Source organism: Bufo gargarizans, chromosome 5 (genome assembly GCF_014858855.1).
Source record: "Bufo gargarizans isolate SCDJY-AF-19 chromosome 5, ASM1485885v1, whole genome shotgun sequence".
Taxonomy (NCBI): Eukaryota; Metazoa; Chordata; class Amphibia; order Anura; family Bufonidae; genus Bufo; species Bufo gargarizans.
In genome coordinates this window covers 85,892,521-85,964,609 of record NC_058084.1, presented here as the reverse complement: position 1 = coordinate 85,964,609, position 72,089 = coordinate 85,892,521, and the positions used below count along the sequence as shown (strand labels likewise).

The 72,089-nt window shown below is 42.1% G+C and overlaps 1 protein-coding gene across 1 annotated transcript; it reads left to right on the top strand.

The window, feature by feature from the left end:
- Nucleotides 1-26,813: 26,813 nt before the first annotated feature.
- On the top strand, nt 26,814-39,570 carry GDF6 (growth differentiation factor 6). The gene is made up of 2 exons (XM_044294963.1): nt 26,814-27,126; nt 37,038-39,570. The coding sequence occupies exons 1-2, from the start codon at nt 26,814-26,816 to the stop codon at nt 37,910-37,912; spliced, it is 1,188 nt and encodes a 395-aa protein (XP_044150898.1). The 3' UTR covers nt 37,913-39,570.
- The last annotated feature ends 32,519 nt before the right edge of the window (nt 39,571-72,089 follow it).

Below are 72,089 nucleotides of genomic sequence, written 5' to 3'. Positions count from 1 at the left end.
TACTGTGTATTTCCAAGTCTAATTCTGTCACTAAATCCATACCGGTGACCCAGCGCCTAAATACTAGGCCTCAAATTTAAATCCCTCTAAATCTCTCGTTACCCACCGCTGTACTGTTGTTGCTGGGCAAGATATTTAGTGTCCGTCAAAGCACATTTTTTGTTCTGGGTTGAAGTACAATTCGCAATTTAGCAATTTCATAATTTAGTGGTTTCTGCTATATCAGAGCTATTTGAAATCTATCCCTAAAAGGGTATATAATATTGAAGGTGCACATAGGGTCATTCAGAATAACTTCACACACACGCTTCTGTGCATTTCCAAGTCTAATTCTGTCACTAAATCCATACCGGTGACCCAGCGCCTAAATACTAGGCCTCAAATTTAATTCCCTCTAAATCTCTCGTTACCCACCGGTGTACTGTTGTTGCTGGGCAAGATATTTAGTGTCCGTCAAAGCACATTTTTTGTTCTGGGTTGAAGTACAATTCGCAATTTAGCAATTTCATAATTTAGTGGTTTCTGCTATATCAGAGCTATTTGAAATCTATCCCTAAAAGGGTATATAATATTGAAGGTGCACATAGGGTCATTCAGAATAACTTCACACACACGCTTCTGTGCATTTCCAAGTCTAATTCTGTCACTAAATCCATACCGGTGACCCAGCGCCTAAATACTAGGCCTCAAATTTAATTCCCTCTAAATCTCTCGTTACCCACCGGTGTACTGTTGTTGCTGGGCAAGATATTTAGTGTCCGTCAAAGCACATTTTTTGTTCTGGGTTGAAGTACAATTCCCAATTTAGCAATTTCATAATTTAGTGGTTTCTGCTATATCAGAGCTATTTGAAATCTATCCCTAAAAGGGTATATAATATTGAAGGTGCACATAGGGTCATTCAGAATAACTTCACACACACGCTTCTGTGCATTTCCAAGTCTAATTCTGTCACTAAATCCATACCGGTGACCCAGCGCCTAAATACTAGGCCTCAAATTTAAATCCCTCTAAATCTCTCGTTACCCACCACTGTACTGTTGTTGCTGGGCAAGATATTTAGTGTCCGTCAAAGCACATTTTTTGTTCTGGGTTGAAGTACAATTCCCAATTTAGCAATTTCATAATTTAGTGGTTTCTGCTATATCAGAGCTATTTGAAATCTATCCCTAAAAGGGTATATAATATTGAAGGTGCACATAGGGTCATTCAGAATAACTTCACACACACGCTTCTGTGCATTTCCAAGTCTAATTCTGTCACTAAATCCATACCGGTGACCCAGCGCCTAAATACTAGGCCTCAAATTTAAATACCTCTAAATCTCTCGTTACCCACCGCTGTACTGTTGTTGCTGGGCAAGATATTTAGTGTCCGTCAAAGCACATTTTTTGTTCCGGGTTGAAGTACAATTCCCAATTTAGCAATTTCATAATTTAGTGGTTTCTGCTATATCAGAGCTATTTGAAATCTATCCCTAAAAGGGTATATAATATTGAAGGTGCACATAGGGTCATTCAGAATAACTTCACACACACGCTTCTGTGCATTTCCAAGTCTAATTCTGTCACTAAATCCATACCGGTGACCCAGCGCCTAAATACTAGGCCTCAAATTTAATTCCCTCTAAATCTCTCGTTACCCACCGGTGTACTGTTGTTGCTGGGCAAGATATTTAGTGTCCGTCAAAGCACATTTTTTGTTCTGGGTTGAAGTACAATTCCCAATTTAGCAATTTCATAATTTAGTGGTTTCTGCTATATCAGAGCTATTTGAAATCTATCCCTAAAAGGGTATATAATATTGAAGGTGCACATAGGGTCATTCAGAATAACTTCACACACACGCTTCTGTGCATTTCCAAGTCTAATTCTGTCACTAAATCCATACCGGTCACCCAGCGCCTAAATACTAGGCCTCAAATTTATATCCCGCTGAATTTGAATACAATACATTGGGCCAAATAATATATTTGTTGTTGTGGTGAACCATAACAATGAGAAAAACATCTAGTAAGGGACGCGGACGTGGACATGGTCGTGGTGGTGTTAGTGGACCCTCTGGTGCTGGGAGAGGACGTGGCCGTTCTGCCACATCCACACGTCCTAGTGTACCAACTACCTCAGGTCCCAGTAGCCGCCAGAATTTACAGCGATATATGGTGGGGCCCAATGCCGTTCTAAGGATGGTAAGGCCTGAGCAGGTACAGGCATTAGTCAATTGGGTGGCCGACAGTGGATCCAGCACGTTCACATTATCTCCCACCCAGTCTTCTGCAGAAAGCGCACAGATGGCGCCTGAAAACCAACCCCATCAGTCTGTCACATCACCCCCATGCATACCAGGGAAACTGTCTCAGCCTCAAGTTATGCAGCAGTCTCTTATGCTGTTTGAAGACTCCGCTGGCAGGGTTTCCCAAGGGCATCCACCTAGCCCTTCCCCAGCGGTGAAAGACATAGAATGCACTGACGCACAACCACTTATGTTTCCTGATGATGAGGACATGGGAATACCACCTCAGCATGTCTCTGATGATGACGAAACACAGGTGCCAACTGCTGCGTCTTTCTGCAGTGTGCAGACTGAACAGGAGGTCAGGGATCAAGACTGGGTGGAAGACGATGCAGGGGACGATGAGGTCCTAGACCCCACATGGAATGAAGGTCGTGCCACTGACTTTCACAGTTCGGAGGAAGAGGCAGTGGTGAGACCGAGCCAACAGCGTAGCAAAAGAGGGAGCAGTGGGCAAAAGCAGAACACCCGCCGCCAAGAGACTCCGCCTGCTACTGACCGCCGCCATCTGGGACCGAGCACCCCAAAGGCAGCTTCAAGGAGTTCCCTGGCATGGCACTTCTTCAAACAATGTGCTGACGACAAGACCCGAGTGGTTTGCACGCTGTGCCATCAGAGCCTGAAGCGAGGCATTAACGTTCTGAACCTGAGCACAACCTGCATGACCAGGCACCTGCATGCAAAGCATGAACTGCAGTGGAGTAAACACCTTAAAACCAAGGAAGTCACTCAGGCTCCCCCTGCTACCTCTTCTGCTGCTGCCGCCTCGGCCTATTCTGCTGCTGCCGCCTCGGCCTCTTCCTCCGCCTCTGGAGGAACGTTGGCACCTGCCGCCCAGCAAACAGGGGATGTACCACCAACACCACCACCACCACCTCCGTCACCAAGCGTCTCAACCATGTCACACGCCAGCGTTCAGCTCTCCATCTCACAAACATTTGATAGAAAGCGTAAATTCCCACCTAGCCACCCTCGATCCCTGGCCCTGAATGCCAGCATTTCTAAACTACTGGCCTATGAAATGCTGTCATTTAGGCTGGTGGACACAGACAGCTTCAAACAGCTCATGTCGCTTGCTGTCCCACAGTATGTTGTTCCCAGCCGGCACTACTTCTCCAAGAGAGCCGTGCCTTCCCTGCACAACCAAGTATCCGATAAAATCAAGTGTGCACTGCGCAACGCCATCTGTAGCAAGGTCCACCTAACCACAGATACGTGGACCAGTAAGCACGGCCAGGGACGCTATATCTCCCTAACTGCACACTGGGTAAATGTAGTGGCAGCTGGGCCCCAGGCGGAGAGCTGTTTGGCGCACGTCCTGCCGCCGCCAAGGATCGCAGGGCAACATTCTTTGCCTCCTGTTGCCACCTCCTCCTTCTCGGCTTCCTCCTCCTCTTCTTCCACCTGCTCATCCAGTCAGCCACACACCTTCACCACCAACTTCAGCACAGCCCGGGGTAAACGTCAGCAGGCCATTCTGAAACTCATATGTTTGGGGGACAGGCCCCACACCGCACAGGAGTTGTGGCGGGGTATTGAACAACAGACCGACGAGTGGTTGCTGCCGGTGAGCCTCAAGCCCGGCCTGGTGGTGTGTGATAATGGGCGAAATCTCGTTGCAGCTCTGGGACTAGCCAATTTGACGCACATCCCTTGCTTGGCGCATGTGCTGAATTTGGTGGTGCAGAAGTTCATTCACAACTACCCCGACATGTCAGAGCTGCTGCATAAAGTGCGGGCCGTCTGTTCGCGCTTCCGGCGTTCACATCCTGCCGCTGCTCGCCTGTCTGCGCTACAGCGTAACTTCGGCCTTCCCGCTCACCGCCTCATATGCGACGTGCCCACCAGGTGGAACTCCACCTTGCACATGCTGGACAGACTGTGCGAGCAGCAGCAGGCCATAGTGGAGTTTCAGCTGCAGCACGCACGGGTCAGTCGCACTACAGAACAGCACCACTTCACCACCAATGACTGGGCCTCCATGCGAGACCTGTGTGCCCTGTTGCGCTGTTTCGAGTACTCCACCAACATGGCCAGTGGCGATGACACCGTTATCAGCGTTACAATACCACTTCTATGTCTCCTTGAGAAAACACTTAGGGCGATGATGGAACAGGAGGTGGCCCAGGAGGAGGAGGAGGAGGATGAGGAAGAGGGGTCATTTTTAGCACTTTCAGGCCAGTCTCTTCGAAGTGACTCAGAGGGAGGTTTTTTGCAACAGCAGAGGCCAGGTACAAATGTGGCCAGCCAGGGCCCACTACTGGAGGACGAGGAGGACGAGGATGAGGAGGAGGTGGAGGAGGATGAGGATGAAGCATGGTCACAGCGGGGTGGCACCCAACGCAGCTCGGGTCCATCACTGGTGCGTGGCTGGGGGGAAAGGCAGGACGATGACGATACGCCTCCCACAGAGGACAGCTTGTCCTTACCCCTGGGCAGCCTGGCACACATGAGCGACTACATGCTGCAGTGCCTGCGCAACGACAGCAGAGTTGCCCACATTTTAACCTGTGCGGACTACTGGGTTGCCACCCTGCTGGATCCACGCTACAAAGACAATGTGCCCACCTTACTTCCTGCACTGGAGCGTGATAGGAAGATGCGCGAGTACAAGCGCACGTTGGTAGACGCGCTACTGAGAGCATTCCCAAATGTCACAGGGGAACAAGTGGAAGCCCAAGGCCAAGGCAGAGGAGGAGCAAGAGGTCGCCAAGGCAGCTGTGTCACGGCCAGCTCCTCTGAGGGCAGGGTTAGCATGGCAGAGATGTGGAAAACTTTTGTCAACACGCCACAGCTAACTGCACCACCACCTGATACGCAACGTGTTAGCAGGAGGCAACATTTCACTAACATGGTGGAACAGTACGTGTGCACACCCCTCCACGTACTGACTGATGGTTCGGCCCCATTCAACTTCTGGGTCTCTAAATTGTCCACGTGGCCAGAGCTAGCCTTTTATGCCTTGGAGGTGCTGGCCTGCCCGGCAGCCAGCGTTTTGTCTGAACGTGTATTCAGCACGGCAGGGGGCGTCATTACAGACAAACGCAGCCGCCTGTCTACAGCCAATGTGGACAAGCTGACGTTCATAAAAATGAACCAGGCATGGATCCCACAGGACCTGTCCGTCCCTTGTCCAGATTAGACATTAACTACCTCCCCATAACCATATATTATTGGACTCCAGGGCACTTCCTCATTCAATCCTATTTTTATTTTCATTTTACCATTATATTGCGAGGCTACCCAAAGTTGAATGAACCTCTCCTCTGCCTGTGTGCTAGGCCTAAATATATGCCAATGGACTGTTGCAGTGGTGGGTGACGTGAAGCCTCATTCTCTGCTATGACATGCAGACTGATTCTCTGCTGACATGAAGCCAGATCCTCTGTTACGGGAGCTCTCTCCTCTGCCTGGGTGCTGGGCCTAAATTTATGACAATTGACTGTTGCAGTGGTGGGTGACGTGAAGCCTGATTCTCTGCTATGACATGCAGACTGATTCTCTGCTGACATGAAGCCAGATCCTCTGTTACGGGACCTCTCTCCTCTGCCTGGGTGCTGGGCCTAAATTTATGAAAATTGACTGTTGCAGTGGTGGGTGACGTGAAGCCTGATTCTCTGCTATGATATGAAGACTGATTCTCTGCTGACATGAAGCCAGATTGTCTGTTACGGGACCTTTCTCCTCTGCCTGGGTTCTGGGCCTAAATTTATGAAAATTGACTGTTGCAGTGGTGGGTGACGTGAAGCCTGATTCTCTGCTATGATATGAAGACTGATTCTCTGCTGACATGAAGCCAGATTGTCTGTTACGGGACCTTTCTCCTCTGCCTGGGTTCTGGGCCTAAATTTATGAAAATTGACTGTTGCAGTGGTGGGTGACGTGAAGCCTGATTCTCTGCTATGATATGAAGACTGATTCTCTGCTGACATGAAGCCAGATTGTCTGTTACGGGACCTTTCTCCTCTGCCTGGGTTCTGGGCCTAAATTTATGAAAATTGACTCTTACAGTGGTGGGTGACGTGAAGCCTGATTCTCTGCTATGATATGAAGACTGATTCTCTGCTGACATGAAGCCAGATTCTCTGTTACGGGACCTCTCTCCTCTGCCTGGGTGCTGGGCCTAAATTTATGACAATGGACTGTTGCAGTGGTGGCTGACGTGAAGCCTGATTCTCTGCTATGACATGCAGACTGATTCTCTGCTGTCATGAAGCCAGATTGTCTGTTACGGGACCTCTCTGCTCTGCCTGTGTGCTAGGCCTAAATATATGCCAATGGACTGTTGCAGTGGTGGCTGACGTGAAGCCTCATTCTCTGCTATGACATGCAGACTAATTCTCTGCTGACATGAAGCCAGATTGTCTGTTACGGGACCTCTCTCCTCTGCCTGGGTGCTGGGCCTAAATTTATGACAATGGACTGTTGCAGTGGTGGCTGACGTGAAGCCTGATTCTCTGCTATGACATGCAGACTGATTCTCTGCTGTCATGAAGCCAGATTGTCTGTTACGGGACTTCTCTGCTCTGCCTGTGTGCTAGGCCTAAATATATGCCAATGGACTGTTGCAGTGGTGGCTGACGTGAAGCCTCATTCTCTGCTATGACATGCAGACTAATTCTCTGCTGACATGAAGCCAGATTGTCTGTTACGGGACCTCTCTCCTCTGCCTGGGTGCTGGGCCTAAATTTATGACAATGGACTGTTGCAGTGGTGGCTGACGTGAAGCCTGATTCTCTGCTATGACATGCAGACTAATTCTCTGCTGACATGAAGCCAGATTGTCTGTTACGGGACCTCTCTCCTCTGCCTGGGTGCTGGGCCTAAATATATGCCAATGGACTGTTGCAGTGGTGGCTGACGTGAAGCCTCATTCTCTGCTATGACATGCAGACTAATTCTCTGCTGTCATGAAGCCAGATTGTCTGTTACGGGACCTCTCTGCTCTGCCTGTGTGCTAGGCCTAAATATATGCCAATGGACTGTTGCAGTGGTGGGTGACGTGAAGCCTCATTCTCTGCTATGACATGCAGACTGATTCTCTGCTGACATGAAGCCAGATTGTCTGTTACGGGACCTCTCTGCTCTGCCTGTGTGCTAGGCCTAAATATATGCCAATGGACTGTTGCAGTGGTGGGTGACGTGAAGCCTCATTCTCTGCTATGACATGCAGACTGATTCTCTGCTGACATGAAGCCAGATTGTCTGTTACGGGACCTCTCTGCTCTGCCTGTGTGCTAGGCCTAAATATATGCCAATGGACTGTTGCAGTGGTGGGTGACGTGAAGCCTCATTCTCTGCTATGACATGCAGACTAATTCTCTGCTGACATGAAGCCAGATTGTCTGTTACGGGACCTCTCTGCTCTGCCTGTGTGCTAGGCCTAAATATATGCCAATGGACTGTTGCAGTGGTGGGTGACGTGAAGCCTCATTCTCTGCTATGACATGCAGACTGATTCTCTGCTGACATGAAGCCAGATCCTCTGTTACGGGAGCTCTCTCCTCTGCCTGGGTGCTGGGCCTAAATTTATGACAATTGACTGTTGCAGTGGTGGGTGACGTGAAGCCTCATTCTCTGCTATGACATGCAGACTGATTCTCTGCTGACATGAAGCCAGATCCTCTGTTACGGGAGCTCTCTCCTCTGCCTGGGTGCTGGGCCTAAATTTATGACAATTGACTGTTGCAGTGGTGGGTGACGTGAAGCCTGATTCTCTGCTATGATATGAAGACTGATTCTCTGCTGACATGAAGCCAGATTGTCTGTTACGGGACCTTTCTCCTCTGCCTGGGTTCTGGGCCTAAATTTATGAAAATTGACTCTTACAGTGGTGGGTGACGTGAAGCCTGATTCTCTGCTATGATATGAAGACTGATTCTCTGCTGACATGAAGCCAGATTCTCTGTTACGGGACCTCTCTCCTCTGCCTGGGTGCTGGGTAGTGTTGAGCGCGAATATTCGAAAAGCAAATTTTTTTCGCGAATATCGCAACTTCGCGATTTCGCGAATATTTCGAATATAGTGCTATATATTCGTAAAAACGAATATTCGTTTTTTGTTTCCCCCCCCCCCCCCCACAAAATTACAGTACACATATAATTGATTGTTTCCCAAAGGTCCAACAGCTCAGATCTTACTCACATTGCCTAGAAAGTGATTGAGGCGCGAATCTTCGTAAGGCGATTTTATTAGCGCACATGCGAATATCGGCACGTCCCAGAACAGAGGCAAAGGGCTTTGCATTCATACATTAGTGAATTGAGTTGCGAATCTTCGTAAGGCGATTTTATTAGCGCACATGCGAATATCTACACTTGTCCCAGAACAGAGGCAAAGGGCATTGCATTCATACATTAGTGATTGAATTGAGTTGCGAATCTTCGTAAGGCGATTTCATTAGCGCACATGTGAATTTTGCATAGCATATGTATTATGCGATAATTCGAATTATCGCATATGCGAAATAATAACGAATTTGAATAATCGCGAATATTTTACGAATATTCTTTCGAATATTCACAAAATTTCGCGAATTCGAATATGGGACATGCCGCTCAACACTAGTGCTGGGCCTAAATTTATGACAATGGACTGTTGCAGTGGTGGGTGACGTGAAGCCTGATTCTCTGCTATGACATGCAGACTGATTCTCTGCTGACATGAAGCCAGATTGTCTGTTACGGGACCTCTCTCCTCTGCCTGGGTGCCGGGGCCTAAATATCTGAGAATGGACTGTTCCAGTGGTGGGTGACGGGAAGCCAGATTCTCTGCTATGGAACCTCTCTCCAATTGATTTTGGTTAATTTTTATTTATTTAATTTTTATTTTAATTCATTTCCCTATCCACATTTGTTTGCAGGGGATTTACCTACATGTTGCTGCCTTTTGCAGCCCTCTAGCTCTTTCCTGGGCTGTTTTACAGCCTTTTTAGTGCCGAAAAGTTCGGGTCCCCATTGACTTCAATGGGGTTCGGGTTCGGGACGAAGTTCGGATCGGGTTCGGATCCCGAACCCGAACATTTCCGGGATGTTCGGCCGAACTTCTCGAACCCGAACATCCAGGTGTTCGCTCAACTCTATTATGGAGTTAACATTAGTTGCCCAATCTGGTCCGCACATATGGCATACAGAATCATATTTTAAAAGAACAGGATCTTAGACTGATATTAGGATTAACCAGTTTGCATGTGCTCGAAGAATTCATATTTTTTTTCACCAGCCTCCTAATCAGTGAGCTCTAAAACAATGTTCCACGTTTACTAATCGTAAAGATGGCGTAAGCTTAGCCCGACCGCCTAGACCTGCACCATTTATCACAGGGGTTTAGGCCAGATGATAAATATGCTGCAGGGATGGACACTTTTCTATGACTCTGCAACAGTGATGTAGCATGGGCCCCCCTGCCCCACCCAGTTTCAGAGTATGCATGCATCAGTCACTCCCAGGCAAAGCAGAATGCAAAACGTAGCTGTCCATATCTGATGAATTTACGTATTTATTTATTTTTGTTTTTTTGCTTGAAGCCACCACTAGGGGGAGCTCAGTGCACAGGAATTTTCCAAAATTACCATGGAAGTTGTAATAATCTCATCTCTTTGCATTGTACTCCTCCTTGTGGCGGCTGCATAACAATGCAGTGTTTTAATGTCAGAAAGAAGAGAAGCAGTTGAATGCTGGGCCCCCCTCCCATAAGTGTCAAAATTGGTAATATCTCTTTAACCCTTAGGATACCGGAGGTTTTTTCGTTTTTGCATTTTCATTTTTCTTCCCTATTTTCCTTGAGCCATAACTATTTAATATTTCCGGTCACATAGCTGTATGAGGGCTTATTTTTTGCGGGACAGGTTGTACTTTCTAATGCCACCATTAATTATGGCATAAAATGTAGTGTGAAGCGGTAAAAAAAATTCTAATGGGGTGGAATTGGAAAAAAGAAAGATTCCTCCACCGTTTTACGGGTTTTGTTCCCACAGCGTTTTGTTTATGGTAAAACTGACCCATGCCCTTCATTCTCTGGGTCAGTATGATTACAATGATATCCCATATGTATAGGTTCCTTATGTCTTAATAGTGTACAAATAAATGTAAACGTTGATAACTTTTTACATCATCATATTCTGACCCCCATAACTTTTTTATACTTATGTCTACTGAGCTGTTTAGGGGCTCATTTTTTGCAGAACAATCTGTAGTTTTTATTGATACCATTTTGGAGTGTGCTTAACTTTTTGATCACATTTTATTACATTTTTTGGGGTAAGAGAAGCAATGAAAAAAAGGCAAATCGGCCATTTTGACCCTTTTTTCCGTTACGCCTTTCACCGTATTAGATTTTTTTTCCCTATTTTAATAGTATGGGCGTTTTCAGTCACAATACCCATGATGTTTATATTTATTGTTATTTAGGTATTTATTTTTTTATTATACGGAAAGGGGTGTCATTTAAATTTTTTTATTTAGGAGCCTATAAATTATGTTTTTTTTTATTTTTTCAGGGATTTTTAAAATGCCATTTAAACATAATATTGCTCATTTCTTGATAAGTGATTTGGACCGGCACTCAAAACACCCAGAGGAATGTGGATCCAAACTAGTTTATTCAGATACAATCAAATAGAATAAATCGAAATGCAATATTATCGATGGATATCGATTATAAAAAATCGACTACAATGGATCGATCTAATAAAATCGAGAAGGTAAAATACGTGCATAAAATTAAAAAGCAACTAAAAAACAATATCCTTAATCGATAATTACTCGATTTTTCTGGAGACCTAGATGTTTCTCACAATTAAAGCCCCAGTGTAACAAGCCCATATCATATGGGTGAGTCCCAGTGGAGATGGTAAAAGCTGTGTCCCAGTAGGAGTAATCAGGATTGTATCCTCAAAGCTCTGTATAGAGAACAGGGTTTTTCCTATTCAGGCTAGCATAGATGATAAATGCAACCAACTTTCACAGTTCAACGTATAGAATTTTTGTTACTCACAACCTTCGGTGCTGATCAAGAGGTTCTTTGTATGGGTATTGTTTCAGGTGGCATCCCACCATTCACATCCAAGTCCAGTAATACGGATTTCCCTCTGCAGCAATTCTCAGGATTTCACAGGACTTGCTCCGTCTGTAGGTTTTCGTGAGTCAAATAGACAATTTTTCCTTACGTGATTGATTTCAATACATGGCTATGTAAAATAGCAGTCGAGTTTACACACAGGTACTCCGCCCAGACGCGTTTCGAGATAGCTTATCTCTTCCTCAGTGGGTAACCTGTGGTCTGAGAACCTCGACTTTTAAACTCTCCACCTCATTCCTTAATTGTCCACATTGGATTCCAACAGGTGTTGGTAATTTGGTTGGATGGTTACCACCCCTAGTTGTTTCAAAATGAGGGTTTCCGATTTTTTAGAAAGCATCTGGTCTATTCTTGTCGATTATTTATACTTACAGACATTTTGTCAGAATTATCGAGTGTGGGAAATTATGTATCACATATATAAACAGCAGACTAAATACATTCTTATATCTATATCTTTGGAATTGCAATCACACATTAACTGCTACAATAACCAGTTCTTCATTCCAATATTTCATTTATTGACATATCAATTCCTACTTAATCCTTATTTTGTTAACTGAAGCCCAGACAATATTTTTCTTATTCGATTATTATATTCATTTGATTTTTTATTTTCTGACTTCTTTGATTTTACTCGATTCTTTTCAGATTTTTCCCGATTTTATCTTTTTTATCTTTTTTCATCTTTTTTGACTCATTCGGTTTTTTTAAATAATGTTTTGTTTTTTTTAACTCATAATGTGTATGTGCGTTTTTGGTGCGTTTTTTCTGATATATGTGCGTTTTTTATGCTATATGTGCAAAAACTCATATTTATTATACTCAATGCGGGATTTTATCATAAAGATTTTCTAAATCCATTTATCCCGTTTTGAGTGTGAAAAACGTGCTCTATTTATTTTGTAAGTGAAAATTATTACTCTAATGTGCCTGTAATATATTACTACCAACATGTACTAACTTCTTTGTGAAAAATTATAAGTGATATGTAAAGTTCTCAATTGAACCCAAAAATCTCAAGGTCAGAATTCAGGCCTGCTGGGAGGAGGCTACCAAAGTCATAAATTCTCCTAGACTCAGCCCGTGACATTTTCATGATGTGGTTGCCTCCCCTCCAGTGTACCTGTACCTTCTCCAGCGCCACATAGGAGATACCCCTGAAGTCACTATTGTGTACAGTTTTAAAATGCTTTGAATAGCGAGTGGTTCTCGAAGCCCTTTTTTATATTATTAAGGTGCTCCGAGATCCTCACCTTCAGGGGTCTCTTCGTTCTGCTAATATATTGATTTTGGCATGGGCATTGGATCAGGTAGACGACACTGGAGGAGTCACATGTCAAACAGCCCTTAATGTCTAAGGAGAAACTGTTCTGAGTAGATTGTACTTTGGTTGTTTTTCTTGGGAATGTCGTGCTCCTACATCCCAGACATTTACCGCACCTGTAGAAACCATTCATGTTTAACCATTTCTGGAGAGTGGTACCATCTTTTTTTGTATGGTCTCTAATGGAGGGTGCGATCTTTAACCTTAGATTAGGGACTTTGGAGAATGTGATCAGAGGGGAGGTGTGTAGCATGGGGCCTACAATTTTTATTGATAACATTTTGGAGTGTGCTTAACTTTTTTATCACATTTTATTACATTTTTTTGGGTAAGAGAAGCAATGAAAAAAAGGCAAATCAGCCATTTTGACCCTTTTTTCCGTTACGCCTTTCACAGTATTAGATTTTTTTCCTATTTTAATAGTATGGGCGTTTTCAGTCACAATACCCATGATGTTTATATTTATTGTTATTTAGGTATTTATTTATTTTTTATACGGAAAGGGGTGTCATTTAATTTTTTTTATTTATGAGCCTATAAATTATGTTCTTTTTTATTTTGTTCAGGGATTTTTAAAATGCCATTTAAACTCAATATTGCTCATTTCTTATCCTTATCCAAAATAAGAATTGCAGCATGAACACTTTTAAGCCTCGTCAGCGAGGCTGAAAGTGTTCAGCGCAACTACTGATGCCCCACTGATTGGCCACACTGGGCATCGGTAGGAAGCGCTTCTGGGTTTTTGCGCATTTATCTCACTTGATCACGGCCTCCAAAGCATTTAATTATCGCAATCAGCATTATTTCTGGTCACGGTAATTAGCCGCAGGTCTCTGCTGTTTGAAACAACAGAGATCTGCCTGCCATGTTTACACATCGCTCCAGAGCCATACATGTACAGCGCTGGTAGCGAACGGGTTAAAAGGGTGCTCGATGATCATCTTTGAATGCACGTATACTTGAATGCAGGTGGACAGACCCATGTAAACAATGAAGCAGCTGCGTTGCTTGTATGAGTACCACAACCCCTTCTTGAGAAGGCATCTGAGAGTTGTGCCCCCATCGATCTGATATTGATGGCCTAACCTGAGGATAAGATATTACTATTCTGACCCCAGAAAACCCCCCTATAGACCTCATGCAAACGACTGTATGTATTTTGAGGTCCACAAATTCTGGATCCACAGAATACAGATAAAGTCCATGTTGCATCTGCATTTTTTTGCAGACCTATTGACTTCAATGGGTATAGGACATGTTCGATCTTTTGTGGAAGAGACAAACAGATGCGGAAAGAACACAGATCATCCTTGTGCTTTCCGCCTCCATATGTCCGTTTACCAAAAACATAGAATATGTCTTCAAAATGTGAACCATGGATCCATTGAAGTCAACGAGTCTGCAAAACAATGTGGACAGCACATGGACCCCATCCGTATGTTTCCGCCCACAAAACACATACGGTCGTGTACATGAGGCCTTAAAGGGGTTGTCCAAGTTATTTTTATTGATGACCTATCCTCAGAATAGGTCATCAGTGTCAGATTGGAGAGGAGGTCTGACACCCGACACCCCCGCCTATTCAAGTGTATAAGAATGAGCAATCCCATTGAAATGAATGGGACAGCTTAGGTGTAATTGCACCTGCTCACCGCTGTGGTTGCGACGGTGAGGAGATAAACAATAAAAGGCAGGCTGCGCTGGCATGGTGCGTGCCATCTCTTCAACCAGCTGATTGGCAGGGGTGCAGGGTGTCAGACCTAGTCCTGAGGATAAGTCATCAATAAAAAATAACTTAGACAACACCTTTAAGGTGAAATACATTTGAATGATATTATTACTACTAATAATAGTATGTTAGAATTTGTTAGAATTCTGTTCATGCTCATTCTTTTCTATTGATAATATTATTATGATTATTATTTTTTATTGTAGTATCAGTGTTTAACTTATTCAAATTATATCATTGTCACATACCGTATTATTGTATTACATTTTTTTAAACGTATATTATTGTATATATGCGATATATATGTATTTTATATACATAAGTGATATTATATTGTTGTTAATATTGTTATTAATAATATTAGTGTTTATTAAAATATTATTTTTATTACAACATTTTAGAACAACTTAATATACTTTTATGAAATACACATCTGTACATAACGTACCAATAACATTTTTTTATCCCTTTTGTTGTTGTTGTTTTGATGATTATTGGTCCCTAAGATCCCTAAGTGTTATTCTTGGGTTAAAACCATGAAGTAAAGTGTAAGTATTAAATATGCTTTATGGAGCAGACATCTGTATAACAGACATCTGAGGACCTCACAAGACTCAATTATGCTCCATCCTGATACTTTAAATGTCTTATTTCCCATGTGGACAGTGGTTTAACTCCAAAGAATTTGTTTTGAAAGGTTCCTTCACTTAGTATCCATCTAGTGCTCATTTTAACCTAACGGTGGCTGTGTATAAAGAAAACAATAGTGGCAGATCTTAAAGAAAACCAGAGCAGGTCTTCTGTGACAGATCGACTAATGGTGGTAGAAAGAAGCCAAAACGGCATCTTTACTGTGATAGGAGACCTTGTAATCTATCTGTGGCAGGGCAGGATCACAGAAGGAGAAATTCATTACCATCTGAAAGGTTTTCATTGACGCAAGTCAACACAAAAGCCACTTGTGCACCCGTGTACTTGCTGCAGTCACTTCTCCCAACCTGTCTTTCCATCAAAGGCCACCACATACAGAGCTTTTATAGGTCACCTATTTTCAAATTATTTTACCTCTAGGTATAAACCTCCTATGCATATAAGAGAAGAATCGGTGGGAATGTGGCCAATGGTCTGTCATAGGAGCCTTCATACAGCAACATAGCAGACTAATCTGACCGTCCAGTTTAGAAAAAAAACAAGACACACTTGGCTTGCTCTTAATGGCAAATGATCATCCAAGTTTTGCAAATTATGCAATAATGGCCAACATTTATCAATGAGACTGGTTACATTTTCAGCAGACAGAAGACTGCCATCAGCCATTTTGGTTAACGATCGCCCATGTTAAACTTTGAAATGATTGTCAGCCGAAATGGCCAAAATCGTGTATGGGTAGCTTAAAGGGGTTGTCCGGGATTGAGGACTTTGTCCCATTAGTACAAACAGACATACATATAACATACATCCATGTCCTACCTTTTCCACATGTTTCTGAAGGCCCGTTTTCTTATAGAAAAGTATTCGCCGGAAATGAACTTTTCTTAGACTCGGTGACATACCGGGTCCCTTGCAGGAGCGCTGAAGCCTCTTCTTCTAGCTGCTCAGGGAGCCCGGTGACGCCAGTAAAACGGCTAGGGCAGCGCTAAAGCCCGCCAATCAGAGCCGGTGACGTCACCGAACACACTGCCGGGCGGAAGCCTCTGCCCGGCAGTGTGTTATTGTAAACAAAAAAGCCTTTGCCCTGAGAAAACTGCTCCGATGCCTGGGTGAAAATAGAGGTTTGTCCGGGTTCAGCTCTGAATCCGGACAACCCCATTAAAGGGTTATTTCAGCTTTTACGTAAATCTTCAATTCAGCCAGTAGAGTACTGATCCTAAAGAAGAAAATTCACTTACCCGCACCCAGCTGTTCCATTCCAACTCTGAAGGTCCAGTCTGGTTCCTTCTAGTCTCTGGCCTGTATACCTCTAGATGGGGTCACATACTGGCATGTCATTCCTGAGTCATGTGCCACTTGGGGACACGTCACTTGAAAATCTTTTAGAGCCATCTCAGAGCTGTGTAAAACAATAAAATAAGGTATACACTCCTTACTGTACCCCCAGTACTTTGTATGGATGAGCACCTGGTGCTGCAGGTATCTACTTTCTTGTCCTGTCTCGCCATACAGGAAATGCCTAGGAATGACTGCTCAGCCAATCACTGGCCAGTGATTGGCTGAGCAGGCATTTCCTGCATGTTGAGTGGGACCAGGTAGGGAAACCATCGGGAGTACCGGAACAGGAGCATCAGGGATCAATAAGGTGAGAATCCAATTATTTTTTTCTGTTTATGCCTATGTAAATTGGTTTTAATAAAATTTTCAATGGCAAGACCACCCCTTTAAATCAATGTATTTATTAAAAACATAGAAAACCACAATCAGTGTTAAAGCACAAGAACAAGGATATCCCCTTATCTATACAATGATACTGTATACAGTTGTAAGAAAAAGTATGTGAACCCTTTGGAATGATATGGATTTCTGCACAAATTGGTCATAAAATGTTATCTGATCTTCATCTAAGTCACAACAATAGACAATCACAGTCTGCTTAAACTAATAACACACAAAGAATTAAATGTTACCATGTTTTTATTGAACACACCATGTAAACATTCACAGTGCAGGTGGAAAAAGTATGTGAACCCCTAGACTAATGACATTTCCAAGAACTAATTGGAGTGAGGTGTCAGCCAACTGGAGTCCAATCAATGAGATGAGATTGAAGGTGTTGGTTACAGCTGCCCTGCCCTATAAAAACACACACACCAGTTCTGGGTTTGCTTTTCACAAGAAGCATTGTCTGATGTGAATGATGCCTCGCACAAAAGACCTCTCAGAAGACCTACAATTAAGAATTGTTGACTTGCATAAAGCTAGAAAGGGTTATAAAAGTATCTTCAAAAGCCTATAGACAAATTGTCTATAAATGGAGAAAGTTCAGCACTGCTGCTACTCTCCCTAGGAGTGGCTGTCCTGTAAAGATGACTGCAAGAGCACAGTGCAGACTGCTCAATGAGGTGAAGAAGAATCCTAGAGTGTCAGCTAAAGACTTACAAAAAGTCTCTGGCATATGCTAACATCCCTGTTAGCAAATCTGCGATATGTAAAACACTAAACAAGAATGGATTTCATGGGAGGATACCACAGAGGAAGCCACTGCTGTCCAAAAACACATTGCTGCACATTTACAGTTTGCATAAGAGCACCTGGATGTTCCACAGCAGTACTGGCAAAATATTCTGTGGACAGATGAAACCAAAGTTGAGTTGTTTGGAAGAAACACACAACACTATGTGTGGAGAAAAAGAGGCACAGCACACCAACATCAAAACCTCATCCCAACTGTGAAGTATGGTGGTGGGGGCAACATGGTTTGGGGCTGCTTTGCTGCGTCAGGGCCTGGACGGATTGCTATCATCGAAGGAAAAATGAATTCCCAAGTTTATCAAGACATTTTGCAGGAGAACTTAAGGCCATCTGTCCACCAGCTGAAGCTCAACAGAAGATGGGTGTTGCAACAGGAAAACGACCCAAAGCATAGAAGTAAATCAACAACAGAATGGCTTAAACAGAAGAAAATACACCTTCTGGAGTGGCCCAGTCAGAGTCCTGACCTCAACCCGATTGAGATGCTGTGGCATGACCTCAAGAAAGCGATTCACACCAGACATCCCAGGAATATTGCTGAACTGAAACAGTTCTGTAAAGAGGAATGGTCAAGAATTACTCCTGACCGTTGTGCACATCTGATCTGCAACTACAGGAAACGTTTGGTTGAAGTTATTGCTGCCAAAGGAGGTTCAACCAGTTATTAAATCCAAGGGTTCACATACTTTTTCCACCTGCACTGTGAATGTTTACATGGTGTGTTCAATAAAAACATGGTAACATTTAATTCTTTGTGTGTTATTGGTTTAAGCAGACTGCGATTGTCTATTGTTGTTACTTAGATGAAGATCAGATCACATTTTATGACCAATTTGTGCAGAAATCCATATCATTCCAAAGGGTTCACATACTTTTTCTTGCAACTGTATACAACAATGAATATACTGTATGATTAATGCACATACAGTACAGACCAAAAGTTTGGACACACCTTCTTATTCAAAGAGTTTTCTTTATTTTCATGACTATGAAAATTGTAGATTCACACTGAAGGTATCAAAACTAGGAATTAACATATGTGGAATTATATACATAACAAACAAGTGTGAAACAACTGAAAATATGTCATATTCTAGGTTCTTCAAAGTCGCCACCTTTTGCTTTGATTACTGCTTTGCACACTCTTGGCATTCTCTTGATGAGCTTCAAGAGGTAGTCACCTGAAATGGTTTTCACTTCACAGGTGTGCCCTGTCAGGTTTAATAAGTGGGATTTCTTGCCTTATAAATGGGGTTGGGACCATCAGTTGCTTTAAGGAGAAGTCAGGTGGATACACAGCTGATAGTCCTACTGAATAGACTGTTAGAATTTGTATTATGGCAAGAAAAAAGCAGCTAAGTAAAGAAAAACGAGTGGCCATCATTACTTTAAGAAATGAAGATCAGTCAGTCAGCCGAAAAATTGGGAAAACTTTGAAAGTAAGGGCTATTTGACCATGAAGGAGAGTGATGGGGTGCTGCGCCAGATGACCTGGCCTCCACAGTCACCGGACCTGAAACCAATCGAGATGGTTTGGGGTAAGCTGGACAGCAGAGTGAAGGCAAAAGGGCCAACAAGTGCTAAGCATCTCTGGGAACTCCTTCAAGACTGTTGGAAGACCATTTCAGGAGACTATCTCTTGAAGCTCATCAAGAGAATGCCAAGAGTGTGCAAAGCAGTAATCAAAGCAAAAGGTGGCTACTTTGAAGAACCTAGAATATGGCATATTTTCAGTTGTTTCACACTTTTTTGTTATGTATATAATTCCACATGTGTTAATTCATAGTTTTGATGCCTTCATAGTCATGAAAATAAAGAAAACTCTTTGAATGAGAAGGTGTGTCCAAACTTTTGGTCTGTACTGTACATAGTGATATTACACCTCAGTGTAGAATACCAGATAACAAATCCCAAAATGAAAAGTGCACAGAGCTGAAATACCTCTAAGGTCAGGTATCTGACAAAAACACAAAGCTACAAATACTGACTTCATACCTGACTCTCCAGGGAGGGAAACAAAGCCTGACTCTTGTTTCAATTGCTGATCCTTCAGAGGTTAGAAGAAGTCTTGACACCAGGGATGAGAAAATCGCTAAAAATTTGATTTGGGTTCAATTCAGGTCAGAATCGATTCTACACAAATCGAAAGTGCTCCAATTGGCTTAAATATTTATACACTCCCAGGTCTCCTCAGATTCATGCATTTTCTCGTTTGCCTCTTCGCTTTTTTTTTTTTTTTTTCTATTTTCTCTCTCTTACCAAAATTTGCCTGAATTAAATCATCAAAAGTTTGGAATTTTTATAAAATTCAGGTGGAATCTGTTCTATTTAGAATCAATTGTGTGCATTGGAATCTAGTGTCCTCCTACTTGCTCACTATATACTGTATAAATATTTATGTATTTTTATGTACAGTATTGATAGGTATGGGGATATGCTTGCTTTTTGGGATTTACATGTTGATGGTCTGTCCTTAGAATCAGGTTGGGCATCCTGATTCCGACTCCTGACATCCCCACCGATCTGCTGTGGGGCTCTGTGAATGCTTATCTTTTTTTGTAATGAATAATTCAATTTATAACACATACATTATTCGATTGTTTCATCATATTACAGTAGAGCTGATACGTGCTATAACCGGTATCGTGTCAGCTCATAAATTTTGCTGTAGACATTAGGTGGCACAGGCGACACCAGGGTGCACTCTGTTTGGAGGAGTCCTTTTCTCCACTTTTTAGCAATTGTTTTTTCATGTATTATTCGTACTGTTTTGTTTTTTTGAATCATGTATTCATAAAATTGTTATAGTTTTTATTTTAAACCAGTACTTTCTTTTTTGGTTGGTTGGCTGTTCATGAGAAAGGGTCCGCTTATAGGTGATATCCATTCAAGTGAATTGGGCTGAGCTGTGATACCAAGCACAGCTACTATTCACGCATAGTATCAATGTCGTGAGCGCTATGTTTTCTGGGTGTGTATGGTAATCTATATATAGGAAATGTGTCTGCAGGCCTCATTTTCCTAAAGATTGTATGTGTCTGAGAAATGAATTTCTAATTGGTGGGCAAGGAAGTTGAGGTTTGGGTAATTTTAGGAAGCAGATTAGGTAAGTTGTTTTTGAGGTTGAGATAAGTTGCTCTGTTGTACTTTCATGCTATGGCAAAGCAGCCAAGTAAATTGACAATTGAAGCTGATGATTTAGGTAGGACTGACTGACCATCTAACGTGTATGGGGGCCTCCTGAATTTCCCCTCATGGCAGATGTTGGGAGAGACAAAGATCTGGTAGTTGGATTTTAACGTAGCTGATCCTGTTGTTCTCGAGGTGTCACTGTCAGAGGTGTTGGACAGCAGCTTACTTCCCTCTCCCCATTCTGAAGACATGCATGATCAGACTCGACCATGCAAAGCACTGCAAGAAACTCTAAGATAAGCCCCTTCCACTGCCCTTGGATGGACACAGTGCCTACAACTGTAGATGAGTGAAGTTCTTAAAACTTGGATTAGGCAGCTTCGCTGAATTTTACAAAAAAATATGCTTTGTGACAAATTACTTCATTGATCCCCTCAGATGCCGTGTTCATCGCTGATCGCCGCATCTGAGATTAATATTAAGGCCTTTCAGGGGTTAATCATTTAAGAAAAATATTAAATTGTACTTACTCCTGCCTCAGGTTGGACTTCCCAATAAACTTTATTGGCCAGGATTGATGACTTGATTGTGTTGTTGATGGGCTGACAATCAGTTGAAAAGCTCAGCACTGGAAGTTCTGGAAGAAGATATTTATTTTCAATAATGTCATGTCAGAATTGTGTGAAAATGGTCAATATGATTCTCCAAAACAAACTGGGTTGACAACACATAAACTGTTGGAGAACTGATGTATAAAATGGTGACTATTATAAGAAATATACAGGTGAAACTCGAAAAATTTGAATATTGTGCAAAGTTCATTTATTTCAGTAATGCAACTTAAAAGGTGAAACTAACAGATGAGACTCATAACATGCAAAGCGAGATATCTCAAGCCTTTATTTGGTATAATTTAGATGATTATGGCTTACAGCTTATGAAACCCCAAAGTCACAATCTCAGGTCCCTTTGCTCAGGGGGTATGGATTAATTAGCTGACTGGAGTGTGACACTTTGAGCCTAGAATATTGAACCTTTTCACAAAATTCTAATTTTAAGCTGCATTAATGCAACTCCTTTTAAGTTGCATTACTGAAATAAATGGACTTTTGCACGAGATACAAATTTTTCGAGTTTCACCTGTATATTTGGGTAGTCTTATGTTATAGAATCCAAGGACTGGATATGCTGTAATTTCTAAATTTTGGAAATGCGTGGATGCCAACTGAATGGGTGTAAACTGATGAGTTGGGATCCGATAGAACTGAAGGACACAGAATGATACAGACGTTGCAGTTGAACAAAAAGTGGTATTAAATTGTGAGCAGGGGAGGGCTGGCAGCCTTAGTCCTGGGGGGCAAATCAAGTGGCCCATTTTTAGCCCCGCCCATTATTAAACACCCCTCCTCCATATAATAGGCCACTCCCAACAAACACTGTACCGCTGACATTCTATAGTTGCGGCCTGTCTCTACTCATCATATAGAGAGGGGAGGCCTGTCCTGGCTGCACTACCTGCTTCACATCATACAATAAACAGCCGGCTACAGCCAGGAAGCTCCTCCGCTCTCCTTCCTCCCCAGATCCTTTCTCATGGCCTGTGGTCCCCCCCCCCCCCCACACCATCTGCCACCCGCCCGTGCCTGCTGCCCCCTTTCGCCGTCCTCACCCGGCAAACGGCAGGGGGAGGAGCCGGAGCATCTCCTCTCCTACATAGCGCCACATACCTCTTACATCCAGTGATGTCACCTCTGATGTAAACGTTCTCTTTTCTCATTTTCTCCATTCAGACCATCTCCCGTCTCTGCAGAGATTGACAAACAGACATTAGTTTCCCACATTTCCATCATCTTCACATCTTCTGAACACCCTTTCCTGCCACCCCCAATACTATACTGCAGAAATAGTCCCCCTGGAAATACTCCTAACACACAGATAGTGCCCCCAATACTGTGCCCACTGTGCCCCCCAATACTATACTGCAGAAACAGTCCCTCTGGAAATACTACTACCACACAGATAGTGCCCCAATACTGTGCCCCCAATACTATACTGCAGAAACAGTCCCCCTGGAAATACTCCTAACACACAGATAGTGCCCCCAATACTGTGCCCACTGTGCCCCCCAATACTATACTGCAGAAACAGTCCCTCTGGAAATACTACTACCACACAGATAGTGCCCCAATACTGTGCCCCCAATACTATACTGCAGAAACAGTCCCCCTGGGAATACTACTACCACACAGATAGTGCCCCCAATACTGTTCCCACTGTGCCCCCAATACTATACTGCAGAAACAGTCCCCCTGGAAATATTACTACCACACAGATGATGCCCCCCTTCAACAATGATTGGCACACAGTGCCTCTTTCACACTTGCGTTGTCCGGATCCGGCGTGTACTCCACTTGCCGGAATTACACGCTAGATCCGGAAAAACGCAAGTGTACTGAAAGCATTTGAAGACGGATCCGTCTTCAAAATGCGTTCAGTGTTACTATGGCAGCCAGGACGCTATTAAAGTCCTGGTTGCCATAGTAGTAGTGGGGAGCGGGGGAGCGGTATACTTACAGTCCGCGTGGCTCCCGGGGCGCTCCAGAGTGACGTCAGAGCGCCCCATGCGCATGGATGACGTGCCATGTGATCACGTGATCCATGCGCGTGGGGCGCCCTGACGTCACTCTGGAGCGCCCCGGGAGCCGCACGGACGGTAAGTATGCCGCTCCCCCGCTCCCCGCTCCACTTTACCATGGCTGCCAGGACTTTAGCGTCCCGGCAGCCATGGTAACCATTCGGAAAAAGCTAAACATCGGATCCGGCAATGCGCCGAAACGACGTTTAGCTTAAGGCTGGATCCGGATCAATGCCTTTCAATGGGCATTAATTCCGGATCCGGCCTTGCGGCAAGTCTTCGGGATTTTTGGCCGGAGCAAAAAGCGCAGCATGCTGTGGTATTTTCTCCGGCCAAAAAACGTTCCGTTCCGGAACTGAAGACATCCTGATGCATCCTGAATGGATTTCTCTCCATTCAGAATGCATTAGGATAAAACTGATCAGGATTCTTCCGGCATAGAGCCCCGACGACGGAACTCTATGCCGGAAGAAAAGAACGCAAGTGTGAAAGAGCCCCAAGGCTACTTTCACACCTGCGTTTAGGTGTGGATCCGTCTGGTATCTGCACAGACGGATCCGCACCTATAATGCAAACGCTTAGATCCATTCAGAACGGATCCGTTTGCATTACCATGAACAAAAAAAATTATAATTTTTTATTTTTTTTGTTCATGATAGTGCAAACGGATCCGTTTTGACTTTACATTGAAAGTCAATGGGGACGGATCCGTTTGAAAATTGAGCCATACTGTGTCAACTTCAAACTGATCCGTCCCCATTGACTTACATTGTAAGTTTGGACGGATCCGTTTGCCTCCGCCTGCTGAGCGGAGCGGAGGACAAACGGTGCCAGACTGATGCATTCTGAGCGGATCCGCATCCACTCAGAATGCATTAGGGCAGTATGGATGCATTCAGGGCCGCTTGTGAGAGCCTTCAAACGGAGCTCACAAGCGGAGCCCCGAACGCAAGTGTGAAAGTAGCCTTAGTAGTAATAATGCCCCTATAGTGCCCATACTAGTGATCATGTTCCTCATAGCCCCCCAGTAGTAGTAAAGCTCCCCATAATACCCCCTAGTAGTAATAAAGCTCCCTATAATATGACAGTACATGAAATATCCGCGCTTAGTGCCCACAGTTGAGCTAATGTGCCCATAATATATTCCAGTATAAAATACCCCTATATAGTGCCCCAGTAAATGCCCTCATAGTGCTCATCTCCCCCTTCCCCATAGTGTCCCCCATAATATGCCAGTAAAAAAATGCCCCTTCTTAGTGCCCCCAGCAGATGCCTCTCCCTCCCCTGCCGCAGCTGTCCCCTGCAGCTCACTGTCCTGAGGACGGCGATACAGATAAATATGGAGATGAGCGCTTCCACAATGGAAGCGCTCATCTCCTACTGCCCGCCACCGCAATTACATCCGGGTCCACACTGCCTGCGGCTCTGAGGAATAAAAAAAAATCATAATATTTTTTAAAGACTGCCCAGCAGCCATTTTTTTAGGGCAGCCTGGGGGGCAATTGCCTCCCTGCCCCCCGACCCAGCCCACCCCTGATTGTGGCATGACTGTCCAGGGTGGTTCTTAAACTGTGGTTTAGGAGAACATAGTGTAGGTGAAGGGTTAATGCAGGGCCAGTTCTCCTTGTCTGATTTGCACCATCTCAGGGGGCAAAAACACGACCACTTTGGGATTGGAATGAACTTACTTTATTGATATCTCTTTAAAACAACCCGTTTCGGAGAGTAGCATTCCTTTTTCAAGTCTACAAAGAGGAGCGCGTGGAAGGGGGAAAAAATGCTGGGGCGTCTAGAGCCTTTTACACTGTGGTTAGGCATGGTGTGTGAGGGATCTCCTGCACAACCAGGCAGAAGTTCAGAGAACCCTAGTCACTGAGCCTACAGCTGCCCAGAAAGCAGTCATACTACCAGGGTACTCCAGAGAGAAGAAGATTAGAAGGTCTAGAACCCACCAGGTCATGCACTGAACTCCTATAGGAAAGTATTAAAGGGGTCATCCCATGAATAATGTAAAAAATTAAAATCAGACATCATGTATTACGTGACAACCTCTTTCTAACCAGCCCTGCACCTCACATGGTTCCAGAGCTCTCCCCATTCATTGTCCTTCCTGCTGTCGCTGGTGGCAGTTGGAAGATGGAGTTGAGCACAGTGCTGGACAAAAGTTTTCGAAAAAGAGCAAACAGCAGGTGGCGCTGTATAGATAGATTTCAGTGAATAACTGAGTGACTATACAACATACAAAAGTAATCAGATCCAGGTGCTGGTTTCAAAACTGTAGAATGTTTTTCATGGCACAACCCATATGAGATCCTTTATGGCAGAAAGTGGGAATATTGCTAAAGCATCCACAATACTTTGAGATGGATTGGCCATCCCTATCTCAATTCTTCACCCCCTCAGTCCAGGACCTGCAGAAGGACTCAGTGGGAGCCTTGTCGCAGGCCTGTGGTTCTTCGGAGAGACTGCACAGAGTACTATAGCCACTGTCCATACACTGCTATTGGGAGCAGGGGTGCACCTAGCCTTTCTGCTGCCTGAGGCCCCCCCCCCATGCCAATTTCTTAAACTAACCCCTTTGCCACAATGAAAGCGCTCATTGCCCATGGCCCTTCTGCTGCCCCGCTCTTGCCCCTACCTGAGGCGATCGCCCCTCACCTGGCCTCCTTGGTGCTGCACCCCTGTATCGAGTATACCGTTCTATAACATGCTTGTTACAGAGTTGGTAGTATTATGTAGAGGGGGGCAGGCAAAGGGCCATGGCCTGAAGGGAAGGGGTTAGGGTAAGAAATTGGCATTGGGAAGGGGGGAAAGGGCGCCATTTCAATTTTCGCCTCAGACAGCAGAAAGGCTAGGTGAACCCCTGACCCTATGCACAGTAACAGTCCAAAGCCATGACCATTACTGCAGCATTTGAATTTGGGGCAGCCCCATAGCCATCCATTAGTTCTTGCTATAATTTGTGTTTCTTTTTCTTCAAGATCTCTGCTTTCTGCTAGTGAATGGGAGCATGCTTCCAAACAGAGGCTGTTCAGACCTCTCCATTTCACTGCTGGAGATTTGCTGCAGTTGTATCCAGTCTAGGCAATCCTAATCTAGTTTGTATCAGAAGTTATCACATCTGTTTGGTTTTTAGCCTCTAGATAAAAAATATATATATATATATATATATATATATATATATATATATATATATATGTTACAATTCACTGCCAGCAAGCAGAAATTTTGAAATTGGTGGAGTTTAATTTACAGGGATGAGGTGAGAGCCTTCTTGCTCCATCATCCTGCCACCACCTGGGCTTGGGCAGTGCCCGCTGCCCTCCCCAGCAGTGCTGAGCACAGAGCGCAGGGCGTGCACTAGGGGGCGTGCCCCGCGCCTGGCTGAGGGTCTCCTCGCCCTCCCGGCAGCGCTCAGTCACTCACCTCCTGCCATGGATTCACACAGGAGCTCTCTGCCCGCCGCGCTCCTGCTCTGCTTCGTTTTCTGGGAGATACCCTGTGCCCAGCAGGCATCCATCCCTGCCAACCAGCAAGACCGGGTCCTGAGGAGACAGCACAGGGAGGGCAGGGCATCCTCCGCGGCCCCCCGGGAGCAGCCCCTGGCAGTGCCAGTCGTGCCCCACGAATACATGCTGTCCATTTACAAAACTTTCTCTACAGCTGAAAAACTTGGGATCAATGCCAGCTTCTTCCAGTCCTCCAAGTCTGCCAACACCATCACCGGCTTCGTGGACAGATACTGGGGTAAGCTGCAAGCCAAGCGGTGCCAGCTAGTGGTGCCATGTGAACAGTGGCTTATGTGTCCTGAGGACTCACTGCTTGTAGTGGCACTACAATCACCAGCACAACTATCTCATATCTATCTATTATCTATCTGTCTATCATTTATCTATCTATCTCCTATCTATCATCTATCTATCTTATATTATCTATCATTTATCTATGTAATTATCTATCAATCATTTATCCATCTATCTATCGATCAATCATATATTCCGCAATCTTTCTACACACTGACTGATTCTCGCTATGTAGACGAACAACAAATCCCAGCCCAGCTCGTCTCTCTCTCGCCTCAGTAAATATCTACACACCACAGACCAGTTGCTCCTTGGCCGTATAGCAGGAGAAGCAGCTCCCTACATACTTACTGCTTCTCCCACCTCACACATAAATACACATACATATTACATACTTATATACACACATATATACATACACACATACATATTACATACACATACATACATATATAAACACACATATATATTACATACATATATACACATACATACATATATACACATACATATATACACACACACATACATACATACATATATACACACATACATATATACATACACACATACATACATTCACACATACATATTACATACACATATACACACACTTTTGGTTGTGCACTGCAGTCACTGTACAGTATGTGCCCATTACCACCAGTGCAGCCCCCATGTTAGGGTCCAGATAGCAGTACAATGGGGGGGGGGGGGGGGGGGGGGGGGGATTAGCTGTTTGTCTTGTGTTTCTATCTTATCCCAGTTCAGGTTTATTTTTATCTAGTCCAGCTTTAAAGTCAATACAGAGTACAATCTGAATATGGGCAAACATTTACCAAGCTGTATCTTATCAGCCCAGCTCCCTTCATCCAGATTGCCTGCCATAAGAAGCAATGCTAATTCACTGTATGAAGCCCCTATATCCGGGGAGGTCTGACCAAGAACCGCATTCACCTGCATTGTGTGCACCAAGCCTTGTATGGATCCTGATGCTGCTGATAAATGGTTAACTCTTCGTGGGCTTATGATATGAGCATGTCACCACGATTGCTTCCCACCTTCACCCCCAGGCTATTGCTTTATACAAATCCAGGCTTTTTTTTTTTTACCCCCATCACTGTGTGACTTAACTTCCCGAAGTGGTTGAGTATTGCAGTCTGGGGCTTATAGAGCCTTAGAAATTAATTCTGCCACTGATTCCATTTTATGATAACATAATCCCAGCCATAAAATGTGATACTGTAGGTTGATTTATATATATATTTTTTCTTTATGTTCCTCATTATAGACTGATTAATTAACAGAGGGTTGTAAATTCTTTCACCCCCCCCTTCCCTCTTTCCACAACCCACCCTCCCTTCACCACCACCATGGGAGCTGCCCCTGTTCAACCCGACTGGAGAAGGTGCAGCAAGCTGAGCTGTGTCAGTGGGGTTCATTAGCTGTTGAAAGCTCTGGAGAGCAAATTAACTTACTATATTTTATGTTGATTCTAGGACAAAACTCTTCTTTGAAAAGCCCCATGGTTCCTTTGTAGTTATATGAGCTGGTTATTTAGTCTCCGTTTCCATAAAAAAAAAAACTCACTTAAGACCTGTTTGCCCATAGGGCTTGTTTTGTGATCTTGCTACAAGACAGCCATTATCTTGCTGAGGGACTACAATAATGTGTATGAACCTTTCTGAAATCAAAGGGATAGTGGACTGCACCTCTTCAGTGAGCTTTCTCCTGCCCCTTGGTCAATATCTGTCCCTATTTAGAACTCAGAAGAAGCCTCTCCATATTGAGGAACCGGTAGAGAACCTTGGAGAACCTTTCTGAGAATTCTTCTAGAACTGTTGTGTTGCCAAGGAGCTCCATGGATAGACATTCCATGCTCTGCATGGCAGCTTTTGCTCTTAAGGAAATTCCCCTTTGGACTTACTGGTCCCTTAAGCCAAAGCCTTACTTTCCAACTTGATTTTGATTTGATGTGTCACAGGCTGTGACCTCGTCCTGGACCTTCTGAGTTTTGCTTAGCATCAAGCCACTGATTGGACTATTTGAACTCATGATCTAATTGAGTGTACATGTCATAACATATCAAATATTGTCTAGTCTTCCATAATGAAGGGAGGGGGAACCAGCCTATGGCACATCCCCAAGAACTTCAAGAGGACTTCCGCTCCTGTGATGTCCTCCTTACCTCCCAGCTAATTGGTGCCTCCTTTCTAGATGTGAGTTTCACAGAGAAAGGTTGCTGTCAATCCCTTGGTAGACAGATTAGCTTCCAAAAACGACTCAATTAGATACGTTTCGTTTTTTTTTTTTCAGGAGGAGATAAAAGACTTTACTGCCTGAAAGAACATTCTTTTCTGTATGGATGGAAATGGGTCAGTTGAATGTGAAAGTTATCTAATTGACAAAAAAAAGTATCGCATAAGGTTCTTTTGAGCTTTGAATGCCTTCTCTATCCTTGACGACCCATGTTGTCTACACTACTTGTGGTTCCTCAGAACCTAGACTAACTATATTGAGTCCATTCATGATAGACATGAGATTTTATGGATAATATTATTCAGCTGATTGAAAACCAAATTCAATAGCCTGATGAGGTTCTTCTGTTTGAAAGCCTTCTCCATCCTGGACCACACATAGCATGCTTGGATTTGTGGTTCTTCAGAACCTAGACAACCTATAGTGATTCCATTCATGATAGACATGAAGCAATATGGATAACATTATCCAGCTGATTGAAAGCCAATTCCCATAGCCTGAGAGAGAGATATCCACACCCAACCTTAGCCCCCACTCTGCTATGTGGAAAATGGACATTTGTGGATGTTCATGAGATCATTTTGGTGCACATTATAGAGGAACATGTTGTGTTGTTGTTTTCTTAGGAATCATAATATAAGAAAGGAGGAGATGGGGAGGTCAGAGTTTAGTTGTACATTAGCTTGTGTTTCTAGTTCTAGTCTCTAGATCATAGAGGACTTCGCTTGTAGGAAAATTACTTTTGGCATATGAGGTAACTCATTAAAACGCAGATGGTGCTTGCTGGCCCCAGGACCCCCAGCAATGGCTCTGCTCTGCAGAAATGGACAATTAGGGGCTACCGCAGGAGAAAGGGACACACTCCCTACCTATGAAATAGAGGGTCCCTAAAAGTGTGTATACTCTCTTACCATAACTATAGACATAATAGAAACCTAAATAGGTTATAATATGTTCGAGGAGTCAAATGTATCAATCCTAATAACTAACACAATATGCTATACTGCCACAAACGAATATTCCCTTCTGCTTCCTCTCCAGTCTGTTATTCACGTGCAGGTGATCATTTCTAGATTGGAGGAATAATATATTGTGTTGACTTTACATTGAGAGTGGTCACAATGTGTGCCCCTGCATCTGTGTAGTAGGGGCAGAGGACCAGTCAGTGCAGGAGGGGCAGCTACAGTAGTGTGAGTGCCCCAGGACTGTTGTGGTTGGCAGAGAGCGAATGAAATATGTGAGGAAAGTATTTTAATGGGCAAGAAGGGAATAGTCTACTGTTAATTATTCGGTGACCTTGTATTCGGTTTGTTTGAGCCTTTATGGAAACACTAATGCAGAACAGACGATTGAAGGAGAGGAATACACAGGAGGATTCCTCCAGAGCTGTAATCTGGAGCTGCAGCCTGGGAGGAAACATGCCAGTTGTTTTCATGTATGTATTATATGTGTGTGCAGTACACATGAGTATACAATGTAACTCATGACATAATCGTTTTCTACTTTTATTTTATTAATGGTTGGGATAGATGGATTAATAGATATATGATTGATAGATATTTAACAGCTATATAGAGATAGATAGATTAATAGATATTAAACAGATATTAAGAGATAGATATTAGATATATGATAGATATGATATATATAAATATATATATATATATATATATATATGATATGTAGAAATGGACAGCACATCCAATAGAGAATTATGTTCAAAAAATTTTATTCAGCCACAGTGGCACAAGAGGCGACGTTTCGGCTCAAAATCCTGAGCCTTTCTCAAGCATGCTTGAGAAAGGCTCAGGATTTTGAGCCGAAACGTCGCCTCTTGTGCCACTGTGGCTGAATAAAATTTTTTGAACATAATTCTCTATTGGATGTGCTGTCCATTTCTACATACAAAAGTTGGGTAAGCAGTGATAACCCTGGACATAGCACCCGTCATTTTGTTATGCTTTGGTGCTGCCACATTTTTCCATTTTTATATATATATGATATATATATATAGATAGATAGAAGATTTCTTTCATGTGTTTCATCTTTGCTTAGGAATATGAGGAGCTGAGCTCTGGGGTAGCAGAGCTGAATGTGACACCCTGCCCCGTTCCCCCGGTGCTCAGCTGGGCTGCGCTTATTATCAGAATCGGTTATATTGTTGCAGTTACACTTTACTTGTAAAAACATGAAAAAGGTGAAATAAAACACAGGGAAAATCAATAAATAACCTATAGCTACAAGAGATAATATCCCATACACCATGGAAGAGCTGGGGTGCTGCATCTGGGTTTGCTTGCCTATTTTCTTGGCCCCTTGACTTCCAATGCTGTCCATCTGATGGGTTCTGCCCGGTGCCAGGCTGCCCATGGCTGTGCGGCTACACCTCCTGCTCCTTCCAACCTCCTTGCCAAAATACTCCCCCCCCCCCCCCCCCACCCGCAGAGGGAAAACCTCAGCTTGATTAACCAGTCATTGCCTGAACATTTATATGCCCAGCAAACAGGATTTACAACAGGCAGCTTGCGGGACACTACAACTCCCAGCATGCTCGCCTGGAGTCTGCTCTTCAGCTGTTAAGCTAGGACCCCCAGCATACCCTGAGGGCCGCATATTGTGGATGGTTCTGCTGGGACTTGTGGTACCTACAGCATCTAATGACTAGTCCCTGTTCTCTCTGGTGTCTGATAACATTGTCCTTATGTGATCTGAAGCAGGAAAAGGCGGAATATTATATTCTCCTGGTCTGGATCAGACAGAAAGCTGGTACTGAGTCCAGTGCTGTCTCACTATTATTATAGGGCTATGTTCACAGCAGTATTCCTGCTCAGGTTCCTTACATGTGGTTAGGAACAGCTTCCTCTCCGGGCACATTACTCATCAGTGCGGTTTTGGAATAATGTGAGTTTAAGATTTGATCACTGATGAATTGGCTGAAAGCCCAGTACCTGATGTGACTGCAGCCTCCACCCTCAGCCTCCATCCTCAGCCTCCACCCACAGCCTCCATCCTCAGTCACCATCCACAGCCTCCATCCACAGCCTCCATCCTCAGCCACCATCCACAGCCTCCATACACAGTCTCCATCCTCACCTTCCATCCACAGCCTCCATTCTCACCTTCCATCCACAGCCTTCATCCTAAGCCTCCATCCTCACCTTTCATCCACAGCCTCCATCCTCAGCCAGCATTATACAAGACACAGGGGAGCACAGCATAACGTGTGTAGGATAGATAGATAGATAGATAGATAGATAGATAGATAGATAGATAGATAGAATATAGACAGATAGGAGATAGATAGAAAGATAGATAATAGGTAGATAGGAGATGAATGGATAGATTAGATAGAAGGTAGATCTATAGGTAATAGATAGATAATAGGCAGGTAGATAGATAGATTAGATGGAATATATAACAGATAATAGGTAGATAAATAATGTATCCTGGGTAGTAATAATATCTATAATCGGTGATTCTTCCAGTTATATTGGAGATATAGAACATTAATGCCCCTCATACGTTTTGTCTGTTGTAAAACTACAACCCTCAGCATGCTCTTAGCCTCACCATCTGACAGAGTATAATTTTATTGATATACATCAGGTTTCAGGAGAAAATATCCAGTTTGTATCTCCTGGAGGAGCCCATTGGATTAGGGATTTCTATTCCCTGCCTTCCCTCCAGACTCGGGAGGGGGTGTTTGGAGACCTTCAGTGATGATATTGGGTAGGTTCCTTCTAGTTACTATTATGGACTATCTCTCTGATGTGGAGCATCCAGGGAAGTGACATTTAGGAAAAAGCCCATGTTTCCTGTAGTTTCTTGTTGGAACACGGTCTGGATTAATGAGGAGCTGATGGAAGGAGGCTGCAAGGAAAGGTCTTCTTCACCTCAGGCAGGTGCACTGTGCTCAGGAGAAGCCATGATTGCACAGATGGGAGGATGACATCTCCACTAGTTGCTATTTCTCATGATATGATGAAGGGAAGTCGCCCATTACTGGATGCACAAATCACATGCATGATTACTGGCATTGTAGTAACAAGAAAGGCTCCAGTGATGTGCTGCTCCTCAGGGTGGCAGGGACTGCTCCCCACCATTCATCAGCCTGTGCTGGAAACAGTCGTGTTGCATAACGCTCTCATGAACAGGCCAGAAAGAAGGTGGCATTTGGCACCTGTAGCTGGTCATTTAGCTGTCATTACTGTGACAGCTAAGTGGAAGTAGTAATAATAATACTGATGATAACAATAGTACAGGACATACAATAAAATAAAACATCAAAAACAATAATATCAATCTAATAATAATAATAATATATAAAACAATAATAGTGATGATAATAATAATAACAACAACAATAGTACGGAACAAACAATACCAATAAAAACTACTACTACATCAATGTCAAACCAATAATAATTTAAAACTAATAATATAAAAATAAATAAAGGTGATAATACAATAAGAACATTTAATTATATAATCAATAATAACAATAATAATATTAATTCATATAAAACTAACAAAATAATAAAATAAATAAAGGTGATAATACAATACGAAGAATTAATTAGACAATTAATAACAACATTCATATTAATTATACCTAATAAATAATATAACACTAATGATATAATAAAATATAAGAATAAGAGTAATAATAATACAGTAACAATTAATTATATAATCAATAATAATAATAATACAAACTAATAATAAAATAAAAATAACGTAATAATGATGATAATAATACAAAAAGAATAGTGATATACATCAACTTAATGTAATAATATAACAATAATGTAAAAATGTTAATAATAAGAAGAACAATGAATTATATATATATATATATATATATATATATAAATCATAGTAACAAATATTAATAAAAAATCAAGAGTAGAAGGAGCTCGTGCTTCTAGGTTGAAGTCACTGTAACGGGATGAACTACAAGGCCCAGCATACCCTTTCCACTAACTCAGCATTCAGGCAGTTCTGAACAAGGATTATAAGTGAATAAAATATTTATTTATTTTGTGTGTGTGTCTGTGGGGGGTGATCGTCTGAGTCGTCATTGTAGGTATGATGATGGCATGTGGATTCAGGTACAGAATCTTGCCTGAAAATGACTAAACATAAAGCGATTTTCCCACAATGTGAATGCGGTGATCCCCTTCTTATAAAACGGATTTCCAGCCCAGGAGGGGGATGTTCCTGAGCTGAGCCCCCACTAAGTCTAATGGATATGAGTAGCATGGGGGCTCGTCACCAGAGAGGGGCTGCAGTTTTCCTTATGTCTTCATTTTGAATTCATTTATAATTTTTAATTTGTTTTGTGGTTTACTTGTTTATATTTTTCTTATCTATTTTGGCATTTAATCTATTTGATGCGTATTGATAGTTATTGGATTATTTTTATTTGTGCATTTAATGTGTTTTTTTATGACTTTGCTTTTCCTTGGGAATCCTGTAATAACTGTCCTATGCACGTATAATACACATTAAATACATTGATTCAAGTATGAGTATTTATCAAAGTCCCCGGTGGCAAAAATAGGTCAAACCTATAAAACTATAGATAATCTTTTCTGATTTCCTCCCTCGGATTGTTTCGGAGTTGTCTTGAAACAGTTTATATGGTTTTTATTGAGCACATATAGATTTATGAAGATCTGAGGGAACAAAATCGCTGAACATTTTTGTTAGGTTTTTCATTTATTTTATTAATATTATTATTATTTTAATTTAATTTTTTGCTTTTTATCTGTCACGTATCTTCTGATGCCGCTGCAGAAGTGGCCACAAAGGGTTTGTAATTACATCTCATATACAGTCTGAGGGGCAGCATGGCTGCCTGGGGCTCTCTGGAGTCTGCTAACCTGATTATCGTTATATATTTTATTTTTTAAATAAATAATAATAATAATATAACAATAAAAAAAATGGTAAAATCTATAAAATATAGCTACAACAAATAATAACAACTATATCATAATTCCAACATAATAATATAAGGTAACATTATTAACAATCATAAATCAACCTAATCAAACTATTATTATTATTATTGATATTATTAGCATTTTTACCAATAATCCCATTAGAAATGTTATTATTATTATTTTATTATTATTATTATTATTAGTAGTAGTTGTAGAAGTGGTTGCAGTAGTATTAATAGTAGTTATTTTTTATGCTGATTTAGAGGTACTATTATTATTTTACCACCAAATCAACATAATAATTAGATAATAAAAAGCTATTATTAGTATTATTATTATTACTATGAATTGTATTATTTGTAATATTGGTCACAGTAGTATTAATATTAGTTATTATTTATGCTGATTTAGAGGTAATATTTTAATTTTACCACCAAATCAACATAATAATTAGATAATAAAAAGCTATTATTAGTATTATTAATACTATTAATATTTTTATTACTATTATTATTTTTATGCAGATTTGGAGGTACTATTACTATTTTACCCTCAAGTATAATAATAATAATACTTGCAAGTCTTATAATAATAGTTACTTATTAATAGCAACAACAGCAATAATCATAATAGTCAGTTTCATATTTGTAACAACATTGCTCATTATTAACCTGTGATTATTGTAAAAAAAATTACTTAATAATAATAATAATAATAATAAAAAACGATTTCATTAGTCATATCAGAGTAATCCTATACAATATATATGTATGTCATTTGTCACATATTAGCCTGCAGTCTACTGTGTCTCGCCCATTTTGTCTTCTAAAAATCATTCACTGATACTTCCATACAAGCTTCTCTTAACCTGCTGCTGTTGCTACTACAGGAATGGTTAAATCTCAATTTTCCTCTGCGCATTCCTTAATCTTAGTTGACCTCCTGTAGACTCAGTCACATTCTTGGAAGATGAATTGTGCTCTGTGTTTCATGTCTCTTCTTCCATAGACTTGGGTTCTGTGGAATACAATTCTGCAGGTTATACTGTATATGTTACAGCATGCTGTTATTTGTATATTCTGGGATGTAAACATCTCACTGTTGGGATACTCCCCCCCCCCCCCAACCTCTCTACAGACCCCCTCCATATCCCCCCCCCCCTTTCCCATTGGGAATAGTGTGGGCTTTTGTGCTCTTCTCAGAGCTGAGCTGCACTCTGTCCACACTGCAGGGTCCATTTTATGTGCCCTAAATATTTAATGGCACAAAGGGAATGTGTTCTCAGAGGCTAACAAAGAAAATAAAGGTGAAATGGTGTGTACTGAGGGCAAGCAATGTCACAAGCAGGCTGCTGGACTACAACTACCAGTATAAGTGTTTTGAGTTGAGGTAAAAAAGCAGAAGTCAATAGGGAAATTTTATTTAAGGCTGTTTGTTTTGTGTGCATTTTTGGCCCCCATTGGCAAACATTTGAGTTGATTCTAAATTAAAATTTGTATTTTAATTCATTATTTGCTTATTTATTGGAACAAAATGACAGGATTGTCTGATCCATGTATCTCCAGTTTCCCTTCCCATCAGGTAGACAGGATATTTTTCAGTCTGCTAGAATATAAGTGAAATTGACAGCAATTTTTCTTTTATCTTGCAGACGATCTGGCTCACTCTCCTTCTAGAAGACAGAGGTATTTGTTTGATGTGTCCACCCTGTCTGACAAAGAAGAGCTGGTGGGAGCTGAGCTAAGGATCTTTAGGAATTCTCCTATGGAGTTATTGAAAGCCCCTTCAGGGCTATACCACCTGCAGGTATTATCCTGCCCATCCCAAACCCTACTGGACTCCAGGACTCTGGATCTGAGGGACACTACAGTGCCAGGATGGGAGGTTTTTGATGTATGGAGAAGCCTGAACAGTGGCAGTAAGCCAAGAAAGCAAGTTTGCTTGGAGTTAAGAGCCACCTCAGCCACCTCTGGTTTGGAAGTGAGTCTAAGAAGTCTAGGATTGTCCAGGAAACCCAAATCTCAACAGGAGAAGGCTCTCCTAGTGGCTTTTACTATATCCAAGAGGAAGAACCTCTACAATGAGTTGAAGGAACAGGTTCACTCAGCTAAAGGGTTGGAGAAAGAAGCCAGGTCTCAATTTAAAACTAAGAGAAAGAGAAGGACAACATTTAATAGTCGGCATGGCAAAAGGCATGGAAGGAAATCACGTCTAAGGTGCAGCAAAAAGCCACTTCATGTAAACTTTAAGGAGCTAGGATGGGATGACTGGATCATTGCTCCCTTAGAATATGAAGCCTATCATTGTGAGGGAGTATGTGACTTTCCTCTGAGGTCTCATCTAGAGCCAACCAATCATGCCATTATCCAGACCTTGATGAACTCTATGGATCCAGGGTCTACTCCACCAAGCTGTTGTGTCCCTACAAAATTGACTCCTATCAGTATTTTGTACATTGATGCAGGTAATAATGTGGTATACAAACAGTATGAAGACATGGTTGTAGAGTCTTGTGGCTGCAGGTAGCAGTTGCTTTGGATGTTCTCAGCATCATCATAGCTGATATGAAGGGAGATAAAGACAACTGATGGACAAGAGAGGGCTGGCCCAGGAAGGAGGTCTTTCTATACAACTTCCATAAGTGAAGGGATTGTGGTTTCAAGTGTCTGGTGCACCCTTTATTCTTGCAACATGCCAACCTGGCACAGATCAGTGGTGACTTTGTGTGGACAAGTTATAAGCAAAGTCAAACCAATGTGCCAATTGGGTAAACCAATAAAAACTACATTTGTCTTATGGTAGGTCATATCTTTAGAGTTCCAATGAAAAGATTGTCATATAAGCTGACACTCAACAATTAAATGGTTTGGACAGAGGAGGCATCTTGACAGCATCAGACAGAAGAGAATTTGGCCAGTGCACATAAGTATAATTTGTCTGGTTTAGAGCTCATATTCAGATTTATGTAAGTGCAATGTTCCAGACCTGGTCATGAGGACTGCACAAGAGGAGGAGGTGGAGGAAGGGTGTATTATGGTGGCACTTTGTTAACCCCCTTCCCCCTCCCTTCTTCTTCAAATCTGATGGAACTAGGGCCATCCAGACCCAGTGGAGGGGGAGTCACGTCTGGATAGCAGAGGATTATGTTGCTGTTGATTTTTGGAGTGTACACAAGTTGCTGTGACAGGCACCTGTTCAAACTGAGTCCATTTAAGATTACAGGAAAGCAATAGTCTGTTCTTTTCATGGGCTGGCATGCGAAGAGTAATAGAAGTAGGGGACCCATAAAGTTTTTTTTTTCTTTAATTTTAACTACCTGTCTTATCACCTAGAGCTATCTAAGGATCTGAATTGCTCCAATAACATTGCACAATAAAAACACCTAAAGGAAAAAACAAAAAAAAACAAAGAAAGGGAGAGGTGAAGAGAATGAGCCAGGAAGTAAGGTGGCCAATGAAATAGCCAAAGTGGAATATAAAGCTGAGGGAACAGATTTCATGAGCTCTTCCTCTGTGATAGGCTTTACATTCATTGGCTTGCAATGACTGTGCAGTTTTAGTTTAGTGATATTAGATGCATCAACGACCCATCATTTTCACTGCAAACTATCTCATGCATTATCTTGTGATGTCATCTCTTAGGGAAGGGGCTTGAAATCACATGGCGATAAAATCGCAATTTCATAATATTGCATGAAACTGTAATAGAGCCTTATGGGGAAAGATTGCGTGCAATTGTATCAGTAGAGATGAGTCAATTTCTTAAAATTCGATTTGGGTCTGAGTAAATTCAACTTGAACCTCCCTGATAGCCTGGAGAAATGTCACGTTTCTCTGTAGCTCTTTCTCCTCTCCCTTTATTGATTCTCACGACATAAATCACCAAAAATTCTAATTCTATTGATCTCAATTATTTTTTTGTGTGCAAATTCTGGTTAAATTCCTGAATTTCACAATCAATTTGCTCAATATCACTTTCATGCAATATATTTCATGAGATATTGCACTGTGATTTAATATGATGGCATTGGTGGAATAATCAAGTATTATGGAGTCCTGCCCTGAATATACCTAGCATGACTAGTAGAAAGTACTTTCACACTAGCGTTTTTGCTGGATTGGGTAGGGTTCAGCAAAAATGCTTCCGTTACTGATAATACAACCATCTGCGGTTGTATTATCTTTAACATAGCTAGGACGGGTCCACCATGAACTCCATTGAAAGTCAATGGAGGACGGATCAGTTTTCTATTATGTCAGAGAAAACAGATCCGTCCCCATTGCATTGGGGGGTCATGCCGGATCCGTCTTGCTCCGCATCCCAGGACGGAAAGCAAACTACAACATGTTGGGGTTTGCTCTCCGGTCTGGGAACGCAACTAAACGGAATGCAATGCATGTTGGAGCGCTCCGTTCTGTTCAGTTCAGTTTTGTCCCCATTGACAATGGATGGGGACAAAACTGAACAGTTTTTTCCTGGTATTGAGCCCCTATGACGGATCTCAATACCAGAAAACTTAAACGCTAGTGTGAAAGTAGCCAATAGGATAGAGGGAATAAGAATACCTTCACGTTTTAGTTATGCTATATTGCAATGCACTGGCCAGTGTCCATGTTGTATGCCATGCATCTGTCTCTATAATAGCAGCCATACAGTGAGGATCCATGCTAAATGCAAAACCTATGAGACTGGATTAGTGCAGCTCTTCATTATATGCAAAGGACACAACATGGACACTGGTCTTTGCTTCATCGACAGGACATTGCGGATGCAGATGCTACACAAAGCCTATGTTGTGTTACTTTTACTACAATGATAGGTACAGTTTTTTTTTACTTATTGTCTGCTTCAGAAACCCCATTTTTGTCCATTAGCCAAAATGAAGATACAGCTATTTTGGAGAACCTGGCCCATTCATGTATCACATTACATTGCAACGCTTTCTATGTAATGCTTTATTTAACCTGCGGGGGGCGCTGCAGGGGACTTGAAGACTCGCTGGGAGGGACGGCTGATCACTGGGTGAGCAGCTCAACACTGAGAGTTTTATCTAATAAAAAGTGCTTGTACAAAGTGGACAGCCCCTTCAAATTGGCCATAGAGGCAATGAATTTTGTAACTTTTTGGCTGTAAATGACACTTGTTGCACATATGGAACTAAAAGATCTGGAGTTATATGGGGCAAATGGTATTTTTGTCTAGTTGTTATGGTTGTTTTAGAATTCTAAAATGAAATTTTACTGTGAGACACATTGAAAATATTCCAATCATATAATAATTCATAGAATCATGTAATCCATACTTTATTGACTCGTCTTATCCGATTGACAATGATTGTATGGGAAATTAGACCTTTTGGGGCTCATCTGGGTCTTGGGGTGCATCTGTAACATCTGTATCCCCTATAGTCATACCCGTGCCCAGATACAGGAACAGAAGTTGCTAGGGTAAAGCATCCTTGTAGCATTGATTGTAGATGAATTCCCTAAGATTTAGAATGAGAATTCAATATTTGTAAATTGAGCTTTCCAGAAACATCTTGATCGTACGTAACTAAAGCGAAGCGTTTTGTACATTTCCGTTTCACATGATGAAATCCATAGCAGTGTGTTCAATGTCTCTCATAGTGAAATATCATTCATAACCTGAGATTACTGAATACAGAGGACCCCCCCCCCCCATCTTAAAAAAGTCACCTCTGACCGGCTATAGATATTTAGCTACCTTAAATCCTATGGATGCCAGCGCTCTTTTTTGCGAGGACCACTCTTCTAGATAACCGTTTTTCACTAGCAGTCTTTAAAGAGGCTCTGTCACCTGATTTATGTATACCCTACTAGATATATAGGCAGGTAGGGCTCAAAACGCTGATACAATCTATACCATTATTTCCCTTATTTGAGGTCCGCTTAGACTGTAAAATCCCCTTTTATAACTAGTAGGGTATACATGAATCAGGTGACACAGCCTCTTTATAGGGAGCTTGTCATGCTGGACGTGGTGTCTGAGTTGAAGGCAGCATGTTATAGAGCAGGAGGAGCTGAGCAGATTGATGTATAGTTTTATGGGAACATATTCAGTAAAATGTGTATTTCAGTAATTTCAATTCCTGCACATTCTGGTCTTTGAAGTCCAGGATTTGTTCCTGTCTGTGATTGACAGATCTCTCTGTATACACAGTCATAGAGGGAAGGCTGTCAATCACTGATAGGACCGTCTCCTGGACTTCCAAGACCAGAAGGAGCAGAAATTTAAATGAAGGAAATACAAGTTTTACAGAATATTTTCCCACAAAACTATATATCAATCTGCTCAGCTCCTCCTGCTCTATAACATGCTGCCTGTAGATTGCACTGCAGTTTCATGGTGACAGGTTCCCTTTAATTTGACACTTAACAAGTGAAATACACTGCTGCAGCATACTTTGAATTGATACTTAAAGGGGTTGTGTCACTTCAGCAAGTGGCATTTATCATCTAGACAAAGTTAATAGAAGGCACTTACTAATGTATTGTTATTTTCCAAATTGCTTCCTTCCCTGGCTGGATTCATTTTTCCAGAGCATTATACACTGCTCGTTTCCATGGTTATGACCACCCTGCAATCCATCAGCGGTGGTCGTGCTTGCACACTATAGGAAAAATTGCCGGCCTCTCTGGTGGCGGATAGTGGGGTAGTGCGCATAGGCTGGTGCTTTTTCCTATCGTGTGCAAGCACGGACACTACTGATGGATTGCAGGGTGGTCGTAACCGTGGAAACATGCAGCCTCCAAAGGAGGCAATATGGACAATCACAATACATTAGGGTTGATCATGCTGACAGGTGCTCTTTAAAACAACTAAATTAATTGAAATTCAAGTTACAGTTTGCTGCAGTTGTGTATATAACACATTTTAAATGTCAACGTCCTCATAATCATACAACCAAACCACATAAAAGTTTCTCCCCTTTTTTCAAGACACTGTGCAGTTTTTGTCTGCGGGCTGTGTCAAATGAATGAAGCTGACCTGCATGGCCAGTTATAGTCCATGAACAAGAGTGATGCCGCTTCCGAACATCCCCTTTCAAGGGGGTGTGCGAGAATGGGGGAGGAGGGCAAGGGTGGGGGAACCCCCCAATTCTAATGGACCTGCAAAGGGAAGATGACTTACCTGCTTTCCAGTGCTGGCTGTCCACTACTTCTCCTCCAGGCCTGGGATGCTCTGCTGGGCTCCATTGATGTCAACAACCAGTTTGACATCGCTGCAGCCAATCACTGGCTGCAGCGGTGTCCAGTCCCCCTTGCTTCATGACAAATGGTCAACACATGATGCAAGGGGGTCTGGAAATTGCCAGTGTGTGAGCAGATTGATATATAGTCAGTATAAAGAGAGGGCTGTCAATCACTCAATAGACCACCCACTGGTCTCCTCTAAGTATAGAAAGAGCAGAGATTTAATTTAATACAAATAGTACAGAATCTTTTCCAATAAACTATATATCAGTCTGCTCAGCTCCTCCTGCTCTATAACCTGGTGTCTGCAGATTAGGCTACATTTCCAATGTGATTGGTTCCCTTTAAATATATATATTATGGTAGGACTGCAGCTTGTCACCAAAACAAAGGAAGAAGAGAGAGATGCAATATAGAAATGAGGCTGCAAGAGAACAATGGCAGAAGGTAGAAGATAAACCAAAATAATTTTCTTATGGATAAACAAGTCTTTAGCTTCCCCAACATACCTGTAAGATTATAAGTCTGAAATAGCCTCGAGCATAGACAAGATCATAATTACCACTTAGGTGGATCCTAAATTCTAGTCTAAAAAAATCTTCAAACAAAGCAATGTATCATATAGATTAAACTAGCTGTAAATACCGTAGAACATTTCTTTCCAGAGTAGTAACAAAGTAACATGTGGTTTATCCACAGCTATGGACCCTACAGTGGTCAGCATGTTCTGCTAAAGTGAAGCAGGTGCATCAACCTGAGCATGGAAAAGATGACGGCTCAACTTCATATACTTTCCATTTGTTATTTAGTATCAAAACCTGTGTGTTCTGAATACTAATTCAAGGGATTGTATTCCAGTTTGCAGCCTAACAAGTTGAAAATTAGGAAAACCCCTTTAAAGAACCCCAATAATAATGGTTGGATAGATGGTTCCTGCCATGACTTCATGGAAGTAGTCAATCCTTAGCACTTCAGCTGAGCTTAGCTCTTTCATTGCATCCATTTGGAATAGAATACTCCTCTAGGTCATGATTTACTACACATGGGTTATGACCACCCATGGAACTTTTCTGCACATGTATTTCTAGGTTTTAGTAACTTTTCATACATGAGGGCCCTTTTTTGTTTTGAACCTGGTATTATCTCCTATAGTGGACAAGTACAAACAGCAGCACTTCATGCCTGCTATGTCTAGCTAAATCTCTACTGAGGCCAACCGGGTTAAGCCGATGGGGTTGGATTGTTTGTCCTCTTCGCTCCCTTTGTTACAATTGACCTGTAAATATTTATTTAAATCAATTGGATCACTAGTAGTGAGACTACAGGAGTAATGGGGCTGTATATTAAAGGCATCACTTTTCCTGGCTTAGACAATCTGTGTTCACATACCAAAAGTGAAGACAGGGTATGAAAAGATCTGCCAAGTTTGGAGACTTAGTAAATCAATAGCTTTGTGTCTAAACTACTGAACTTTCAATCCTGCCTTCTCCATACTGGTATGAACCACTTCATCTAGAATGTATTTATCTGCTATATTGCTGCTCCTACTTTACTTCAGACTGTTTAGTAAATTGACTTGGGATTAAGTTTAATTTATGAATGGATATACAGGGAAAAAAAATCAGTGAAAGGAACACCCTAGAAAAAACTGATTAAGGCCTGAGGGAACACAGTATACATTTTTCTTCCTTTAAAGGTCCGACTTCCGACACCCCACCGATCAACTGTTTGAGGAAGCCACAGTGCTCACCGGAGCTCAGGTGAGCACCTAGGCCTTCTTTCAGCTTACTGAGCACAGTGCAGTCTACTGGATAGCAGTTGTGCTTGCTATTGCAGATCAGCCTATTCACTTGAATGGGACTGAGCTATACCTAGACCACGCGACCAATGAATGTGACGTCACATGGCCTAGAAAGAGACCTAAGTGCTCACAGAGCGCCGCAGCCTCTTTATACAGCTGATTGACGGAGGTAAAGCGAGTCAGAGTCCCGCTGATGTAATATTGATGACCTATCCTGAGAATGGGCTATCAATATCAAAATCCCAGAAAATCCCTTTACGTTTACATCACACTTAGGTTAATGATGAGCTGCAAAATATTAGCCAGACCAAACTTTATCCCTCCCTGACCACAATAAAGTGCACTTGTGAATAAAGCTGGAAATAGACATTGCAGTTTGGTGGGCCAAAATAATCAATTCAGTCAGATGAAAGTTTGATATATTGTCATCTAAATTATTCCTAAATCCAATGGATAAGATATATCTAGAAAAGAAGATCAGGTATAATGGACCTGTGAGGTCATTTGTTGACCACTGCTGTCTGTTACTAGACTTGGCGCTCTATTTTTTGAGGGTGGAAATAGAAATGGAAACATCCATGGATTTTTGCTCTAGCATGGCCAAGTCCAATCTTGCTCTGTTCCTGTTTTTGCCAGCTCACTTGTCTATGTATCAAATTTCAGTGGGATTATTGACTAAAGGAACGGTCAACTATCCACTAATATGGTGTCCAGCTTTAAAGAGGACCTTTCACCAGGATACATGTTTCAAAATAGTTATATCACCTTACAGTGTGGCCCCCAGTGATGTCTTTCCGCTTTTTTTTAAAGGACCCCCCCTTTCTTCCGCTGTGGTCCCTGTTTGTTTTGCCGCCTCATATGCTAATGAGGCGATTTGGTTCAACTAGGCGGGGACTTGAATTTGTCCTGGGCGTGGTTATCTTCTCCCTGGCTGTGAGCGCATCCAATCAGAGCGCCCTGCTCTTAGCCAGGGAGAAGGAGCTCAAGTTCTCGCGAGAGAAGGAGCTACGATTCTCTCGAGAACTTGAGCTCCTTCTCTCTGGCTAAGAGTGGGGCGCTCTGATTGGATGCGCTCACAGCCAGGGAGAAGATAACCGCACCCAGGACAAATTCAAGTCCCCGCCTAGTTGAACCGAGTCGGACCACAGCGGACAAAAGGGGGGTCCTTCAAAAAAAGAAGAAGTGGAAAGACATCACTGGGGACCGCACTGTAAGGTAATAGAACTATTTCAATACATGTATCCTGGTGAAAGGTCCTCTTTAACATAACTTAAAATCCCAACTACTGCATCTGTCATGTACATCGGACAATTAAAACCTGATCGCCAATGTAAATCTTTGGATTGGTAAATATGCTGAAAAAAATTGAATTTCATAGGATATGAATGGTAAAGGCAATGATGTAAATGCACATATTTTCTATTAATGCACTGTTGTTCTTTGCAAAGTTGTAAATATTTGTTTATTTAATTATAAGTAAATCCTTTAGGCGAAAGTGGAAATAAAGAAGGACGTTCCGAGGTAAGGAAATCCTTACTGATGGCCTCCGTGCAACGTGACGGGGTCCCTGTCAGCTAAAGGGCTATTGTAAATTTATTATAGTTATAAATAATATTAATATGCACTCAAACTGTTAAAATTTGTAATATTGATTTTTGAAAAATTATATTTGAAATGTACAGGGTTAAGCATTATTTCTTAGTGTTACATTTTCAGTAAATAATATAACTTTTATGTTTCCTGTGCCACTTTGGGATTCAAGTGTAACTGTCTACCTCAATATACTGTATGTCAAGTATCTACAAGATGAAAGGTTTGCTGAGGTGAATTCATATTCAAAACCATTTTACGATACATTTTACTGGATGCTACTCAACTTATTACCATATTATTAAAGTCTTCTTTGATGTAAAAAAAAGTTTTTCTATTATTGTTTAATTTTTTTTCTCGAGTCTTTTATGCAATGATGATCACATCATGTGTGTTGTGTAATGTAGATTACAAGCCCTAGGAATGCTTATGTCTTGAATAGGTAAAATACTATGTCCACCTTTGTCCCAGTGCATCTTATATACAAATAAAAAGAGCAGCTTTGTAAATAGAACTAAAAAATAGCCTACCCTTTTAGGTCTACAGCTCCTATGCAGACCTAAGTGTCCATGGTTACAGACTACAAACAAACCTTATGTAGTCTGATCCTGCAGTCAACTCTCTTCCATCTGTGTCCTACTTCTTGTTAACCTAATAAATATATGTTAGCAAGAAGTAGGGGGCATATGGAAAGGAGTATGACTGCTGGATCAGACCACAGGGTGTTTGTTTGTAGTCATTAAACTATTGTTGTTTCTATTGTAGTGTTTCATATTGGATCAGCCGACAAAATGTGTGGGGATCTTCTGACAGATGATGTTTTTCTGAAGATAAGCCACTATCAGAGGTGTCTAGCAGTGGCTTTCCTTTGTCTTCCAAGTTAAATCACATAAAGGGTCCAGTGCTCAGACTTTAGCAGACTCCAATACTCACACTTCAGCAGACTCCAGTACTCATACTTTAGCAGACTCCAGTACTCATACTTTAGCAGACTCCAGTACTCACACTACTGCAGACTCCAGTACTTACACTTCTGCAGACTCCAGTACTCACACTACAGCAGACTCCAGTTCTCACACTTCTGCAGACTCCAGTACTCATACTTTAGCAGACTCCAGTACTCATACTTTAGCAGACTCCAGTACTCACACTACTGCAGACTCTAGTACTCACACTTCTGCAGACTCCAGTACTCACACTACAGCAGACTCCAGTTCTCACACTTCTGCAGACTCCAGTACTCATACTTTAGCAGACTCCAGTACTTATACTTTAGCAGACTCCACCACTCACACTACAGCAGACTCAAGTTCTCATAGTTCAGCACACTCCAGTACTCACACTACTGCAGACTCCAGTACTCACACTACAGCAGACTCCAGTTCTCACACTTCTGCAGACTCCAGTTCTCACACTTCTGCAGACTCCAGTTCTCACACTTCTGCAGACTCCAGTACTCATACTTTAGCAGACTCCAGCACTCACACTACAGCAGACTCAAGTTCTCATAGTTCAGCACACTCCAGTACTCACACTACTGCAGACTCCAGTACTCACACTACAGCAGACTCCAGTTCTCGCACTTCTGCAGACTCCAGTTCTCAGACTTCTGCAGACTCCAGTTCTCACACTTCTGCAGACTCCAGTACTCATACTTTAGCAGACTCCAGTACTCATACTTTAGCAGACTCCAGTACTCACACTACTGCAGACTCTAGTACTCACACTTCTGCAGACTCCAGTTCTCGCACTTCTGCAGACTCCAGTTCTCAGACTTCTGCAGACTCCAGTTCTCACACTTCTGCAGACTCCAGTACTCATACTTTAGCAGACTCCAGTACTCATACTTTAGCAGACTCCAGTACTCACACTACTGCAGACTCTAGTACTCACACTTCTGCAGACTCCAGTACTCACACTACAGCAGACTCCAGTTCTCACACTTCTGCAGACTCCAGTACTCATACTTTAGCAGACTCCAGTACTTATACTTTAGCAGACTCCAGTACTTACACTACTGCAGACTCCAGTACTCACACTTCAGTAGACTCCAGTACTCACACTTCAGTAGACTCCAGTACTCACACTTCTGCAGACTCCAGTACTCACACTTCAGTAGACTCCAGTACTCATACTTTAGCAGACTCCAGTACTCACACTACAGCAGACTCCAGTACTCACACTTCAGTAGACTCCAGTACTCATACTTTAGCAGACTCCAGTACTCACACTTCAGTAGACTCCAGTACTCACACTACAGCAGACTCCAGTACTCACACTTCTGCCGACCCCAGTACTCACACTACAGCAGACTCCAGTTCTCACACTTCAGCAGACTCCAGTACTCACACTACAGCATACTCCAGTACTCACACTTCAGCGGACTCCAGTACTCACTTTTCAGTAGACCATGGCCACTCACTACTTAACAGAACAACATAGAATGCAGCCTAAGACTGGCCTCAGCCATATCACAACCACATTTTAACGTCCATACTTTAGCCACAAGACTAGAGCTGCAAGGAGCTGTGACACAGCTGTAACATGTACACTAAAATGTGAATGTCTCATGATATACACAGCTGTCAATGGCAAATTGCACCATATGAATCTTTCTTGAGTATTTGTTCCTGCGGCTACTGTGTATCTTCTACTCCCTCGCTGTTTTGTACTATTGTCCTATATGTCTTTGGTGGAAGAAGAAGACTAAGAAAAGGTCTTTGGAATGTGTACAACATGCTTGCCATTGTGACTTCCTGAAAAGGACTATTGAAGATCTTCCTTGTAGTGTGTATACAGATAAATGACATCATTGTGAAATTCACTGACACTAATTGACTCTATTCAAAGGGTATAATCCCAAGTAACTGTATGTATCAATATAAGATTCAAGTGCTATGTACTACTCCACTCAGTGTTTGAATGCTCAGCCTCCTAGAGGTCCTCAGCTTCTACAATCAGCAGGAATCTTTCTGGTCTCTTATCCAGAGTGCTGTTGCTGTAAATGCTCTTTATGAAGCATATAATTAACAACTTTAGAAGAAAAGTATCTCTAAGGGGTGAGAAACATTAGAGTTTAAAGAACTATGACACATTATTTGGACCAACAGTTTAAAGCTACCAAGGACGTTTGGTTGGTAACATCACCAGAGTCACAAAGAGCCTCAAAACTCTCAAAACTTCTTTACGCTTTTTATTTCAAATTGATTTATATTATTGGCCTTTTGTGGTCAATAAGGAAGTAAAGTTTATTTGGTTGTGTGGATAGGGAATTTCATTTTTTCTTTATTTTTATCAAATAAAAATAGTGTAAAACATGCAGGTAAATAACTGTCCTGAAACAGTGATCTATTAAAGGGAAACTGTCACCCTGAAAATGCCTAGTAATTTGCAGGCAGCATGTTATAGAGCAGGAAGAGCTGAGCAGATTGATATATAGTTTTATGGGAAAAAAATCTGTAAAACTTGTATTTCATTCATTAAAGTTCCTGCTCATTCTGGGTTGTAAAGTCCAGGATTTGGTCCCATAAGTGATAGAGGAAAGGCTGTCAATCACAGATAGGAACGGCTCCTTGACTTCAAAGTCCAGAATAAGCAGGTATTTAAATCAATGAAATACAAGTTATATTGAAGCTTTTCCTATAAAACTATACATTAATCTGCTCAGCTCCTCCTGATCTATAACATGCTGCCTTTAACTCAGACACCATGTTCAATGTAAAAGGTTTCCTTTAAAGTCATGACTTATTTCTGAAATATCAATTTTAGTTCTAAATTTAGTTAATTTTTTTGTAATTTAATTAATTCATTTTCCAAAATCCTTTGGCATATTAACCAGAAGTACCCGTGTTTTCTTCTAAGTATTTTGGTTGACCTATCTCGATTTTATTATTATATAAAAAATTATCTGTTGCATCTTAACCTTTGTTTTCAAGGGAGAAAACATGCTGCCAGAGGTATTTGACAGCAGATTATTCTGTTCTCCCCACTGAGAACACATTGTGTAAAAGGGGACCCCATGGAATATCTGTTGGCAAGCTATTCAAGCATTCATCCAACAGCTCCCTACAATGTATAGTCTTTGGCACTGGCAGTGCTGGAAACAGCTCATTGATGAGGTGTCGGGTGTCAGACCCTCACCAATCTGCAATTGACCTATCATCAATATCTGTAGCCTGGACAACCTTTTCAAGAGTTTATGTATATGGAAGAACCATGTGCATGGAGCCTGTACCATTCTACATAGAGGCTCTATGGCTTCATATTTAGAAGCTGTAAGCACTATGTGTAGCTGTATGGAGGCTCTGTAAAGTCTCATATTTCAAAGGTGCTCTCCCCTAAAAGCAATGCTCCTGCTGGAACATAGCATGATTCAGCGGTACACAGAAGTGCAGCACCATCCTATAGATTTCTATGGATGTCATACACAGTTGAGTCACATTATTGTGACCACCAGCTAATATTCAAAGTAACCTCTGGGTCCAGCACAGACAGCAGCTAAACGGGCTGAGAGTGCCTCAATAAGGTCTTGATATGTCACTGGTATCTGGATCTATACTGACTGCAGTGCATCTGACAGCTGCTGGAGCTCAATTGGGTACATGTCTGGGGAATTAGGGGAACTGGTAGGTACTTGCAAGTCTTGGTCATGCTCTTCCAAGCAATGTCGGACATGTGACATGTTGCATTGTCTTGTTGAAAGTTCCCATCCGCCCCAAGGAATACAATCAGCATGCCTGGGTGTACGTGGTCTGCAAGGATGGATTCATACACAAACCAGCTGAGAGTGCCTTCCACATGGATGGTTGGGCCCAGAGAATGCCAGAAAAACATTCCCCAGACCATAAGGCTGCTTCACCAGTTCATGTTCTTCCAGCAATGGTTGCAGGGTGTTTGTTCTCTGAGGTTTCTCACCTGACATGCCAACATCCATCTGTTTGATGAAGAAGAAAATGTAACTCATTGGAGAAGGCAGCCCTTTGCCAATCAGTGGAGGTCCAATTCTGATACTGCCATGAAAATTAAAGCCTTTTCTGCCAAGGTGCCCCATCTGCTTTGGAGCCCCATACACAGTAGGTTTTGCTGAACTATTGTTTTAGACACACATCTGGTAGCCCCCTGTTTCATTTTGGTGGTGAGCTTCTCCATTGTAGAGTGTCCTCATGCAGCTTCATAACCAACGTTCACCTCTCACATTAATGGCACGTGGTGTTTAGCAGTTTCCATGTCACTTATTCACAATAGTGCCATCTGTCCACTTATGATACACTTTCACCACAGCAGCATGCGATCAATTCACAAACTGTGCACTTTCAGAAATACTGCCACCCTGGGCCAAAAAGCCAATAATCATTCCTTTTTACAACTATGATAAATCACCTCTTTAACCCATTATAGCAACAAGGGATATGTGTGCAGACAGTCTATCCCACACCTTATATACCCACCAAGCCTACCTACCACACGTGACTTCCTTCATGATCTAAAGTAGGAAGTGGTCATAATAATGTGACTCAACTGTCTATTACGACTCTGTACAACTTGATGCTCAGAAGATAGTTCCAATAATGATTTTTTGGGACGTTCAGCTGAACATGCCTCATGCAATTGTGTGAACAAAAATAAAACTAAATGTCTGAACACTGCTAGAAACCACAAGCAGACTATATGATCAGAGACTGTATTACATCATTGTATTTCTGTCCCAGACGACCAGCCTCGGAGAGTGGAGATAATTACAAGGCAGTGATACAATCAGTCACATATAGACATACTCGCTTCCTCTCTTCCATATATGTTTAACTGCAACAATTCAGCCGTCAGCTTTGTAGAAAACACTAATTACATCAGCTACATCAGCCTTTAATCAAAGTGGAGAAGCTTATTTAACATGCTGACATCTCAAACAACATTTCCCTCTAATTATATTTGTTCACAGGGTTCCATTTATCTATTGGGAGACCAGCAGCAAAATTATACAGTCAATCACTAGTCGAGCAGCCATTAGTGACAGCTCAGTGGAACTCCGCTATGATGTCTACTAGAGGCGTCATCCCTTATCACAGCTCACTGAGCTTACTAATTGATTTACCACTACTGATATGGTGGCACTAGGTTGTAGACAAATTTTACTTAAAGGGGCTGTCCCATGAATAATTTTCAATAGTTTTCAAACCAGCACCTGGATCTGAATACTTTTGTAATTACATGTAATTAAAAATTTTGTATAGCTACTGAGTTATTCAATAAAATGTATATGTATAGCGCCACTTAATTTCTTATTTATTTGACCGGCTTATTAAGAAGGCCGCACATGCTCAGTTTTATCCATTTATCCTGTGATAGGGAGATCTGAGACACACGCCTCCTGAGCTGCAAGAGAAAAGACACTCCCCTTAAGTTTAAGCAAAAAGAGCTTAAATGGATCTTTGTACGGGGTAAAGAGTTACGAGCCTCTACACGGCGACTCAGCTGATCCCATGGGATTTAAATGGAATTCAGGTCTCAAGAAAGTGCAGGCCACTCCATTTGAGGTACCCCAGTCTCCAGCAGCCGTTCCCTAATGATGCGACCTCAATGAGCTGGCGCATTGTCGTCCATGAAGATGAAATTAGGCCTGTGTTGTTCATGCAGAGGCACAATGACTGGATTAATGATCTTATTCAAGTAGTATGGGCTTGTCACTGTACCAGTCACAAAGTGTAGGGCAGTTCTGTATTGACTAGACACACCTGCCCACACTGTAACACCATCATTACCACCAAAGGCTCATCTGGTGACAACAGTGGCTGATGCATAGCGTTCTCCTTGACCTCTCCAACATCATTGGCGGCCATCATTTCTGCTCAGCATGAATGAACTTTCATCAATGAACAGCACTAAGGTCCACTGGTCCCTCGTCCAGCATAGATGCTCCCTGGACCATGCAAGACGATGACGCCTGTGCCTGGTGGTGTGGTCAGGTACCCTTGCAGGTCATCTACTAAGCAGACCACACTGATGTAAACGGTTTTGCATGGTCTGACATGACACTTGGGTTCCTCTCACTTCCCTTAAATGTGCCTGGAGTTGTGTGGCATTCATCATCTGGTTCTGCAGGGCATTGTTCCCAATAAAGCGGTCATTAGTGTAGAATATCGCCAGAGGACATCCACTTCTATGCCTTTCTGTGACTCTTGCAATTTCTCTGTATCTCTGTTGCAACCTGCTGATGACACTCTGTGACACTCTAAGCTCAGTGGCCACTTTTGTCTGAGAACATCGAGCTTGATGCCTTGAGGTACTGTTTAACAATTGTTATTAGGTGTCGTCTTGGTCTCATGATGTCAAAATGTGAACAGCATGATGAAGAGGACTGTTTAAATACCAATTCTAATTGAACTAGGAAATTTATTGGGTGATTCGTGGATCAAACACCTGTTGTGAATTTTGCCGTTAAGCTCCTTGTTAGAGAACAGCAAGTTGTGCAAAAAGTACTACAACTTTGAAAAGTTGGACATGTGCATTCAGAAGTTTAGAGAAGGTCACATTAAGTTAACCTGTAAAGGTTAGAGTGCATTGTAGGTTCATCCTGAAATTTCAGCCACAAGCCAAATGTCCCTAACTTTTTGTGAGTAGTGTAAGTATGTCCTCTCATATTACTAGGATTTGCCATAATCTACCGATCAAGGAGGTTTGACCTCGGGTGGCTGATTGTAGTACTAGATTGAATGAGGATAAATGCAGAAAAGTAGACGAAACCCACAAGTCGGCGCTGCCAGCAGTATAGATGCATAAACAGTGTTCTTAGGAAGTTCTTCTTTATTGTAGTAATAAAATCTCAATGCATTTCTGGGACGGAGTGTCCCCTACATCAGGACAGTAGGCTTACTGTCCTAATGAAGGGAATGCTCCATCTCAGAAACGCGTTGACATTTTATTATTACAATAAAGAAGAACTTTCTAAGAACACTGTTTCTGTATCTATACTGTTGAAAGCGCCAACTTGTGGGTTTCGTCTACTTTTCTCCATTATCTACAAACCATCCTGATACTCGCCCGTTCGAGCCAGGAAGAGACCCGGGCAGAAGCACAGCATCACCTTTTGCTGGTTAGGATTTAAAACCAGCGAAGCCCTCATAGCTGTTGTGACTACTCATATACGGCATATATCCATTATATCTGCACATACACTAAGACGATATCGCACATGAGGCGCTGTATGTTTTTGTCTTTGTTTTCTTTATATACTAGATTGAATGAGGCATAGTGCAGAAGAAAAAAAAATCTCGGCATTGGCTAATCGCAGGGCAGCGATTTTCCTGTGGCTCCATATGTTGGGACCCCATGTGCTGCTATCAATATGCTGGATTCCTACATTATAAAAAATAATGTTAAGAACTTTACCTGGCACCATGAGAACACGAACATCTAACAATAGGGTTTGTATCCTATCCATGCATAGGTTTCCTTCTGTGTGCTCCAGGGTGTTACGTTACTATGGACTGTATACTGTTACCAAAATCTAAACACTGGAAAAACAGCAATGGCGGTAAGATCCAAGTTGCAAAATATCATCGTAGGGGTTTTACAAAGTGTATTTCTTCAATATTGAGAAGCTTCAGGGGGTCCTTTTTATTTTACTGGCTGGGGGCACACCACTAAAAGGAATGTTTCCAACAATATCATTATACTAGGTAACTGGTAATTTAGCATTTCTCAATACGAATTCTCATCGGTCCATGCATGTTACGCATACGTTACTTCATATAGACCAGATTCTCTAAGATTATTTATCTCAAATATTTTACGGGAGCAGTCAGATCATGTCAGACCTCTTATGACTCATCTGCTTGCTTGCTTCTGTCTGTATGTCTTACTCTTCCTGGGTTTTATCCATTCCAGTCATACCATTTTTAATCCCACAAAGCTAATCGCTTATGGTTTATATATGCTTATGTTTTGTTGCTAACTAAAGACTATAGATACCTTCTGAGATTTTTTTTTTTTTATGATTGCATTTTACTCATTTTGGGCTTAACATTTTTTTACAGTTGGTCTGTGTTAAAATGTTCAGCTGTTTTAAAAATACAAGAGTTAAAAAATCTGTCTGTTTACAGAGCACCACCTTTCAGTCCGTCAGTTGAAGCCTTATCTCTGATCTCTTAACCTCATAAACACTCATTTAAGCCATATTCTTATCAACTTGATAAAAGTTTAGCGAAAATGAGAGTTTATGAGGTCAGAGGATCAGAAATAAGGATACAAATAAGCCGTCAGCTGACGGAACTCAGGGGCAACAGTCAGCAAATAGACTGATTTTGTAACCCTTGTATCTCAAAAATGGCTGGACATTTTTAAAAATGACCAATTAAAAAAGAATAGTTTTAGCCTGACATGAATAAAATGCAATAATTTAAAAAATTGCGGCAAAGGTATCCATAACTTTGTCACCACATAAAAATTAAAATAACCCTTTTCCCAATTTTACATATAAATATAAATAATAAAAAAAATAACAGGTATCACGGGATTCTAAAAATGTTCGAACTATTAAAATATACAAATATATTTCCTTGGTGCATGCTGTAATGAAAATAAAAAACAATGATTCTTTATTTTTTGTTATTCTTGTCCCCCCAAAAAAGTGATCAAAAAGCTGTATGTACCCCCAAAATGGTACCAATAAAACTACAGTTTACCTTGCAAAAAACAAGCCCTCATACAGCTCTGTAGTAGTAAAACAAAATAAATACTACACAAATATGGTAATATCATAATTAGATTGACCCACAGAATAAGGATGCCATTTTTGGCGCACAGGGAACACTGTAATATCAAAACCCCCCAAAAACTTTTTCAATTTCACCCCACAAAATTTTTTTTGCTTGTTTTGAAATACAAGACAAGGTAAATTAAAAGGTGCCATAAAAAAATAAGCCCTCATATATCTATGTGAATGGAAAGTTAAAAAAGTTATGACTCTTGGAATGTGGGGAGGAAAAAACAAAAATGGCCCCAGTCATTAAAAGGGTTCTCCAGGAATGATTTAAATGGCCACCAGCAAGCTGTTCTAGAATCGGATATTACCGAGCCTTCCTGTTTGGCTGCTCAGCCATGATGACATATCATAGGCAGGATCACATCATTACCATCTATTGTAGAGCACTGTAGGCAGCTCTGCAATTGGAGACAACCAGTCCTTCTAACATTCTAGGACAGGTTGCTGGCAGCCATTTTAAATCATTCCAAGAGAACCCCTTTAAGAGGTTAAAAATTCTCTTAAAAAATCTATCTGAGTATGTAATTATAAGTTCATAATCATTAATTAAACAATGAGTGCTTCGGTCACTTGCACGTTACACACTTCATTCCTTTCAATAAGGCTAGGGCTACACGACAACATTTGTCATGCGACTATTTGACTATGTTGTGCGGGATATTTTATAATGCTAGTCTATGGTGTTGCACAGCGACATGCTGCGACTGCAACACGACAGTCGCAAAAAAACATCCAAGATGGATTTTTGTGCAACTGTCGTGTCGCAGTCATAGCATGTTGCAGTGCAACATCATAGACTAGCATAATATAATACGCTGCGCGACATTGGTGCCACATGAATGTTGTGCGACACATGTTGCAGTGTAGTTGTACCCTATATGTTGCACGACTTATTGTCGTGTAGCCTTAGTCTAAGAGATAGAGTAAGTGAAGATTTGAATTGCTGCAACTCTTTGTAACTCGCTGCTGAAAGAGAGAGAGAGAGAAATAATGGGAATATCTTACATAAAGTCCTGTAATCACAGCAGAACGGGCATTGATTTAATTAAAGAGGACCTTTCATCAGAAAATAGTGTGTTAAATTCTTATACGGCCTTATGGGGCTGCTCTCACTGATGTCAGGACACTTTTTTTTTTTAAATGGACCCCCCGATCGGCCGCTACGCTCTCCGTTAGTTTTGTCGCCTCATATGCAAATGAGGCGAAGAAGTTATAGTAGGCGTTGTTCTCTAAGTTCCGGTGGGCGCGGTTATGCTCTCCCTGGCAGCGAGCGCATCAAATCGCAGCGCCCCGCTTTTAGCCAGGGAGAACGAGCTCAAGTTCTTGCGAGATTCGCGAGAACTTGAGCTTCTAGACATCCGGACCGAGCGCCATCTTGGAGTCCTCAGCGCGATGCTTTGCGCTGGGGACTCCAAGATGGAGATCGATCCGGATGTCTAGAAGCTCAAGTTCTCGCGAATCTTACGAAACTAATAGAGAGCGTAGCGGCCGAACGGGGGTCCATTTAAAAAAAAAAAAGTGTCCGGACATCAGTGAGAGCAGCCCCATAAGGTCGTATAAGAATTTAACACACTATTTTCTGATGAAAGGTCCTCTTTAAGCAAGCAGTTTCTCTATCTCTGTCTCTCTCTTTCTGTGCAGTGTGAGAGGGGATTGGTAAGTATAATATAAGCTAGAAGTCCTGAAGAAACAGGGAACATGACCAAAGTGTAGTTCCACTTCATTTGCAATATGGCAGACAATAATAACTGTCTTTAGTTAAGGCTACTTTTAAACTAGCGCTTTTTTGCGGATCCGTCATAGATCTGCAAAAACTGATCCGTTACAATAATACAACCGCATGCATCCGTCATGAACGGATCCGTTTGTATTATCATTAACATAGCCATGACGGATCCGCCTTGAACACCATTGAAAGTCAATGGGGGACGGATCCGTTTTCTATTGTGCCAGATTGTGTCAGAGAAAACTGATCCGTTCCCATTGACTTACATTGTGTGTTAGGACGGATCCGTCTTGCTCCGCACCAAATGGCGGACAGAAAAACGCTGCATGCAGTGTTTTGGTGTCCGCCTCCAGAATGGAATGGTGACTGAACGGAGGCAAACTGATGCATTCTGAGCGGATCCTTTTCCATTCAGAATGCATTAGGGCAAAACTGATCCGTTTTGGACCGCTTGTGAGAGCCCTGAGCGGATCTCAGAAACGGAAAGCCAAAACGCCAGTGTGAAAGTAGCCTAAACTAGGAAGAAGGAGAAATCTGCATCAGAAAGGACTGAGCTTTGAAGATGAGATTCTTCACCGAAGCATTAACAATAAAATCGAAAAGTACAGCTCAACAAATCAATAAAATCTGACCTTTATTATGCCATGAGGAAGGATCATTCTGTATAGATCGGAAACACAATGGAAATGACTGCATTATTCTGACCCTGATGATCCAATAAAGGTCTCATGGTTTTATGAACTTGGTGAGCTAGACTTTTCCATTTTATTACTTATCTTGTGTGGCCTTAAAAGGGTTGTACACTGCTTGTTTCCATGATTACGACCATCCAGAAGCGGTGGTCGTGCTTGCACACCATAGAAAAAAGCACCAAGCACTAACCTATCAATGGTCCCGGCCACCAGAAAGGCCACCACTTTTACCTATATTGTACAAGCAAGGCCACCATTGCTGGATTGCAGGGTGGTCGTAACCAGATGGGCCAGTGTCCTCTTTGGGCCACTATTAACTTTTCCCCCCTACAGCTGATTTTTATCTGCAGCAGTACATAGAGCACTCCCTGCAGTCAGTGGTGGCTGTTGCTGCCACACATAGTCACGGTCTCGGTGTTGTTTGCCGTGACACAATTGCCGTGCATGCTGGTTGCCTGGGGCAATGTGTCGTTTGTTCAGCATGTGTGTGTACTGCTCCTGATTCCCCTGTTCCTTCCCTGTCTGGTGCGTGAGGAGTTAACTTCCTGGCTGGGTGTGGCCACTAGGGGTTTATTAGCCTGTGGCTTCCAGTATGGAGAGAGTTGTACTCCAGCCTTTGTTGGTGCTGGAGCTATGCTCCTTTCCTAGGTGTTACATCTGCCCAGTCCTTGTGGACCACCTAGTGGGACATCGATGTCTCCCCATTGTCATCTCGATGTCACCTTCCCTACCTATCCCGTTTATATGTTTAGTGTCGTTTATGTTTGGGTTAGTGTTACATATCTGGTTGTTGTTACATGTTTGGTGGTGTTTGTTGTCCAGCATGTTTTCTAGACATTCCCTGTCTATCTGTTGCTGGATTCCGTGTTTGTTGTTTTGTGCTGTGTCCTGTTGGGTGAACGGGCTCCAGTACTGTTGCATGGGGTCCAGTCATCTTGTTTGCAGCGGCAAGTAAGTGTGTGTTTCTAGGCTCTTACCTGCCGATCCTGTGGCTGTTCACTGCCTTTCCCCTCCTTGCATCTAGGCCAGTTGATACTCCTGCTCTTCTGTGTCTTGGAAGAACAGGTCGTCTCACCCCTTCTCCTATTCCAGGGATTATCAGGGCGACTCAGGGTGCGAGGTTCCTGGGTATGAGCCGTCCTACCATCTGGGTCCGCTCATACAGTTAGGAGTCAGGGCGAGGATTAGGGAAGCTCTAGGAGGTGACCTGCTCCCTTATCCCACCTTTCAGGCCTAGTTGCTATCCCGTCTGCTCCTCATTGTACGGTAGGGAGTTTCCCCCCACTCCCCACCGTGACACACATACAGTGCAGTTGCATGAGGGCCCTGACAGGCAGTTTAGATGGCCTCAGGACACAGATACAGTTGATGCACCAGTGCAGCACATGACGTCACTGATGGAGAGATGTTATGTGGAGACTGCCAGACATCGGACTTTAGGCTAAACAGTCCAGCTTCCTGGCTCTCAGTTCTCCTTTATACAAGGCCTTGATGGACGTCTAGAAGTCCACCTTTTGTAGTGGAGTGGCACTATCAGAGGCATTGCTTTGTAAGAGCATGTGCTGCAGCCACAGAACTGACTGAGGCTCTCACACTTAGTCAGTCACTTGAGAGATATCCCACTATCCCACTTTCAATCTCAGAGCTTAGAGGGTACAAAGGCAAGAGTGGTCTTTAGGGAAGAGTAGTGGCAGATTTGAGGGAGAGTGGTGGCACATGAGAGGACAGAGTGGCATTTGGGGCACAGTAGTGGCACATTGTGGGCCATAGTGGCTTTTCGAGCAGACTGGTGGGACATTGGGGTAGAACAGCTTTTAGGGCAGAGCCGTGGTACATTGGGGGCAGAATGGTGGCATTAAGAGGGTCAGAGTGGTGACATTTGCGGAAGAATGGCATTTGGGTCAGAGAGATTGTTGGCATATTTGGGCAAAGTGAGGGCATATTGGGGACAGAGATATGATACACAGGAGATAGCCTGATGATGCCATACCAGCACAGGGGGGCCTGGCCAATAGCAAACTCTTGGAGGTAGTGAGGATGGTTACATTTTGCTATGCCAAAATGTCTTTGATTAGGGCCCCAAATGTAACTGCTTGGGAACCCAGAAATGCCAAGTCCACCCCTACCTGCACTACATAGTCTATTACAATCACTGATTTTAGTAGGCTGTGTATTGCAGCGAGTGCTCTGTGCAGCGGCATTATCCTCCAGCATTATTCACTGCTCCGTGACCTGTGCCCTGTTAAGATAGCAACGCAGCTTACTCCAGAAGAAGATGTAAGAGGGGCCATTGCTCGTCCCCATACAGTGGAAGTAATTGCTGCATGTAAATGTAGCTCTTTCTTTCATTGATGAGCAGGCAATTATATGGAAGCAATTAGGGATGAGCGAATCGACTTCGGATGAAACATCCAAAGTCGATTCGCATAAAACTTAGAATACTGTACGGAGCGAGCACTCCATACAGTATTAGAATGTATTGGCTCAGATGAGCCGAAGTTATTACTTCGCGAAGTCCCGCGAGACTTCGGGGAATAACTTCAGAAATGAATTTCTACTGTTAGAAACCTTTTACCGCACCCGAGTTCGCTAAAAGGTTTTTAACAGTAGAAATTAATTTATTAAGTTATTACCCATCCATCAGAGAATAGCATGTATGCCTTTAGTCATAGGGAGTGAATCTTTTCAACAAGAAAGAAAAAAAAACTAAAATTTGAAATTGGGTATGCTGTAAAATTATTGTTACATTGTTTCCAAAAATGATAATTATCCAGTGTAAGTACCCATAAGTGGCAAATCTTAGGTAGTGCCTTTATATTTATGATGCATATACCTAATTCGAATTCAAATCTTCAGAGAACTGTTGCTAAAAAATATGGACATTGCGCATCTTTTCCCTGATTCTGATGGAATGATTAGGTGGTTTGAATTTTTTTTCTCCAAATTAATGGACCTTTACTTACAATTTGAGGTCTGAAGATTGGGAAGAGGTTAGAAGAGAAAGGAGCAGAACATGCTGCTTCACTGTCTGAAAACCTGTTGGAGCGTTGACCCATTGGATGTCTGAAAATTGCCACCATGATCATTTTCATAGATTTTTTTTGGAAGAAATATCAGGGACATTTTATTGGCCCCCCTAATCTAATATATTTCTCAGCTTTCATATGACCCAAAAGAAAACAGGATTTTGTGCAGTTCACAGGTGTGCTGACAAACATGAGAAGCTGAAAACAAAATGTATATCGATCAAAATCTAACATTCTCCAAGTGAGTTCTAGACTGGATGATTCTTACTTGAAATATTTATTTTTGGCAAATATTGGAAAGTTTTTGCTATGAATATGTGTGTAAGATGTTTACTGGTGAACTTGACCTAGCCTGGGGGATGAGAAAATACTGATCTGTCAGCTTTTGAATCAAATAGCTGATAGAATTTGATATTCTTTACAGTATGTTTTTTTATTATTATTATAATATATCCCCAGAATATTTTACTCTCAACGGTACACTTAAAAATTTGTAACTCTTGTAGGCAAATAATCTAGGTCAGTCAAGCACAGGCTAAACAGATGTTCCATCATGACTGCAACGTATCTGTCCATGCACCTGAATTGTGACCTGTTGCTGTATTCAGTGCACAGATTTCTTTTTTTTATTTTACGGAGTAAATTCTGCCAGATGGGCCGATCTGTGCCAGAGCATGTTACAATTTCAGGGAACCACACCCTGCAGCTTTCCTCTAGTCTACACATTTCTTAAGGGATGCTTGCAGATGGCTTCAATATTTTGAGCTGCTCGATGACACTGTGTGCTTTGTTCAGCTTTGATTAGTCAATCTTCATATTGGGTCATCTCAAAATTATGTAACTTGAATTTCAGTCCTGGTTTACATAGGTATATTTATTACAAAATAAGCATGACTTGGCTTTATACGTTTATACTCAATATTTCAGCTTTAAATCCATGAGAATGAGCTATTAACAATGTCATGGGAATCCTTTATAACCTGCAGGAAATTATATATGTATACCGATTATTTAGTAAGCCTACACTGGTTGACTTTTATTAAGATCACTTGAGTCCTAGGTGGCCGGTCATAGTTTTTTTTTCAATTTACAGTAATGAGGATCTTAATTTCTGGAAATACATGGATTTTTAAGGGAAAATGGGGCCCCTTGTATGAGGCCATCCTAATTTCCAGGTGTGCTTTCTCATGGTACATAAAATTCTGCTTTGAAGCCTGCTTACTAACTTATATATCGTACACACAAGTGTGATTTTCTGGTGGTGGTCCTGCAATGACCCTTGGATCAAACATTTGTTTTGGAACTATGGGGACAATATACAATGGTTTTTGCTCAATTGACTTTTGTATAATAACACATATGTTTGCACTCGCTAATAATGTTTGAATGTCTGTATCATACCTACTGCTTACATTATATGTGATTATGATTTTTAACCTATTGCTAGGTGAAAGGTCAGATTTATAAGACAACAAGAGCTTGTTTAGCCTTTCACTGCCAATAGACAGAGTCGGACAAAGATCAGTACCGCAGGATCCTCCAGTAGGTCAGGGCCATTTTACAGTAATGGACCATAAAAGTCCAATGGAAGACAACTGCGTTTGAGGGTGACTTTAAAGTTTCCTATGGAAAGATTCACAAAATAACTAATTAGATCTGAGTTATATTGCATGAGTTGAGGAACAACAAATGCCATTCATGGTGTAAAGTAATAAAATAAGTCAACAGTTACATTAAGCAGGGGCGTAGCTATAGGGGGTGCAGAGGTAGCAGTCGCTACCGGGCCCAGGAGCCTGAGGGGCCCAAAGACCCTTGTGCTGCATAAGAAGACACCCAAAGCACTGAGGGAAGGGGGGCCCAAGCCTAACTCTTGCACCAGGGCCCATGAGCCTTTAGCTACGCCCCCTGACATTAAGGTCCTATTAGACTGCACGGTTTCAGGCCAGCTATTGAGGATATGAATGCTCATTCCCGATAATTGGCCCATATAATCGATATGCCGATGAATGAGCAAACTAATTGCTTGTTCATCAGCTGAAAGATGCCTGATAATCAGCAACAAATCTCCCAAACGAGCACTGATCCCCTGCCACTCGCTTTCCAACATTTTATGGCCCCAAGTCACTCTCTGCTTCCTGGTTGCTCTCTACAGTACTGGACTGCGGCATCTTGGGCCCATCAGAGAAAATTATTCTCAAGGCCAAAGTCATTTATCATCAGTGAATCAAAGAAATAGACCAGCAGTTGAGTAGACATTTTTTATGATTGTAGGGAGGGAGCAGGAACCAGAGACTGATGGGGAACCATGAAGCATCAAAACGGGCCAAATGGAGGAAATATAGGGTAAGTATTGACTTATTTTATTATTTCACACTATGAGGAGCTTTAACTGGCTGGACAACCACTTTAAACTTTATACTGGAGTCGACTGACAGCTATCTCTAGTGTATAGCCAGCTTTATGCTTGTGTGAATGTTAAAAGAAACATGCATGCTTGGACCATTCATAATGGAATATGGAGAGCCAGCTGTAACAGTTATTTAAAGTGCATGGTCAGCTTAGGATGGGCACTGCATCAAGCCTAAATTCTGCATTGGGAGTGGTTCCAAGTAAACCAGATCATTTGGCTTTATATTTTATCATAAGCCTTGAAGAATATCAACACATGCAAGCCTGCACTATCTGATTTCACATCTGGGTTTATATTTCCTTATTGTCGAAATGACTAATGATAGAAATATGCAAAATACATAACTGCGGAGTGAATAACGGACCATGTGAGAGTGCTGTACAAATGCTACTGTCTAAGGTGGCGATGGTGCAGGTGTTGGACATTGATGCCTTGGTGATAAGATCTACATTTGGTGGTTCTCTTTTTTTTAAAACTTCTTTTAATTGAATTTCACATATTTAATGGAAAAATATTTTTTTAGTCATACACATCATGTTTGGTGGCTCTTTCTAAGCTTGGTTAAGAATATTCTCATGGTTTCATGCCTGGTCAAAATAAAAAATCTAGACATCTAAATTTTATATTTTCTCTATGTGAATGTTTTTACAGTCCCATAGGATCGAGTGGTATATGTGTGTTCACATTTCTCATTATTTATTGTCAGTAATAACTTTGCAGTGTTTTAATCCATAGCATATTCCACGGCGCTGAGCAGAAATTGTCATCAATCACAATTATCGGGGTTGTCCCATCTCAAAATTTATGGCATATCACTAAAATATGCCATAAATGTCAGATGGGCACTCCTATCTCCAGAATTGGACCACAAAGTGAAGGGAGAGCAGCCACCCATCCGCAGTCGACCCCCATTCCCCGCTATGGGAGTTCCGAAAATAGCTGAGTGCTGTCTCTTCTATTTTGGGCAGTCCCATAGCGGTGCATGCTTGCTCGGCTATTTTTGAAAGTTCCATAGCAGTGTAGGGAGAGGACGCCAGGCATGTGTGGTGTGCTTTCCTTCATTTCGGCAGCATGAAGCAGGTTTTAGAGGTAGGACCTGCACGCATCAGACAATTATGGCATATGTTAGTGATATGTCATAATTGTTGATATGGGACAACCCCTTTAGCCTATCTGCATGTTTAACCACAGAGCCACTGTGCTGCCCATTACAGCTCTGCACTTCTCCCTTTAAACCAAATATACTACTGTACTACATTTTTTGCATGAAAATTAGCTCATTTTTTCGAAAAAGATAAGAAAGCTGAGCGTCTGGTGCCACCAGATGGAAGTTAAATGGGTTCCCCCGGACTAGAAAACACGTCTGCTTCACAGGGTGTTAAGTCGCTATGTCATAATGCCTCTAGTAATATTAATGCCCCCATTAGCACCCTCCAGAATTAATAGTGCCCCCATTAGCTCCCCAGTAATATTATTGCCCCCATTAGTGTCCCCATAATTAATAATACCTCGATTAGAGCCCCCCCAGTAATATAAATGCCCTTATTAGTGCCCTCAGTAACATTAATGCCCTCATTAGTTCCTTCCAGCCTTCAAGTAATAGTAATTCCCCCATTAGTGCCTCCCAGTAATAGTAATGAGCCCATTAGTTCCCCCCAATAGTAATAATGCCCCCTTCTTTGCTTGTGCAAAGGAATAAATAAAGAACTCACCCCATCCATTTTAAGGGATGAACACTCACTGCTCACTGGAAGCTCAGGACAGGACCTGCGTAATGACGTGTTAAACGTCATCACGCTGGAGTGCAGGTCCTGACCCCGGCGCCATCAAATGGGGAGGTGAGTTTTTTTCTTCTTAAAATGGTAGGGGATGTTAATGGGTTAAAGGCTGTACTAATGAGCGCTCCACAATGAAGGCGCTCATAAGTAACAGTCAATATAGGAAATTACCGGCTTGGCCAGTGAGTTACCGGCTGGGTGGCAACCCTAGGCAGAATGATCTTCAGAGGGACCCAGGCCTGGTGGTGACTGTCACCTCTAAACACCCTATACCACCAGGCTAAGGGCGGCAAACTAAATGACTCTCCGAAATGAAAGAAAGTCTAGCTATGGTACATATACTCTGGAACGCACGCTCAGTCCATAACAAACTATCCACAATCCATGATTTCTTCCTCTCATGCTCTCTGAACTTGCTAGCCCTTACAGAAACCTGGCTTCAACCCTCTGACACTGCTTCCCCTGCTGCCCTATCCTATGGTGGACTTCACTTCTCCCATACCCCCAGACCTGATGACAGGCACGGTGGAGGAGTAAGCATACTACTTTCTCCACAGTGCACATTTCAGGTCATTCCCCCTGTACCCTCTCTCACATTCCCCTTTTGAGGTTCATACCATTAGACTCTTCCATCCATTCCCCCTGAGAGTTGCAGTTGTCTATCGTCCACCAGGCCCCCCCCCCCCACCAATTTCTAGATCGCTTTGCAGCTTGGCTTCCTCACTTTCTATCTTCTGAATCAACAACTCTTAGTATGGGTGATTTTAATATCCCCATTGATGATACTATCTCCCCATCAGCCGCTCACTTTCTTTCTTTAACCTGCTCTTTTGGCCTATCACAACTTACTTCCTCTGCCACGCATATACAGGGCAATACACTTGATCTAGTCTTCTTCTGTCATTGCTCAGTCTCAAACTTTAGTAACTTATCCTTCCCACTTTCTGACCACAATCTTCTTTCATTTACCCTAAAGACCTCATGGCAATCCTACTTTTCACACTTACAGAAACCTACACTCCATTAACTGCCAGCAACTTATTAACACCCTACAATTAGCTCTTACCCCAATCACTTCCCTCCCCTCTCCAGACTTGGCTGGCAATCATTACAACCAGACTCTCAAAACCACCCTAAATAAAGTTGCTCCAATATCAATCTGTCCCTTTCGACACAGAACACGGCAACCCTGGCACACACCTGAAACACGTTTTCTCCAGCGCTGCTGCAGATGTGCAGAACACTTATGGAGACAATTGCGAATATCAGCAGACTTCCTGCATTATAAATTTATGGTCAAAACATATAATTCGGCTCTCAACATTGCCAAACAAAAGTACTTCACCTCTCTCATCTTCTCACTCTCAAATAACCCAAATTGACTCTTTGACACTTTTCATTCCCTTCTAAGCCCTAAAGTTCCAGAACCTGTCACTGACTTCTGCGCTGATGGCATCGCCACTTACTTCAGAGACAAGATTGGCAGTATCCGGCAGAAAATAATCTCACAGTCCCCAAATAATTTCAATCCTCCTCCCTTCAATTCCCCCACATGCTCTCTCTCCTCTTTTGACCCTATAACAGAGGAACAAGTCTCCAGGCTTCTCTCTTCTTCTCGACCCACAACCTGTAGCAGTGATCCTATTCCATCACACCTCCTCCAATCCCTCTCCCCGGCTGTCATCACTCACCAAACTACAATTTTTAACCTCTCTCTCTCTTCTGGTATCTTTCCCTCATCTTTCAAACACTCTATTATCACCCCACTACTAAAGGAACCATCTCTTAATCCGACCTGTGCTGCTAACTACAGACTTGTTTCTAACCTCCCCTTCATCTCTAAACTCCTTGAACGTCTTGTCTACTCTCGCTTAATAAGCTATCTCTCTGCAAACTTTCTTCTTGACCCCTTACAATCTGCCTTTCGCCCTCTTCACTCTACAGAAACTGCCCTTACTAAAGTGTCTAACGATCTCCTAACAGCAAAAAGAAATGGTGACTATTCGCTACTTATTCTGCTGGATCTCTCTGCAGCGTTTGATATCGTAGACCATAAACTCCTCCTCATTATGCTCCACTCAATTGGCCTGAAGGACACTGCTCTCTCTTGGTTCTCTTCCTATCTCTCTGGCCGCTCCTTTAGTGTATCATTCACTGGCTCTTCTTCTTCTCCTCTTTCGATACCATCTGTATGCTAACGACACCCAACTACACACTTCATCCCCTGACATCACTTCTGCTTTACTCCAAAACACCAGTAATTGTCTGGCAGCTGTCTCTAACATCATGTCCTTTCTGTATCTAAAATTGAACCTCTCAAAAACGGAACTTCTTGTCTTTCCCCCATCTACTAACTCACCTAAACTTGATATTTCAATTTCGGTCTGCAGCACTATCATAACTCCTGTGCAACATGCCCGCTATCTTGGGGCCACATTTGACTATGATTATTCCTTTGTTCCCCATATTCAATCACTTACATGCTCTCGTCGTCTGCACCTCAAGAATATCATCAGAATCCGCCCTTTTCTTACGGTGGAAAGAGCAAAAACTCTTGTTGTTGCCTTGATTCATTGACTACTGCAATGCATTACTAATCAGTCTCACTCTCACTAAACTCTACCCCCTTCAGTATGTCCTAAATGCTTCAACCACGCTCATCTATCCATCCAACCGCTACACTGATGCTACTAGTCTGTGCCAGTCACTTCACTGGTTGCCCATCCACCACAGAATACAGTTCAAACTTCTCACCCTCACCCACAAAGATCTCCACAGTGCTGCACCTCCATACATCTCCTCCCTCATCTCCATCTACCACCCTACTCGTGCTCTCCATTCTGTTAGTGACCTAAGATTAATAACCCCCATAATTCGTACCTCTCACTTCCGCCTTCAAGACTTTTCTCGAGCTGCAGCTATTCTCTCTGGAATACTCTGCCCTGGAATATTAGGTCAATTCACAACTTCTCCACCTTCAAACATGCCTTAAAAACTCATCTTTTCAGGCAGGCTTATCAAGCTACCTAAAATGACTTTTCCAAGACTAAACCTTTCCCCAACCAACTCCTAAAGAACTAAATTCGATCCTCTAGTAGTCCCAAACCCGAGGCAGATCGGCCGGCACCACTCCTACCAGTTCAATAATGGCTCAAATGCTACTTATCACAATCAACTACCTTATGTGTCACCCCCAATTCCTCATAGATTGTAAACTCTTGCGAGCAGGGCCCTGACTCCTAGTGTTTTAGTTGCATATTAGCCAGTTACTTTTGTTTCGTACATAAACCCTATGAATTTGTAAAGCGCCGCGGAATATGGTGGCGCTATATAAATAAAATTGTATTATTATTATATACGCCTTTGTGTTACCTGTAGTTTGTCAAATAATATGGGCAAAACAAGTGCTCATCCCCTTCCCCTCCACACATAAACACCAATTGCTGCAACCATGTGATTTAAATCTAAGGAGAAGCATAACCCAGTTTGCTCGTAACATTGTGTATTATGCGGTGGAACGTGATACATTTTGAATGCAATTTTTCAAAAAGGTTGATGCTGGAAAATGCATGCTTCCTCCAAGTTTTCAATATCATTAATAGGGGCTGACATATTACTAACTCTTTTCTAGGTAAAGATCAATCAACGTCCCTTTCAATTGTAAAGTTTGTGTCCCACAGGCCTCCATAGCCGGCTCTCTCTAAACGCAGTGCGTGTGTGTGGTCTGCAGCTAAACAATGGAGCAAAGAGATCACTGACACAACCTGGTTTAGGAATCTGAACATTAAGCAGATATGACTAAGGAGACATAAACTATTTTTTTCCTTTACTCTGCAAGTACAAAGAAATATATCCTGAGATTGTTGAAATGGAACATTCGAAATGAATTAAAGGAGAACTACACCTCTGAAAGTAGGTCAGCCGAATTACTTCAATGGTGCAAGCTTCTATCATTGATCTCTAGTAACTTGTGAATTGGCCCAGGCTGACTTCATATCTGGACTGTGATGTATAATGTTTTTTCATCTTAGCGGTAGTGTGCTGCTCTTCTCATCCCAAGCCAAAGGAATGCAATGAACTCAGAATTCATGACTGCATCAATGCCCGTATGTGTAATTGTGTAAATGTGTAAATCTAAAATGTGTTATGGCAGCCTCAATGGTGGAAGGGAACATTGGGAAAAAAGCTTGGAGGCCATGCTCAGAGAGGTGGCAATCAAGGATACAGAGGTAGGAGTTGCACCTGTGCCTGAGGGGCCCTAAAGAGAGGATGGGAGTGGCAGTGGCCATGATGAAATGTTGTGTCACAGTGTTCGCCCTCAGGCCATTGCTCCTGGGGTTCGGTGCAGTGGAAATGTAGAACTGAAGAATGAAGCCAGAGTAGCAAAGTGTTTTTGCTAATTTCAACATAGAACTTCAAATACATTCAATAGCAGCAGATTTTGAGTGCAAAACTTCTCTGGCACTAGTAAGAATTATGGAGGCAGGTTGGATGGCTGAAATTTAGTACTTAGTTGGTACTGTCCTAGTAACGTTCTGGGTGATGGGTCTTAGCCATAGTTCCTCACCTTTCAGTGCTGTCTATTGTCTCAAGACTTCATGTGAGACTGGGAGCAGGAGCTCTGCAGTGTGCTTCCTCTCTCTTTTGTGTGTGGACAGGAGCTCCCTCACCTGGCAGGAAACAGGACCAGCCCACTCACACCAAGAAGGGGGACGATGACGACCAGGTTGTTAGCCCTGTTCCCTGCCAACCTTTGCCAGACAAATACTTACTGGTAATAAAGGCCAGAAGCATACAATAAAATTTATAGCATTATAATAAAAAAAAACTTTTTTACAATTGTCTTACCCCCACATCTGCCACATACTACACATCTGCCATGTAATAATACACCAGTATTATAAATGACCCATGGTGGGTGGGGATGCCCTGTTACAGATTTTGCAGTGGCACCCAGGTCCTTTAAAGGGGTTGTCCATTTTCTGTCAAAAATATAAAAAGGAATTAGCTGCAAATCTAGAACAATAAAAACAAGCCCTCCCCCATTTGGCATAGATGCTCCAGTAGTCCCTGCCAGTCTTTATTTACAGGCTGCCAGCACCAATCAATGGCTGCAGTGGTCACGTGCCATACTAAAGGTTATCACCGCTCAGTGCAGAGCCATGATGCCAGTAAGCATAGCATAAAAAACTGTTAAGGCTACTTTTATACTTGCATTGTTAATTCTGCTGGATCTCAATAGCGGAATTAAACGGATCAGTTTTGATTTTACACATCAGGATGCATACGTTCCGCTAGGATGTGGTTCAGTGGATCCGTCACTAAATACATTGAAAGTCAATAGGGGCTGGATCCGTTTTTTTATGCTTTGAAAAAAATGGATCTGTCAACATTGGCTTACATTTTTTTTTTTGTTTTTATGACCGGACGCAAAGCCACAGGTTGCAGCTGCTGGAACGGAAGACACCCTGATGCATCCTGAACGGATCTCTTTCCATTCAGAATGCATGAGGACTAAATGGAAAGTTTTTTTTTCCGGTATTAAGCCTGTTAAATATGTGAAAAACAAAATTGCCAGCGTGAAGACAAAATAGACATTTTTATAAAGCGTAATTATTAAATGAAAGCAATGAGTTTGTGCTTTTATATAAATCTGCTTGGTCTTTATATTTTCTTGTGAAAATGTTCAGCTTACTGTACTTAAATTCTTTTCTCAAAAACCTGGAAATACTCTTTAAGGCGTCCGTGCATTAACCAGAAAAGAGAGCAGCTAGATTGAGCAGGCCTTGTGCTGGAGGACCCGGCATGCCTGTGCATTACAAAGACAGCCCACTGATTTTAATGGGCACCATGTAGTGCTTTATTTCCCCTGAGGTGGCACTGCAGGGAAATGGAACACTTGCTGTCTATTTCCACCGAAGACATCTGATTGCAGGGGGTTTCAGCAGTGTGTCAGCTTTCTTTGCGGGGAACCTTCAAACAATTGTCCAGAGTGTCCATCTAAAGATGTATTGATCACTTGGAACAAAATTTTACAATAGCTTAATTTACATTTTTTAAAGCTTTAATTAACCTTTCTATTTGTAGGAATATTGGAATTGACTTAAAGGTAAAAGGAACCTAAAGTTAATAGATTTTAGCTTCTCCTTTAAAGGTTGAACTTGTTTGGTATGACCACACCTGCCAATTAAAAGGGTTTTCCTATCTCAGACAAGGTGGGCATATAGCTAGGATATGTTACCAATGTCTGATGGGTGCGGGTCCCCATCGCAGCTGAAAATGGACAAATGGACAGATTTGCCTTGGGTTGTAATTTTTATTTCTGGTCCATATTGAGAAACCAAAAAATTCCCATTGGTCTCCTAGTGCTCATGGTAGGTGATGTTTTTAGTACATACTGTCCAAAGCAATTCATGTGCTTATCTGAATTGTGGGAAAATGAGTAGATTAAACCCCATAGTAGATGGGGAGATCTCAAAGCATTCCTTTCTATAGGGATACTGGCTGAACGCACAGAAACGGGACAGTCCACCTTGAACTGGCTTTCGTTGATATTCTAATCAATAGCACTCCATGCCAGATTGGGGTGTGTAATATCCCCACAGCGATGGTTAATTTGTGAAGGACATCTAGTACACGTTCTGGCACCAGAAGCTATACATTCTACAGCTTTGTTTGAGAACAGAACATAAGGCTTAGTTTCTGT

What these genes read in the sequence shown, in the direction of transcription:
- GDF6 (XM_044294963.1), top strand. Translation starts at nt 26,814, where the DNA reads ATGGATTCACACAGGAGCTCTCTGCCCGCCGCGCTCCTGCTCTGCTTC. An exon ending in CTTCGTGGACAGATACTGGG is followed by an intron (nt 27,127 to 37,037) that starts GTAAGCTGCAAG and finishes TTTATCTTGCAG; the next exon opens with ACGATCTGGCTCACTCTCCT.